The sequence below is a fragment of the Pangasianodon hypophthalmus genome, chromosome 22, assembly GCF_027358585.1.
Source record: "Pangasianodon hypophthalmus isolate fPanHyp1 chromosome 22, fPanHyp1.pri, whole genome shotgun sequence".
Taxonomy (NCBI): Eukaryota; Metazoa; Chordata; class Actinopteri; order Siluriformes; family Pangasiidae; genus Pangasianodon; species Pangasianodon hypophthalmus.
This window is the reverse complement of record NC_069731.1, coordinates 2,379,200-2,450,707: the sequence shown is the minus strand read 5'-3', so window position 1 is coordinate 2,450,707 and position 71,508 is coordinate 2,379,200. Positions and strand designations below refer to the sequence as shown.

General features: G+C 37.8%; 5 protein-coding genes and 1 long non-coding RNA gene across 16 annotated transcripts in view; 1 reads left to right on the top strand and 5 right to left on the bottom strand.

The window, feature by feature from the left end:
* Positions 1-4,277, bottom strand: part of rpz4 (rapunzel 4) — an 11,049-nt gene extending 6,772 nt beyond the window's left edge. The window contains exons 1-2 of one of the 3 annotated variants that reach the window (XR_008300727.1): positions 4,134-4,234; positions 585-2,521 (exon numbers count right to left, since the gene is read on the bottom strand). The gene's annotated coding sequence lies outside the window, so the exon portion shown is untranslated. Of the gene's footprint in view, positions 1-584; positions 2,522-4,133 lie in introns of those variants that run through there. The other 2 variants (XM_034297877.2, XM_026924294.3) reach the window with 2 other exon arrangements.
* An 11,657-nt stretch (positions 4,278-15,934) lies between these two features.
* On the bottom strand, positions 15,935-18,566 carry LOC113533073 (protein rapunzel). Its single transcript, XM_026924906.3, has 2 exons — positions 18,435-18,566; positions 15,935-17,864 (listed from the first exon to the last, which is right to left on the bottom strand). The coding sequence occupies exon 2, from the start codon at positions 17,860-17,862 to the stop codon at positions 16,678-16,680; it is 1,185 nt and encodes a 394-aa protein (XP_026780707.1). The 5' UTR covers positions 17,863-17,864; positions 18,435-18,566; the 3' UTR covers positions 15,935-16,677.
* LOC113533076 (uncharacterized) lies at positions 18,546-40,947 on the top strand. The gene is made up of 5 exons (XR_003403392.3): positions 18,546-18,682; positions 18,782-18,885; positions 35,040-35,170; positions 39,999-40,078; positions 40,363-40,947. It is a non-coding gene; the product is annotated as an uncharacterized LOC113533076 (long non-coding RNA).
* On the bottom strand, positions 23,702-35,612 carry rpz (rapunzel). Of its 4 annotated transcripts, XM_034297879.2 has the most exons (4): positions 35,429-35,612; positions 33,175-33,227; positions 32,361-32,440; positions 27,647-28,786 (listed from the first exon to the last, which is right to left on the bottom strand). In XM_034297879.2, exons 1-4 carry the CDS (start codon positions 35,541-35,543, stop codon positions 28,054-28,056), a joined length of 981 nt encoding a protein of 326 aa, XP_034153770.2. In that variant the 5' UTR covers positions 35,544-35,612; the 3' UTR covers positions 27,647-28,053. The 4 variants fall into 4 exon arrangements, with proteins under 4 accessions (XP_026780716.1, XP_053083913.1, XP_034153771.1 ...); XM_026924915.3 differs by lacking the exons at positions 27,647-28,786; positions 33,175-33,227 and adding an exon at positions 23,702-26,987 and having other exon boundaries at positions 35,429-35,563; XM_053227938.1 differs by lacking the exons at positions 27,647-28,786; positions 35,429-35,612 and adding an exon at positions 23,702-26,987 and having other exon boundaries at positions 33,175-33,195.
* A 56-nt stretch (positions 40,948-41,003) lies between the features above and the next one.
* Positions 41,004-46,202, bottom strand: LOC113533074 (uncharacterized). 5 transcript variants are annotated; one of them, XR_003403389.3, is made up of 4 exons: positions 45,377-46,202; positions 43,938-44,060; positions 42,813-43,375; positions 42,115-42,254 (listed from the first exon to the last, which is right to left on the bottom strand). XR_003403389.3 is itself a non-coding variant. In XM_026924910.3 (3 exons), exons 1-3 carry the CDS (start codon positions 45,928-45,930, stop codon positions 42,110-42,112), a joined length of 834 nt encoding a protein of 277 aa, XP_026780711.2. In that variant the 5' UTR covers positions 45,931-46,202; the 3' UTR covers positions 41,004-42,109. The 5 variants fall into 5 exon arrangements, 3 of the variants coding, with proteins under 3 accessions (XP_026780711.2, XP_026780713.3, XP_026780712.3); XR_003403390.3 differs by having other exon boundaries at positions 42,140-42,266; XM_026924910.3 differs by lacking the exon at positions 42,813-43,375 and having other exon boundaries at positions 41,004-42,266.
* A 1,717-nt stretch (positions 46,203-47,919) lies between these two features.
* LOC128316965 (uncharacterized) lies at positions 47,920-51,602 on the bottom strand. 2 transcript variants are annotated; one of them, XM_026924914.3, is made up of 4 exons: positions 50,671-51,602; positions 49,443-49,539; positions 48,952-48,990; positions 47,920-48,879 (listed from the first exon to the last, which is right to left on the bottom strand). In XM_026924914.3, the coding sequence occupies exons 1-3, from the start codon at positions 51,209-51,211 to the stop codon at positions 48,978-48,980; spliced, it is 651 nt and encodes a 216-aa protein (XP_026780715.1). In that variant the 5' UTR covers positions 51,212-51,602; the 3' UTR covers positions 47,920-48,879; positions 48,952-48,977. The 2 variants fall into 2 exon arrangements, with proteins under 2 accessions (XP_026780715.1, XP_026780714.2); XM_026924913.3 differs by lacking the exon at positions 48,952-48,990 and having other exon boundaries at positions 50,671-51,599.
* Between the last annotated feature and the right edge of the window lie 19,906 nt (positions 51,603-71,508).

The following is a 71,508-nucleotide window of genomic DNA, read 5'->3' as shown; positions in this document are numbered from 1 at the left end:
ACGTACACAGTTATTGTGCAAGTTACTAATGTGCTGTAGCCATAAGGCACAAAAGTCAGTAAACATAACGCATCTAATTGTTAGATGAGTGAGGTATACATGCATATAGCTCAATGAAGTGTACAACTTATATTCCTTATATATGAAGCTCAGTGAAATATTGGATAAAGAATATAAATAAATAGAAATTATAAAGGCTCGCGCTTCTGCTCATAAAGTATGACGGCGCGCGCTGAAGTAAGTTGCCTGAAACTTACTTCCTGGTTGGCTGAAGACCAAACAGGTTTGTTTTCAACGACTTTCTTTGAGATATTAACACGCTTTTAGCTAATTGCATGATCGAGTAAAGTTTTGGTAACTCGACAAATACGTCATGAAGTTGAAAGAAGCTTAATTTATGTTTTTTAAAAAATCGGGAATAACTTCCGGTCGCTTTGTTGAAGACAGAGCAACGCCCTGAGGGCTGCTAAACTTCTGTCCTACAACAAACTCTTTTAAGTTACTCAAGCTCCTTACTTTACAGTCTTTGCTGCAATGTAACGGATGACTGACGTTTATTATTTATTGTATGACCAAAAACTCACCTTCAAGTCGCGGGAGAATAAGAGAAAGAGAGAGAGATGTGCGCTTAACCCGACTTCATGTAGTTTCCCTTTTACAGCTGAACGTGAGGCACACCCATGCTCAAGAACCAAGGATCAAATCCTCGCAGTTTTAACCCTTCCTGAGGTTGACACTGTGTTGACTTTATTTTCAAAAGCTAAGTTGCAAGACTTTTAGGCTAAAAATACTTTAAAAATTTGAATGGCCTGTTTTATTATTTTTGTTTGTTTGCTTTTTGTTTGTTTTTGTGTTTGTTTGTTTTTTGTTTGCAATGTAGTATTTTGGATGAATGATATGAACCCATATAAAAGAGACAGCATGGGTTAATAAATCAACAGTTAGCTAGACAATAGTTGGAATATGTTTTAATATAATTGATAAAATGGTTAGGTTAATCATTAATAATGAGTCTACCAGCATATTCAACAGCATATGGTACAAATGATGTTTATAAACACACTACCATTTTGTCTTAAATATGTGATCGACGGAATACAAAAGTGCTCAGACACGTATAGTATATGCATAATTCTCTTGATTAAACATGTTTGACTAAATTCATACATCTTCTTATCTTATCTTATCATCATATCATTGCATTGTGTAGTGTTAAGACCAAAGAAACTGAAAAAATACAAGACTGATTGCCATCGATATATTTAGTTTGATCAAAATTTCACTATTCTGAGTGGATACAAATGTGTGCCCTTTTGTGAACTGCATAATAATAGCACTCAGGGTCAAAATTGTTGGCTTCCTCCACTCTCTTATAGCGACTGACAGCATGCACAAGGCAGTTGGGAAGACTCTTGCACAGAGACTCAGCCACAGATATCATGTCACCTTTCAGCCTCTCGTTCTCTATTTGATCCTTTATCTGGACCTTGTTGAGTGGTTTAGGGTCCGCAGTGAACGACACCACAATCCTTATTTTGTTTTTGGTCAAAAGGTCAAAATAATTGATACCTCCTCCACTTCCATGGTACCGCTTGCCAGCCAGCCAATTCCAGAAAAAAATGCCACCATGATTAAAGACCCTAACTGACCAGGAGACCCAGTCATACTTCTTGGCAAGGGCATCCAGCAGAAATTTAGTAAACTCAGGGTCGACATGGCTCTGCCTCTCCACGAGCATGTGTTCTACATCTGTCTTGGCTTGTGCAGGAAAGTTGTTCACACATTCGTCCACTGCCACCTTCATGCGCTTCTCCACATCCTCCATGCGTTCTTGCCATTTCTTCACCATATCCTCTCCAACAGTCCCTTCCTTTAGTGCAGTGTAGCCCATCACTGCTATGATCCCAACCACGAACAGCTTCTTCAGGCGAGCACAGAATTCCTCCACTGCCCTCCTGCTCCGCTGCTCAGTGACCAGTATCGTGTCCAGCATCGCATCTCCAGAGGTGTTCTCTCCAGTGATGGCGTTGTACAAACCATCGAGGTTCACGTCACGATCAGTGTTCTCAAAGTGACTCAGAAACTTCTCCTTCTTCTTCTCCTTGAACTTGGGTTTGGCGGTGACAAACTCTTGAAATTTTTCATACTGACTGATCATCTGTGCCTCGCGGTCAAAGTTTTGCTTGTTCAGTGACGTTCTCTGCAGCTCCAGAGCTATTTTTTCAATCTCATCCTGGATCCCTTCCAACTTCTGGTTGACCCTTTCGAACTGCTCGGCAAGATACTTAGCCTCTTTGCCCTCTGGGTTGCTAAGGAGCTCAGCCGAGGCCACAAAGACTGCCTCCAGGATGGGATGGAACTGGCCTACAGTGGCTGCCAGGATCTCACAGCCTTGGCTCATGATCTCCACGCCTTTTTCAATCTTGTCCTTGTTCTCTAGAACCCATTCTTCCACACGACTCATATTGGATGCCGGGAAAGAGGTCCTGTCTTAATCCTTTAAGGGAGGCAAGTGCTCTCTCTGTAACATAGCAAGATAAGTAATTTAAAAACCCTTTCTTAGCCAAGTGATATCAATGATCAAAAATCAATGCCAGAATCAATGCGGCCACCTCTAAAGGTCACATTTATTTCCCCAACATGAGTTCTTTGAGGTAACCTGAGACAAAATCAGACATTTTGATCACAGGGATCAAACAAGTGTGGGTGTATTACTGTACAATCTGTTCTGGAGTCAGTTTTTCAGTTTCCTCATAAGCCAAAGCCAGCAAAATGTGGGAAAGTTAAATTCTGGACATGTGCAGACATGCCCAGAGTCATAATATGCCACACCTTCTGATTGCGAAGCTTGGGAAAGATCAGGAGTCTCCCAGGATTGAATGAGAACAAACATACTGAAAGTTTACCACTGTTCAAAACAAACATTGGAAGGTAAATCATGAGTGTGTCTCAGAATGACAAGAAAAGTTGTGAAATGATGCCAGACAATAATGGGGGTAATTCCAGCACTAGTGAGGAAGTATAAAACATCTGTTTTCAACATGCATTTGCTGAGAAAGATGTTTAAATGGCTGAGCTGTTGAACATTTCAGGGTACTTCTGGGCAGTTTCATTACACGGGGGAGATGAGCTCACACATATATCTCATTTCCCAAGACCCTGCGTATACTACAGCAAAAAAGGCACACCCAGATCTGAGAATATGTGTAACCGTTCCACTTGTTCAGCAATGTACAACACAGGATTTTGACTAACCAACAAAACCACTGTAACCAAAAATAAAATAATGCAACATGCAAATTAAGACAAAATCTAATCACTGGTTAATGCAAATAAAGTGCAACCAGATCACTTAGTACATACAACCAAGAACAATTTCTCTGTAATATTTGACATTAAGGCTTAGTAGAATTAAATTATACTCATAACTATGATGTCTAACAAACAGTAATAATTTTGAAGTTCCATTTAGACAAATCCGTTTGTGACTCAACACCCATGACTCAATTTGCCTCATCAAAGCACAGTTATTTAAAATGCATTTAAAATCAGACTCTGATTGTTTTTCATTTTCCCTTTGAACAATGTGTAGGAAAATATTCTATTTTTCTAATTACAACTCCAATCCATATCTAAATTAGACAAAAAACAAGTGATAAAATCCTAATTTCTATTTTCATAGTTATGATTCCTTTAATAGAATCAAAAGTAAATTGTCAGCACCAAGACCATTATTAATTATTATGGCAAAATTGCCTTTGATCATTTTTGTATATCAAAGTCTTTTTTTTTTTCCTCTCAAAACCACATCCTTGGTTACTAATCCTGCTACACTGACATTGCAGACAAAGTCTTATTCAGGTCAATATTTACTTAAGCGCAAGATCCGGCCATCTCACATTGCCTCAAAAGAACCTTTTCTTATTGTATCTATTATAAGCTAGGAATTAGCAAATACAATCCAGGTACAAAGATCATTTTGGTTTTCATATCTCTTTTTTTATGCCAGTGTTCACTGAACTTTCTTTTGTGTGTTAAAAATAGCTAAGTAAATAAAAGCACAAAAGAAGAAGCAAAGCAAAGAAGCATAAAAAAAAGAAATCAACAAAGGCTGAGAGGAGAAAAAGGCTTACAGTTAGTTGGTGAAATGTGCAGAGGTACCCTCTGTGGTGTTCCAGTGAAGCCCAGCTGTGCTGAAGAGCTGCAGCCTCTGTGGCTCGACGTGTATTTATAGCCTCACTCCTTTGCGACACTCCCCCTTTGGACGGACTCCATCTCCTGCGAGCATTCCTAGGAGCCCACTCTGAGAGGGATGTGTAACATCCTGTAAACATTGCCCCTTTCAACCATTCATAGGGTTTTACTCTGCTCTGTGAAATGGTTTGAGACAGCACCAGCTCACGACAAAAAAAAAAAAAAACACAAATAGTCCCTGTGATAACAGGCATGCTAGCATGCTAATGTAAGTATTACAAACTACTTAGGAAAAACTTAGAAGGTCAAAGTACTTCAAATTAGGTCTGTCTGGTCGTAATATAAGCTTCTATGCATCAGAAGACAAAGCAGTGTGGCATGAACGCTGTCCTTGAGCATTCACACATTTTGAGTCAGACTGCTCGACAATGCAGTGAAAGGCTCCTCTGTTTTCCCAAGCGGCCTATGTCAGGGAGGCTGACCGGGAGCCTTTGTGCTCTTCTTGTGACCCACTTTGCTAGAGGCGCTACTGAATTAAAAGGAAAAGAGAAAAAAGACTTTGGTGGACTATGGAGATCCAAACCATATAGCAGTAGCCAGCTGATATGCTAGCGTTTTGCTTCGTCGTGTCGCTGCGAGATCTCGCACTATGCTAACCTGATAGAGGCCGAAGCACATGAACACTCTTACAGTACCATAATGGCATGCGGGGTGAAGGGTGGAGAAAACTTATGGCTATAGATGGACACCCTGATTGCTTGTGTTTGGCTCCGTACTGCATCTTTAAACCAGATTCTCCAGCAAAGACTTTATCTTCCTTATCAACACTCACCATAACACACCATAAAAGCCCAAAATTATTCAGACACTGCATGCCAAGCAGCCACAGTATATTATGCAAGCACAATGGGTTTTTTCATTTTAAAAAAAAACCTCACTATTTAACTAGACAAGAATGTATGCAAAGAAAAAAGCTTTGATCTTAGAGCAGGTTTTATAGAACAGCTTCATCAGCAGCGTTCATCTTTATTAAATCCATACAATGGAAAAGTCTTTACTTTAATGGTTACCAGATTAGCAAGGTTAGCCAGAGAAGTGAGTGTGCTGTGTGTCTGTGTTGGAGCCCAGTGTTCTTTGGTATTCTGTGGGTTGTGTATAACAACACCATTAAAAACCAATTTAGCTAATTTGTGCATGAGACCTAACAGTCAAAATATTTCCTGAATCTACACCACTGGACTATAGCATTGCAGCACCGAAGGCAAAAAGGTAGCAGAATTGGGATACTAAATAAGAATGCAAAAGCATTTCTGGTATTTTAATAAGGTTTCAGTGAAGGGAATGTAGCATGAAAACTTGCTGATGGTACATCTACTGACCACAAACAGCATCCAGCACTTGACCTCGGGCCCTCTTTCACTTAAGTACATTATCCATTACTACTTCAAATGACATTTTAATTTCTGTTGAGGTTTCAGATAAAATATAGTATATTAAGTACAGTTTTTGGCTACAGATGGACAAGTAGTGACTGTGCACTTGGAGTGTTTTATTTTCACTTATGTGGAGTAAGTCATCCTGTACATCTAGACTATATCTGCCTGCAGACAGGCGCAGACAGGCCTCACATGAGCGAAGTGTCATTTTGTAATTGTGTCATTAGAGAATTAGCCTCAGGCCATTTATATGTCAGACAAGTTTGTCTTGTCTGGGAGATAATTAGTCATATCAGAGGAACTGAGGTGTTTTTTTAAATTATTTATTTAATTATAGCTATTTTCCAGAGAAAAAGGATGTAGCTCCAAATTGATTGTGCCTAATTTTGTGGAATATCTTTTTGTTTCATTTTCATATGTTAAATAAATATTCTGAGGAACCACACTTTATCCAGATGAGCTGCTATCTAGAAGTCTATTCATTATTGTTTTTTTTCATAGCATGACTTAAAAAAAAATCGCAGTAGAACAGGTGAAGGGTAAAATATTGGGGTTTATACCACAGCGCTGTTGAATTTTTGATTCTGATTGGTCAGAAGGTATTAATTAATTTTCTAAAACAGCAGCTCTGACAATAGTGTAGATGCAAAACACAAGATTATAAAAATGTGCTTGTTCTAATATGTTAGCGGTTCACAGTGACTTGCAAATGCCACTCTAAAAAATTATTTAAAAATGTGTGTAATAGTTGATATAGTGACGTTTTCTGGATGTTCTAAGACATTAAATGTAACTATAAACAGATACAAAAGGAGGGATGTGTTATCATTTAATAAATAAAAAAAATTAAGCAAATTGCTGTGGATTAACAGGAATAAACTCACTTCAGGACATGCTATTATAGGAATATAATCAACTTTAAGGTGGTAACAGTGACTCCACTCCATCACACCACCCTGTCATTGATCATTTTACTAATCAATTTATATTGCAAATTGCATTTTAGTTTTAATCAACATAGTCCCAGACTGGATATTGACTACTCCCAGCTTAGGACCATGACTTGTGGCTCTGGGATAATAAATTAGCCTTGACAATGTGATTCTTGTGATTCTTGTGCCAAGCTGTATGGTACACCATTACCAAATTATACTGAACAATAAAAGGTCTTCTAAAGCAAACTATGTTCATGTACTTTTAGCTGAAACTGAGCTTACATCCTGGAAACTTGTTAATTTATAAACAGACACTGTGACATGCAGCTGTTTCCAGCACACTGAATCAGAAGATGGCTCATGGCATGTCAGGGGAAGGGAGGTCAAACACCACATACCCCAGAGAAATACTGATTCAATGACAGATGTGAATTTTACAGCTTCCTCTGTTTCAGATGTATGCCAAAGAGGAACAAGGTACTAAAGTCTTGCACTCTGTGCTCGCCTGAAGTACTAAAGTCAGTTTCACCTATTACATTTTGTGCTTCTTCCAAGATTTACACACTTGTGTTTACCAAATTGTAAGTTTTTCAAAATGACAGGCAAACAGATCCAAAATGATGTGGTCAGAAAAAGGCAAGGGTCAGGCGATAAACAAACAGACTCGGTAGACAAAACCAGATTCCAAAATACCGGAAACAGGCAAGATTTATTTAAAGAAAAGAAAAGAAAAAAAGAACACCAGTCACAAGGTTAATAAGGCTTGTGTGTATGTGTCCGTCCGTGTGCAAATGTATGATTGAGTCCAGGTGCAAACAGTTAATAATCAGGTGAGTTGGAGCGTGACATGGAGTAGGCGTGTTGGGAGATGTAGTCCGTGGTGTCCATGTTTGTAACCCGCAATGCATTCCGTGAACGGGAGTTCAACGTATATAATGACATATATAATGTGACAGTGCATGTTAGCATACTTTTGCTACCACTTTGAGCTTATGATATTGTTTTTTTATTTAAAAAATAAGACAGGGTTTTGATAAAATGTCAAACATCACACACAAGCAGGGTCAACTCCACTATGGACCATTTTAAATAGCGGAGAGATTACCAATATTCACATATTATATAAAACACTGAATTATTTTGTCATTTCCAAAGCAGAAACAATGGACTTTTCCAGTTGTGTTCAAGGCTGAATTTGGCTAATTTCGTATATTCCTCTAGCTTAGCTATGGTGTCTCTCATCTGACTGGCATAAAGCTTATTGACTTTGTCCAGAATATGTGTCTGAACACATAAAATTAATGATGATTGGTTTCATTGACCGTTCAGTAGTTTGTGTAAATCTCACCAGCCATAGGAAATGATTGAGCCAGACTGTAAGAAGATGCAGAATAAAAATTCTCTCGCTCTCTGTCTCTCCCTCTTATGCTACCTCATACACACACACAACCACATGAAGTTATAATCTAGGTTACAAGGGTGATGGTTTTTACACTAAACTGGGCTAGTTTTGGAACAAGGATGTCTGTGACGGTTTTCTGAGCTAGTTTAAAACTAGACCATTGCTGCCAAGATCATGTTTTAAAGCAGATAATTGAATTAAATCTAAATTTATGCAAACACCAGCAATGGTAAACAACAAGTGTGGACAGTATAACTGTGATGTACAGAACCATTTCTGTTCTAAGTAATATTGTAAAGACTGGGAGAGGGAAAGAGGGATTATAGAGTGGTAACGTCTGTACAGGGCAAAGCTATTGCAGATATTACAAATGAAATATTGTGTGAAATGTAGTGAGCATGTTTCCCATGAAAGGACTGAGAAAAGGCTAGATTCAGGTCTTTTTGTACACAGTCTGAGTTGTAGTAATGCTGGGAATTTTCAACCACGGTTATAATTTTGACCCCAGAATGTAAATGTAAAAGAATGTAAAACATCATGTGCAAGAAATGCAGCAAATACATTTGCAAGGCTCATGCCTTTGAGAATACACATTGCTACTCGTGTGTGAGCACACACATGCACACAAATGGGACTGAACTAATTTGATAGGTTTGGAAATGAAATGTTGATTGTTGAAAAAAATTTAAATAGTTTTTTGTTAGGTCACTGTTTGACACGTTTGACGTTTTCTCTAGTCTCTGCTCTACAGTACCCCAAATAAAACATAATTTGTAATCTGGTATCCTAAATTTACTCAGAAATGAATTGTATAATTTCATATTGGTGAGTTTCTTTCATTATAAATTCCATAAAAATTAATGTAAATCTTGTGATCATGAATAGGAATGGGCTTGCTTATAGGGTTTAGTGCAAGAATATTTGATAACAAAAATTTTAAGAATGCTTTATAACAGTTTTTAAGGGGCTTGGCCAAAGAAGTCAAAATAACTCAAACAGAATACGCAAGTTTAAATGACATGATATTACAGTAATGATGCAAATGTATGCAAACATAAGGGTTTTTTAAGAGAAGAGCTAACCCAGAATGTGTGTGTGTGTGTGTGTTTAACACTCAAATGTGGGTGTTAGCCAAAAAAAAACCATGGCCTGACATGTTCCAGTGCCCTCACCAGAGAAATAATGTTTTGATGACAGATGTGATTTTCCTGATTCTTCTGGTTTAAAGAGGAACAGAAAACTTACTTATTGTGTTGTGGGAAACTCTGATTTTAACTATTTAAATATATTCCACTACAAATGCAAAATTAGTGAAAACTCTGGGAGACCAGAAGTTGAAAATCTAGGCTTAAAAGTTCACTTTTACTGTAAAGTGCTGCTGTAATTCCCAAATCTTACTGGGACTTCCAACTTTTAAACAAATCCACCTGACGTGTTAAAACAGTACTTTTACACTTTTACAAACTAATGCTTTTAACATAAAGAGCAAAATGTGGAAATCTCCTGAATATTATCCCCATATTAGACTTTAATGACAGAGGCACGACCATTGATGACAAGAAAATCCCAGAGAAAAAGCAGAATATTATCAGGAAAAACTCCAGCATATACCAGTGGATGAGACACTAATTGTTTTTTTTAAGGTAAATGCCAATCAACAGTAAGAAAACAGTGAGATAAAAGACTGGTGTGAGCGCTACTTAATAAAAAGCAGCTCCTCCATTTTTTACTGACCACCTGAGACCACCTCCCAAGTTTCATGTTTCACCTCTTCGGTTTCTTTTCTGGTTTCTTTTGGCTTCTATTGAAGACAGAGTTTTGCAAATTCACAAGTCAAAGGTCACTTAGATAAGCAAAGGTAACCGCTACCAGAAACAAATCGTACGTCATTAACGTCCCACATCCTTTTAGAATTTTTTTTGCATTCAGGATGACTGCTCCTTCATCTAAAAAATTGTCATGTACTTTCTTTTAATTCTATGGAATTGTAATAGTAGACCTTCATAGGAAATTAGTTCATGTTTTCATGGCCAATGCTTATTGGAAAAGTGGGTCCTGATCAGTATGCTCCTCGTCCCTGTGGTGGGAGAAAACAGACACACCAGCCCTCCACCAGTGATGATATCAGTGCATGCTCTGGAAAAAAAAAAATGGCCAGAGGTATGTTTTGGACTGTGTACTGATTTCACTCAGGTTTTATATGAGCACATTTTTCACCTGTAAAAAGACAATTTCTAGTCACAGATCTCAGACAAACAGCAAACTCAATTACAATGCAGACACTGATTCAAGGAGAAGGTCAGTGCTTTTTGGTTCATAATTAAATGCCACCTTTCTCTGAGCAGTGTAGGTCATTGTGATTTATGACTGTCTGTCACTGAAGCATAGCTTGTTGTGTGTTCAGTGTTCTCTTCTACAGTGGCTCTAAGGATAATAAATGCAGTTTCCCAAAAAAAAAAAAAAAAAAAAAAGGCTGTGTTATGGCTGTAAGCTTCTCTCTGAAGGATGTTTCTTGTGTTTAGTGGTAGGCCAAGGTCATGAGTGGCTACTTCTGGATGTAAGAGAATAAATGTGAGAAATTGGTAAGTATCAGGCAAATTATTTACCACTTGTGGTGGGAAATTTCTAAAATTAATTTGCCAGGTTTTAAGAATTCCATATAATGTGTTAGACACTCCAATAAAAGAAGTCAGGAATAAAGCAACAGTAGATCCCAAAGTTTTTTATTCCTTTTATACCATTTTTATTTTATTGTTGCTAACAATTTTTTTCCATTTATTTAAGAACTAGGTGTTGTACATTTTATCCATTTATATTTATGTATAATGTTGTGGACCACAAAAAACACAAAAAAAGCTAGTTCCTGTTATCACTTATTTTACAGCAGCTATAAACAGTAGTTCCCTCACCAGTCTCTCGCTTTTTTCTCTCTGTTGAAGTTAGGATGACGAAAACCGTGGCTTGTCATGTCAAGCGTACATTCCTCTGTCCTGAAGGCTTTCCAATGGTGGAAAACTTAAAGTTACAGCTTTACTTCTGACTGTTACAAGGAGCTCACACTGGAGACTCCTTCCATAAATGTTACATAAATGTCTACTCGCAAAAGACTTTACCATATTAACAATTATACACGTTTTTAAATCTGTGTATGTAGAGTGTCCATCATAGAAGACTCTGTCTAAGTTGTTACTGCAGAAACTATAATGTATTCGAATGAGCGCATTAATATAAATCTGTTATTTGTTGCTGCACTAGTCAGAGCTGCTGCTACAAAAAATTAATCAACACCTTCTGACCAATCAGATTAGACAATTCAACAGTGCTTTGGTATAAATATGCAGTAAAACATTTTAGGTGATAAAGAAGAACTACTTTAAAGTGTTTCATTCTCTCTGTTAGTAACACCATTAATTCAGTCCGTCTTTTTTTCCTCTTTGGTTTGGTCAAGCTGAACACATTCTCTCCTGCTCTCTCTCTCTTTCTCGCTCTATCATACACACACATCTATACATGCTTTACTGGCTAGAAATAAGTCACAAGTGAAAAGTTAATACTCATGGGGCAAATCCAAGATGGCTCCCAGCTTGGCACAGAGTGCACTACTTAGCGTGTAAAAGCCATTAGTTCATGCCCTGTGCACTTCACTGCACTTTATAGTGAAGCATAAAATTAATCAATCTATATAGCTGTCAGCCATGGCTCCACCATCTGCACTATGTTTATTTCAATTCAATTCAATTCAGTTTTGTATAGCTCTTTTAACAACGTACATTGTCACAAAGCAGCTTTACAGAAATAAATACGTTAATTCATTTTAAATGTATGAATTTATCCCTAATGAATTTATCCCTAAGCCGGAGGCAACAGTGGCAAGGAAAAACTTCCTGAGATGATATGAGGAAGAAACCTTGAGAGGAACCAGACTCAAAAGGGAACCCATCCTCATCTGGATGACAATGGATAGTGCAATTATAAATAAATCCCATTATGGTCAAATAGTGCAACTGTGTAACCAGGGAATTCATTACAGTTTTCATACGAAGTCTGTTTGTTGAACTTATCCACTGTTCACTGATGGAGACTTGAGTGCAAAACTGTTTGTGGCAATTGCAGTCCTAACACTATCATAGCAACTGTAGTCCAAAGCCATCGTAGCAAAACTGTTCATATGAATTGTGTCATCTTAATGGTTTTTAAGTGGTGCCATCCTCAGTAATCTCAATGATCTTCAGCTCGACAGTGAGAAAGAAACAGAGAGAGAGAGTGAGAGATTATTAGGTATGTTTATTGCCCTGTAATGGTTAAGGACAATGTACTTTACGTGCAGAGTGCAAGCAGGGACTCCGACAGGACTAGCTATGACAGCACAACTAAAAGGGAGAGCCAGAAGGTAACACAGACATGAGGGCGCCCTGGGACATAATTCTGGTGCATAACTTGCTAGTGGCTTTATTGTTGTGAGTTCACCAACTCAAATCTTAGAAACATTATTTAAACTCAAGCAAAATGCTTCCTGGGATGTTTCCTGACTTTCACTTCCTTTCTTTCTTCCCCTTTCTCTCTCTCTCTCTCTCTCTCTCTCTCTCACTCACTCACTCACTCACTCTTTCTGAGACGCTCTGAGTTATGAATGAAATCCCAGCCAGTCCCACACACTTTCACCGCACAGTGCCTCTGGGGGCTCAGAGAGCAGAGCTGGGTTAATTAAATGTCCTTGGAACAGGATCCCTAATTTGCTGCCTCATTTGGCTACAGATCACCTTTGGGGTTAACTGCGGCTATGCTAAACTGAAATCATCTTCATTTCCATGATAAGCCTTAAGTGGAGCTTTTTCTGATTGTAACAGGTGTCATGGTTTGTCAAAATCTCTGCTTCGAGGAATTTGTTGTGTAATTATTATTAGCTTCCATTTGAAACTCTTTCTGATCGGGAGACCAAAAAATCTTTAAGGATTTTAGATATGCCCTTGTTTTCTAAAATTTTGTGTCTACATGAAATATCTATCACCAAAATCAATGCACATGATACACTGGATATATGACTTTAAATAAAATAAAATAAAGGCAAAGCTATAAGGCAAGCAAAGCAAATTTCAGGAGCTCCACTTCTTGCAGTGATGGATTGAAAGAGATTGTGGTGTGTGAGATTGTGGTGTGTGAGATTAGTGAAGAGATATATGGCAGACTGATATATGGCAACACTGAGAAGACTCTCACTGTGTCTGGAATCAATGCAAGGGAAAGAGGGGGGCTTATCTTATCGTGAGAATGTGTGGGTGTGTGTGAGAGAGAGAGAGAGAGAGAGAGAGAGAGAGAGAGAGAGAGAGAGAGGGAGAGATTCCTCAGTGCTGACGTGGTCGTAGGAGACAGACAGTGAATGATAATGAGACTGCTGTGAGAGAAGACGTTTGCTTACATTTTCTTTGTAACATGATTAACTTTGTAACATGATAATGTTATAGCAAAAGTGATAATGGGAACTAAGTTATTTCATGGATGTTTCATAGAAAAAATTGGAACTATTATCAGATAAAAATTTTGAGGTGTTTCCATCCATCCATTTTCTGTACCGCTTATCCTACACAGGGTCGGGGGGAGCCTTGAGCCTATCCTCAGGGGACAAGCTGTGGGACACCCTGTCATAATTTATTACTTACTTTTATGACTGTAAACCAATGATTTTTTAAACCACAATTAGCCACAATACTACAAATGTAAGATGCTCGCATGATTTAGAGCAGAGGTATTGAATTCATTCTTTGGGCCCTTGTCCTGCAAAATGTCACGGATACTTTAGAATTTTCCAGGTCTGTAAAATGAAAAAGATTTTTCCAGCAATCCTGCTTATTACAGTCAATCCAAAAGACCTCTATAAAATAAATATGATTTTTAAATATGAGTGTTCATTGAAAAAACTGAGCCAAGGATTTTAAGCATAGGTCCACTTTTAGAAAACTTTAATGGTTAAACATATATTACCTCTGGACAAAAACGCTGCCAGACATCTTAAAGCCAATCTATATGGCTGTTCACGGTGAGCGGCTGTGTGTCACTGAACAAATGTTTTAATGCTTTTTATCAGATCAGGCCACTTAGGGAGTAGTGAGTGGGTCGATGGTCCACTCTGACTGACGGGTAATGTCATTAGCTCTGGCTGCGATTGGCAGATGCAGCCGGACTGAGGCATCCTGGGATTGATCGACCTCCTCCAGCAGTGCTCTAATGCTAGCCAACGTAAAATCACTCATTTGTTTATGAAATATTGATATTGGCTGATATCTCTTCCTGGAGGAGGCCGGGCTCGGAGAAGAGACTGTATACAGATCTGGAAATTCTTTCCCCTTCTGTGCTCTGTGTTATATCCTTCAAATTTTGTTCAACAATTTAAATATAAACACCCATACACTCTTAGAGGAAGTCAGTGAAGGACACACACAAACACATACACACCCAGAGAAAGCTCTTTCTGCAATAAATGTGTGACTAGCGCCATCTACCACTGGAACAGACACAGTTATAGATGTGCATCCTGCGTAAAGTAGGAAGGAGAGCGTATAATGGTTGATCAGGTGGATCAGAAAAGTGCAGGTTCTCCCGCAGTGGCACTGAGGCTTAAAGAAAGCCACAGCAAAACCTTTATCAGAGATAATAGCTTTCCAGATCGATAGCGCCAACCAGGACAGAAGCCACTCAACCACTAATGAATACATGAGTTTCCATTGGCTGAGCTTTGGGTTTCAGAAGGAACAGTTTGAATTGTTTCACATCCTAATACAATAAAGCTGTGATTGTATAGCCTATGCAGTGTGGTAGGTCATACTGTGTGTGTGTGTGTAAAAATAAACTACACTGAAGTATTTTTAAGCAATAATAATAACCTATTAATATTACACTTTCATTAATTCCCAAGTAACATAATTCATATCTATGTCTTTATTTATTCTAGACATTTTAACAAAATTTAAGAAAACATTGTTCAGACTTTAAGGCCGTAGTTTTGGCTATATTGATTTACAATAATGCTAGCTTAAGCCCTTATTCTAGCTCTTTTTTACTGGTGGAAATGATGGATGGTTCCCTAGCTCTCCATCCCAGCAAGCTTAATGTCCAGCTTTATTGAGCTGAGTTCAGCATTCTAGGCCTCCTCTGCTCTGCACCAACAGACCTGCACAGTGGGAAATGCTGACTTGTGTGCAAATCCTGTAATTAAATTAAACGTGGCTTTGAGTGGTGTACGTGTCTACTGCACAGACTTAACAGCAATCGACGTCAGCCCGTGGTTTGTTAATCGCGATATTGTGTAACAACAGGAAACAGAAAATGCAATTATGTGTACTGTATATCATTCTGATGTGTACTGACAGCAGATCAGTTTCTGAAGTTATGCTGATTATATTAGGCCCATTGTGAGAGTTTTTTTTTTTTTTTTTTTTTTTTTTTTAAGCGTACGTAGACTGTAGAATTCCTCAGGGTTCAGTTTTATTCTTGTAATCAGGCCAGGGTTTGCAGTAGAACAAGGAGAGGTGGACTGAAATTGTGATGTGCTGGATCTTTTCATAGCTGACGTCTTTTATGCCATCCTGAGACAGCAATCTTGCACAGAATAAATAGGGCAGCACTTTGGCAGGCATATATAACATCTAAAGCTATGTTTCATGCCATATTGTTCAACAAAATCAATATTCATGGTGCTTAGTCCACAAGATGTTCAAGATGTCCTAAACTGCACTATTTGGGGAGTATAGTGTGGAAAATAGCCAGTGTATTCATTAATTCCCAATGCGGTGCAATATATAACTGTCAAAATATTTACCCTAGTACCCAAGTACAGGATACTCATAATGCACTATGCCCTTTGAATATGATGGGAGACCTTTTGTCTCGTAAGTTTGCGCTAGAACGTCTGGTACTTTTTGTCAATAAACCTTTCCAAAAACCACCTCCTTTCTCAGGAAGAAACTGCTCGATTGACATTGCAAATTGCCAAACACATTTACTCACCACTTTTTTCAAACCAGTCACTAGAATAAGATGGGTCACCATAAACTTTTTTAACACAGTGTCTAAAAGGCTTAGTGTGTTACAGTGTTCAAAAGTTTGTTTTCTTGTCAGAAACCAGAGCTTTACTATACTTGTGAGTACAGAGAGCTGATTTCAAGATGCTGAACATTTGACGGCCAGAAAAGCACGTAAAAGAGACTGATGCTGCTACTAGGTGGCCTGTATAGTGGATAATGGGCAACTGGCAAGACATGCGACTAATTGTGATTATATCATGATTTACTAGGATCATGAATTCTGTTCCGTAAGTTATTGTGCTACATAGTGATCGCAATTCTCAGATGTAGCACTAGGATGCCATTTTAACATAGCAAGCATGATTTTCAGTACAGATTTAGACTAAGAGATCTTCAAGAAATCTTGCATTTATAAGGGTCGACTATAGTAATGCCAAAGTGCATGCTGTGGTTAATTACAAACGTGTAGTTTATGCCTTTGGTATTAAGACCTGTCATGGACATTAAGACAAGACAGTGATTAGCATAATGAATATAGGTTAAGTAAAGAAGGTAGGCTAAGTATCTGTTGGAATGGCATATACAATCACGTCTGGCTAAATGGTTTGTTTTTCACACACATGATTAAAAGTGTCCAATTTATAATGAACACAAATCAATAAGGCATCTCATTTGATCTTTTGGCCTTGTTGCTAATCTGAATGCACACAGAGGGCCACATTCTTATGCCTCTCCCAATAATGGCAGTCTTCTGGAAAGTTCCAAGCCGCGAAGCTCTGTTTATGACGGCTGACAGCATGGACCATAAAACCAGACAGCTGCTTCTCCAGATTCTCCACCACAGCTTTGGCATCTCCCTTCTTAGCAGGACCATCCATCAGCTGCTGGATGTTGTCCTTGGGAAGAGGCTGTGGGTTGCTGCAGTAGGACACGACTACGTTGGTGTTGTTTACCTGCAGCACATCAAAACAGTTCTGTCCTATAACACACTGGAAGTTGTCTCCGGCACGCCAGTTGCGGTAGCTGCTTCCTGAGTGGTTAATAACACGGACAGACCACCTAACCCAATCGTACTTCTTCACCAGGAAACTAAGCAGCTCCTGGGCTGTGTCTTGGAGACTCCCTTCCTCTTTCTCCTGGACCAGCCTCTGGACGTCCAGACGTGCCTGCTCTGCAAATGACTTCACACATTCTTCAATGACTGCCTTCATCTTGGTCTCGACCTCTTGGATTCTCTCGCTCCATTCAGAGATCTTCTCCTGCTCCACATCCTCCCCTTGAGTGAGGGCACAATGACCTAGCAAGACGATCAACCCCAGGCAGAAGAGTTCCTTCATCCGGACACAGAAGTCTTCTAGGACCCTTCTGTTCCTAGCCTCATATCGCTCAACCACCTCCAGGATGGATTCCCCGAAAGTGTTTGTGCCCATTAGGGCATCGTACAGCACATAGAGGTTCCTCTCACCTCCCGTCTTGCTGAAATGGTCTAAGAACAAACGCGTTTTGACCTCTCGAAACTGGGGCTTGGCTTCCAAGATGTCGAGATATTTGCGGAACTGGTTGCGTAGGTTCTCCTCCACAGAAAAGTATTGTGAATCAACACGTCCCTTCTGTATCTCACAATTGATGTCTTCAAGCTGGGACGAGATCACGTCAAGCCTATTCCTCACGACTAGGAACTGCTCCTTGACATAGAACACCTCCTTACTCTCAACGTTGTCTAAAGCTAGCTTCAGGACTGGAGCAGCGGCTTCACACAAGGGAAAAAGCTCCCCGACCGTGCTAGCCAAGACCTCGGCTCCTCTCTCAAACAGCTCCATTACAGCCTCAATGGCCTCCTTCTTCTGTGCCACCACTTTCTCCAGTGGACTAGGCATGGCTAAAATCAACAACCAAGCAAAGACAGTTAGGAACATGCAGTCCTGAAAACCATACTTTTTTTTGTTACTTTTTGGAAACATACTCAGCATTCTATGTGATGGCATACAGGGCACTCAAAGAAGGGACAAGGAAAAAATATCTACAAGTCAACTTGTTTGTTTAGGATGTTATTTTTGAGGTATGGATGTATGAACAAAAATGAATATCAATATTATAAACATTCAAAAGCTACCAATTAAAAAGGACTCATCAACTGAACTTTTGAATTATCAATCGGTTTTCCAAATAAATATAAATAGACAAATAAATAAATAATGACGCAAGGAAAAGCCACCTTTCATGCTGGCTGGGAAACGTGCTATTTTTAGCTCGCGCTATAAAAAAATTAACAGACAACCCAATGAGAACCAATATCGGAAAACTGAATCGAATGGATTGCAGCTGGTGCACGTTTTCAATTATCCTTAAAAACAGGTCAAATTTAAGGGCCCCTGCAAAGAGACACACCTTAAAATATCCTTAAACTCAAGTGCAAGGACGGTGTGAATGTAAGGATAGATGTCAGTACCTGAAAATGATGAAGATTCACAAATCCTTCAGGAGGAGCCTCTGGAGAAACGTTCCAAATTCACCAAATGTCCCTCAAGTTTGTCAGATTTAGTCGTGTGATGATGTTAAAGCATCGGCTGAGGAATGATGCATCTGGAAAGAGAGAGAGAGAGAGAGAGAGAGAGGGAGAGAAAGAGAGAGAGAGAGAGGGAGAGTCGTGCGCGCTGAGCCATGAGCCATTTTTGGGAAGCTCTTCGTGACAGTCGGGTAAAATCTCTTTCTGCTTGATTCCACCTGGCTAAAACGCAGTGCTTATGTTATGTTTCTGTCTACTTCATAGTTTTAATGTGAAACAATCTCTTTTAGCTGAGTCGTGATCTTTGGAGAGGAGAAAATTTACGCATGGTGCGCAACATTGATCCGATCCACCGGCCACATTTCCATTGACAGTATTTCCTCCATCACAAAAGGTAAGTGCTTTATAAATTATTTGTGTAGAAATATGAGATAGCTGACGTCATAATTCCTAGCATGCTTTTTATAGGTTTAGGAATCGGCGTAATATTCATTCTGGTTGGATATTTGGAAAGGCTATAGATACGAGACTTGCCTGTTCTCTCTCATTACTTCTGATGAGGTGAGAATCGATCAGAAGAAATTAAAATCGACTGAAATTCATTTCTAAACATTGTGTTCACACAAAGGTCACGCCTCAATTATTTATTTAACCTGCAATAGGAACTAATCTCATCCCCGTGGCCTCGATTTCTGTATAACACACGCTATCTACACAGGACCAGCAGGCTTATAACTGATTTACAGACACTGAATACGGTGTTAAATTGGTGATAGACATGAAATTGTGCTACTTGTGCTGTAGTTATTGGTCTGCATGTCAGTATGTCAGCCTTGCAGTGAAGAAAGATTGTTTTCTGAAAAATGTGGAGAGCCTTTTAAGGCTTGTCTTACAGAGTATGAAATTTCAATAATTAATCATTCTTATTAAAGACATGATGCTGCGTTCACAAACACCTACTATACCATACGAACTAGTTTTTTTTTTCTTTCTAATATTACACCACCAGATGTTGTGACATTCTCTTGAGTAAATTAGGATGGGAATTTGGGTGTCTCTTTTATTGTCTATGATTTTGGATCAGCATCAATAAATCAGCATTTGGAGAAAAACAGACTGAGTAAAATCACATTTATCTTTTTCAATACCTGAACTACAATAGCTTTCTGTGTGTAATCCTCCTCAAAGGGAGGCCCAAACCTGTTTTACTCGCTGTGAGAGGAATGTTAGAGGGGTTAAAAAGTGTGTTTCTGAGTTGTGTGGATGGTTCACAGGGTTTTGCTTTGTTGTTTTTTGAATTACTACAGGTTGAAATCGTTTGGTACCTTGTGCAATTAGCCTGGCAAGTTGTCAATTTCAACGAAGCATGTTCTGTTCCTCAAATATAGCCTAACCCTATAACTGGCCAGTGCTGGGAACTGTTCTCAGAGAAAAGTAGCTAATGCTGATTTGCATTTTTATTAAACGTATTCTTATAGAAAGAGGTCGTCTTTGGCACCACAGACTAGCTATTTATGCATTTACAAAATTCTATTGTTTCTATTGTAGAATTAGATGGAATAACTTGCTTTTATTACTGTAAATATCACTAGGAAGAGAATTTCAAAATAAAAAATTACAAAGGTGCATAAAATGATAGTGATCAGTGATTGGTCATTGGGAAAAAGGGTGATCTGTGATTAGTCATGGGGGAGAATGGTGATCAGTGATTGGTCATTGGGAAAAAGGGTGATCTGTGATTAGTCATGGGGGAAAATGGTGATCTGTGATTGGTTGGTGCTAACAGTGGTGAGCAGTGATAGATTGATGAACAATGCTGATCTGTGATTGGTCATTGGTAACAATAGTGATCAGTGATTGGTCATTGGGAACATTGGATTTCACAAGCGCAACTCAGCCAGGAGTTATGCACTAATGTCTTTAGCCTCTTTTCTGAAATAAAGTTGCCAAATAGGTTTAAAAAGTCACCAAATCTAGAGACAAAGTCTCTAAGTTGGCAAGACTTTAACTGTTAAGTGTGACGCTGTGGGCACTTTTTACGATAATTTATCCTAGCAATAATTTATCCTATTATGCACTAGCAAAGGGGCGGGGCTTGTTGCTGAACCAACATGGCTGTCAATGACAATGGCAGAGTTAATGATCTAACTAATGACAGTAACACTGACAAGTAACACATGGCACAATCCAGTACTACATTGCGTATTTTTACATTATTTTCACTTTATTTAAAAAAGTCTTTTTAAATGTTTAATATCTTTTGGGTGGCTGATTCTGATTATATAGACTGATATTTGGGTCACGTTTATTAAAACAATGTTAAATTCACATTGTAAAACAGACTCTCTTAGTAATTTAATTTTTAAAAATGATTTGGGGAGTGTTTACTTGGAAAGCTCCATGGCCTTGAAATTTTTTGAGACAGGTATGCAAATTATTAGATGATGACGTGGTATCCACAGAGTCTTGTGGTTGTTAATGTATATTTTGCCAGATTCACCATTTACATTGATTATTTTTTAAAGGTTTACTTACACAGGGATACTTTAAGTACAAAAAATTATCATCATTTATATAACAAACCTCTTATTTATTTATTTATTTATTAAAAGCCAAACCAAAAATTGTACTGTTTTAAACTGTAACAGATGCTGCATAGTGAATTTCTCGTAGCAGGAATAGGGTATACTTTATAGCTTATAGTTTATAACAACATAGTCCTATGACAACAGCTCTGACAGTAGTGCAGATGCAAATCAGAAGTTTATATGAATGCACTCATTCTAATATTTTCAGGACAGAGGAGTTTTTAATTTTGTAGTTTTTTGGTAGCATGAAATGCTGCGGGTTTTTTGTTTTGTTTTGTTTTGTTTTATTAACTTCAAAAGAAAGAAAAAAGAGAGGCTGGCAAGGATGATAACAGCAAATAACTTGTTTAATCAATGTACTATAATATTAAATGCAATTATAAATGGATAAAAGGTATGATGTGTTGCTCTTCAATAAATAATTCAATAATATTGCTATAAATAAATAAATAATTTAAGAAATTGCTATGGTATAAGAGGCATAAAACACATTGGAATGTGCTGTAATAAGAAATTTAAAAACAACCCGGTCATGTTTATTCCTCATATAGTCTTAAAAATTTGAGTTGGCAAACTGCGTGCTGTGTTTTGCACACTACCAGTTGTACTTTCTTTCCATTCTGTCCTGGAATTCAGTATAGTCAATATGTCTAAAGAGATGATGAGAAGTATTATATTATTAATAATTCAAGCATTTGCACTGAGCTGTTCTTTGAGCTATAGAATGCCACTAGAGGTCAGTAAAGATGGCTAGAATTCTTCTGTAGAAATTCTCATTTAATTGCTTTCAAAACTATAATAAATTGGCAGTGATAATAATTGTTAAAGGCCCTTTTTCCATTTAGATGACTCTCTATCCTCCCATTTTAGCCTCTGCATTGTTTGAATGCCTGTCTTTATTTAATCTTATCTAACCATAACTTCAGTTTCTGTCCGTAAATGCAGCTACACTGAGTAACATTTTGGCTGTCAGCTTTCATATCATTAGTAAAGAGTGCATGTTATCTATGCAGTGCAGTGAAAAATTAGTTACAGTGTTGTATATGAGAAAACACTGTAAAACACTGAGAAACACATTTGCATAAATTAGAACATAATGTGAAATATGTCACTCTTACTCAGATCAGTAACAGTATTTAAACACTGTAGATGCTTTTCACTTAACACTGAGAATTTTCTGAGAAGTTACAACATCTAACATAAACAGATTTATATGATTTTTCTACAAATGATGAATCTTGTGTCACATCTTACACCTCACATGATAAAGGTCAAAGAGCAGTTACTGAAATCAGTAGTGTTTGAGTTAAATGAACCCGAGCTCAGGATGAAACTTGGTACTTTGTATCAGATATTATTATTTGTATTATTTAATTGAAAACAAGGATTTTGACAACATAATTGATGAGACTTACAACTGGCTTAAAACAAAAGAATGGTAAGATAATGCTCACCATAATAACCATCCATTCACTCATTTATCTTTAGTAAGTGCTTTATCCTGGTCAGGGTCACAGTGGGTCTGGAGCCAATCTGGTTAACTCTGGGTGAAAAGGTGGATAGGACACCAGTCCATAGCATGTCATCATGCACTCACCCATTCACACTTATGGGCAATTTAACATAGTCAATCCACCTACCAGAATTCTTTTTTTTTGGTTTGTTTTGTTTTGTTTTGACAATTGGAGAAAACTGCAGAATCTGGAGTAAACTCATACAAACATGGGAGGAACATGCTGAAGTTCACAGAGACAGTAACCAGAGTTCAGGACTGAACCAGAAACCCTAGAACTGTGAGGCAGCAATGCTACCTTTTATTTTAGCCATAAATCTGATGGAAATGTAGTCATCTTTACTGACCTCTAGTGGCAGAAAGATTCATTACAGGTTCAGCAGCAGTGGAGGGAGCAAAGCAACTGACTGCACATTTTACTTATTTTAAAGTATTTTAAAGTATACGACCTCACATATTCAAAGGGGATAGTGTTAAATGGCAAATAAACCTTCAACCATGCAGGTATTAATGCAAATATTAAGTTATTTTGTTTTATAAACTGATTTTTTTTAGGTTTCTTACAGTTTTCAGTAGTTTATTTAAAAAAAGAAAAAGCCTGGAAAAGGATGTGAAAAGGATTTTAATAAGACTACATGTCTCTAATAGTAGTGCTTAAATAACATGATGCATTATTAAGTAACATAATGCATTATGTTGACATTGTATAGTGGCAATAAAAATCCTGTCTATCTAGTACTGATCTCTCTGCATGACAAGTGATATTCCTTATTTCTTAACCCAGCAACACTAATTTCTTTTATTAGTTAACACTTAAATGTCATAAGAAAAGCAAACGCTGCCTTGTTTAATATGTAAATTATACAGTATGCCATGTCATGTAGTCTTGTAGAGGAAAAGACAATGGCGACATCTAGCGGCAGTGGGTGGAATTGTGCGGTCTGGCTGACGTCACACATAGAAATTTAATGCTGCCTCACATTTATTACACGTTATTATTATTGTCCTATAGAAAATCAAGCTTTACATTCAATCTAGGTTCCCTGTTACAGTGCAAACAAATGATGATGATAGATTCAATGTGTATGTGTTGAAAATAATCCAAGCCATTTTATGCATTCATATATTCATATTTTTATTGGTAGTGCATAATCTTTTATACAACATTGATCAGCAACTAAAAAAATAATCAAAGAACAGGAAAGCATCTTCATTTTCACAATCTTCTCATTGTCTCTTGTGCACAAAGCATTTTCCACCAATTGTTTTGCCAGTTTTTACCAATTTGCACTGACCAGAGCCAATGAGCTGTTTCATACAGAGATCTATAACTGATCTCATTTTAAAAGTGCATAACTGATTTTAAGCATGTATATAGATTTTAGATGTTATGATGTGTATATTTGCATGACAAAGGGTATCTACATACTATTCGATCCTGCACAGAGAAGAGCAAAGAGAGAGTAATGGATTCATCGAACAAAGTGAAGGTTGATCTCAGGAACAGTTATATGTGTAATATATGCAGGAGGAACTAATGGCATGGTTCAGTATACGACCCGTGAAAGATGAGCATGCACTTTAAGCAGTTTGTTCTGAATCATTGCTGAAGGTATATAATGCAAGTCTAAATAGAGTTATGAGTCAGATTCTGTTATCCAACACAAACAGCTGTGAAGCAAATCTGACACAGAATACCATATCTATAACTGTAGGATTAACTGCTCTGTCCTAGAGTCTCATTAGGATTTCAGAGTGACAAAGATTTAGACTTTCTTATCTAATTGCATCTTTTTGTTGGTCCTTGTCATCAATCATTGACTAAACTGTAATAAAGAGGTTCAAAAACTTTTGAAACCAGTGTAAATAAGTGTAAAAAAGGGAAATGATGAGGATAGTGTTTCGGTCATGTTACCTTATAAAAAAAGGTAACATAAAAAAATGAAATTAAACAATGCATCAGCTCATGCTTTCAAACCTCTCAACGTTATTCCACCGTTTCAGCATTAAGAACAAGTGACAGCCTGTTACCTCACGTAGTGTAGCAAACTTTTCCACAAACAGCTGCACATCTTTACATTCTTTCTATTAAAGATCAAGGATTTCAAGCAGTTAGACAACACTTGGGTTCTCCATGTAACAGAGCCATATCGCATATAATGCAATACTGATGTAACCAGGCTGTTGTTTAATACAGTAAGGCAGGACTACAGTAAGTTTAAAGAAACATATGAACTTGGGATGAGTGTAGTGTTTAGTCTCATAAGGCGTAAGTTTACCTTTAGTGTTTTTACATGTTAAGGTGACATGACCAATCGCATGCTGTAAGTCATAGGCATGTAGTGTTAGTTGTGGGTGTTCCTCATTAATCCACATTTGAAACCAAAGTTTCAAACCCAAGTAGTGTTCCAGTTATTAAAAAAAAAAAGAAACTTTAGTGTTCACAACACCAAGTACAAAGCAACCTTTGTTTTAGATGATTTAGATGCTGTAGTAGAACTGCATAAAGTGCAGGAAGTGCTGCTGAAAGACTGGATTTGGAAAAACCAATCGCGCACAACTGGGTGTGAATGTGACACAGAGAAACCAATACCACTAACTACACCTACACACACACACACACACACACACACACACACACACACACCCTATACGTACAGAGATTGATAAACCCTCAGAGTTGTTTTGATGCAAAGAAATAGGATTTGAAATAGTGTGTGTGCGCATAAATGGGCCAAATACAGTTCTATAATCAGCTGTAAGTTCTGGCATCCTCAGACTCCTTTTATAATAACCATCAAACTGAAAGTGCAAAAATATAATGGAAGGGTGGGAATCTGCTCGTAATATTTAACATTAACTAACGTGAAATATTAGTTCCTAGAGTCTGTGTCTTAATAGCTATACACCAAAATGGCAATTAGGCCCAATTGTGCACATGTATACAGCTATTTCTGAAAAAAAAAGGGGGTATTCTTTATCCCTCCAAAAAAACTCCTCTCCACCAAAGTGTTTTTGAAAATACTTCCATCCACATGAAAAGACAAAAACAATTTGAAAACGCTCAGATGAGCATGCCAGTCCAGTAGGTGGCTATATTACAAAGCGTGTAATAATAAAACAAGTTGAAATGATCAAATTTGGCATAATCGCATAAGAAATTCTACAATTTTCATGTGAAATCCAGGGGAAAAAAATGATGGTTTCAAATGTGGATGAGGCTTTAGCCAGTATGGTGCATAAACCTCTAAGGACACAAGCATTTGCTTTTAAAAACCTGACCACTTTGATGAGAAATTTGACAGATTTTTGCCTTTAAAGGCTTCAGTTCTTTAAACAGTAAAGGGAGAATCCTCAGGTGGATGGAGTGAAACTGTATCATGTACCACCTGAGCGTTCATTCTCTTACCAGGGGCAATGTATATGATGGAATATATATAACACAGCATATAAGAAAACAGAGGGGATGGTGAGGAGAGTGAGTAATAAAAAAAAAGTGAGTAATAATTAAAAAAAATACACACCATCAGGAACAACAGTGAGACCCTAGAGAATATGTGATACATTATAGAGAGATGTGAGGACAATAGAGACATGAAAAAAGACACAGCATAGACCTCTATGGAATACATAAGGAGTCCTCTGTGTGCGTGTGTGTGTGCACACGTGTGTGAATCAGGGGAAAGGAATCACTTGCACCTCCGGAGCACCTCCTGCATCCTCTCTTGCACATTCTCCATCTTCTCGGTCCACTCCTCGCTCAGGCCCTCCTCATCATCACCAATGATGGCAGCGTAACCCATCAGAGCGATGAGGCCGATGCAGAACAGGTAGGTGAGGCGTGTGCACAGGCGCTCCATCACTCTACGATCTCCTTGTGAGTGAGTCATGTAGACTTCGAGGATGGGCCGGCTGAAGAGCTTGGGCTTGCCCATTACGCCGTCATAGAGGGTGTGCAGGTTCTGGTCGCCCATGTCGTTGGCATAGCTTTCCTCGAAATCATCGCGCTTGCGCTCCTTGTGCTCGGGCCGTGCCTCCACCACCTCCATGAATTTACGAAACTGGTTGCGTAGGTTCTCCTCTACGCGGCTGTATTGCCCGTCCAATGTCTCCTTCTTGATCTGGAGCAACGCACCACGGTTCTGCACTGAAAGCTCATCCAACGCCCGGTTCACACTGCCAAACTCACGTCGAAGAGTTTGAATCTCCTCATCATCCACATGGTGGAGGACGACACGGATCAGCGAGCCTGCCACACCGAAGATGGGATTCACCACAGCGGCTGCTGATGAGATGGTGGCTACGCACTCCAGCACCTTCACCAGGCCTCGCTTCAGCTTGTCTCGGTCCTCTAAGATCTCGACGTCAGCCATGGCCTAAAACAGAAACGTTGGCCTGATGGGGAGAAGAAGATATACTTTATCCATATTATAAAGACAACTACCTTCACTCAGAGCACTTTGTTTTAAAACAGGTAACACATACTACAAATACAAATCATACAAAGTAGATAAGCACACTGTATTAGACCAAATATGTTTCTATGCGAAGTTATTCAAAGTACAGAATTCATAGTTCCTGGGTTATTGTGTGTAGGTTCATGAACTATAATCCTAGTTTAAACCATTTCAGCTCCAGAAAATGTGCATCACAAAATGTGGAAAAGTTCGAGGGGGTGAATATTTATGTAAGGCACTGTATATTAAGTCTCATATGCCGACAGCCTAGAAATACTTTATGGTAGTTTCTCATAGAAATCTTCTCAGATATAGTGAGGTGGCATGGTAATGTAATCCTTTGTCAAGCCTGCAGCTTTCAGTATCCTACTGAATGCAAAACAGTAATTTGCATATTGCTCTGTGGTGAGTACCTGAACAGCTCAGAGTGAGCTACATGTCCTTAAAAAGATATCAGTGTATTCTGAGGCTCTTACAACAACTATATTCATCATCAAAATTGATTCAATCTGAAATGAGAGAACTTTTGAAATTTCAAGGACTGCAAAATGTTATCAAGTGAGAATAAGCTAATGATCAATAAAACCAAAGCCTGAATTTTAAATTGGAAAAGACAAATATTTATTTTAGCGCAAACAATAAAACAGTATGGTCCACAGTTACAAAGTATTGGAAACATTCAGGCAGAATGAGTAACAGTAAAAAATAAAATACACAAAAATGGTGCAAAATGTCCAGCTTGCTTGACTATACATTCAGCGACACTTTTAGATTTATATCATAATATTTTGCATAATCTGTTTAACGTGAATAAAAAAAAGATTGGAATTTTAAGTGCTAAGCCAAAAAAGGCATAGAAAACAATACAAGAATAGAAAGAAACAGTTTTCTTATTGCCCATAATATAAATAGCATTGATTTTGTTTATAATTGTCTCCATTATAAAGCAGTAGAAACGAAGACAGCCATGGTTTAACAACCTTTCAGTGCATTTGGCATCACTCCTACTCGCTACACTCATCCAGGACTTCTTGCATCTTGGTCTGAATTTCGATGACCCTTTGAGCCCACTTTTCCCTGACCTCGTCCTCGTCATCCTCTGTGACTGCATAGTAGGCCATCAGTGCCATGAGGCCGATTTGGAAGAGGTGGGCCAGATGAGCGCATCTAGCCTCCATCATCTTTCTGTCCCTGTTGTAGTGCTCTAGATAAGCTGTCAGCAGTGGCCTCCCAAAAAGACTGTTCCTCCCAATGATGCCTCGATAGAACACGTCCAAGCTCAAGTCGTTCTTGTCCTTTTCATAGATATTCTTGAAATCCTCCATGTAACGCTCGGCATCGTCGGGGTTCGTCCTGACCCGGTCCACCATGGTGTTGAAGGCGCCATATTGGTGCTTGATGTACTCCTCATACTTTCCAAATGTTTCATTGATTTCATTGATGCGGATTTGGCGCAGCGTCTGCTTGTTCTGCTCAGAGATGCTCTCCAGCTTGTCATGAATCTGCTTGAAGTCCTTGTCCAGCTCATTGCCTTCCTCTTCAACCAGGCCTTTCCTCACTACACCAACCAGCGAGGTGACGATGCCAAACAGAGGGTCAATGGAAGAGGCGAAGGAGGACACTTTCTCCACGTAACCCAGCACCTTGGCCGCAGTTTGTTTGATTTGCTCCTTGTCTGCCATTGATGCAGAGGGGTCACTGGCTTTGTGTCTACCGAGCCCTTGGTCCCCTGTGATTCTGAAAACAGAAGGACAAATGTGTCAGAGAACCAAACTAGAACTGCACAACCACTATTTTCTGCCTATCATTATCCAACTACTGAGCCACTATTCACTACACAAGCTAGGTATTTAAATGATCCCACTGTTCCCTTTCGTGATCTAAACATTTACTTTCACTACCGTCCACGCAGATGTAGCAGGTTGCTGTCCAGTTCTGAAACAACCGAGGAGAGAAACGTGGCATGTACCAATAAAATACGCTGATTGTTATGGATCAGCTTTAGAGACCAAGATTTGATCCTAGATTAGAACATTATTATAGTACTTATTGCGGTTGTGCATTGAAAATCTAACTCTATATTGGTTTCTTCAAAAAGCTGGATTTAAGTAATGCATCATATAGGCTACTGGAAGCAAGCTTTCACTGTTTCCTGAATTGTAAACAAAGGCTAGTTTAATGTCATTCATATATGAGCGATTTACATACAACAGTGAATCATAGGCTGTAACCCAGTCTTTCTTAATCCCAAACCACAACCACTTAGCAATTAGCTGGCCTTCTTGTTCTTTCTGTTTTAACATGAGACAGACATTCAGAAAAAGAACTTTCATAGCCAGAATAAACCCTTACAATACATTTATACATAAATTCATGTGGTTGCATAATATAGAGACTGCATCTAGCACTGAAGCACTGCCCATTGTCAGGCTAAACTGGTTAGCTTAAAATGAAAACAACCCAAACAACGACTCACTCAACCGCAACACAAAGCAACATGAGTATAAAATGACTTTACACAAGGCATACTGACAGAAACAGTGAACGGGAAAACAGAAAATGGGCCCGAGCTAAGGATCTTACCTGCTTTAATGTCTGTAGCTGTTCCCTTCCTAATGGTGCTGCTGTGTTTTTCGTGCAGGCAGCCACTATCTCAGCCTCAGGCTGGAGAGACCGCCCCTGCCTCTGTGCTATATATGGCCAGGGTGAGGGAGTGACTCATATCTGAGCAATGCTCATTGGGTTAGGGAGGGGAGGAAGAGGAGGAAGGAAAAAAATGCAGCTGTTCCGCAGTCCCTTCTTACAGTTCAGAAAATGGCTGCCACGCTCCTCGCTGCAATTGGTTAGCAGCAATTCAGAAGTATGTATTCGCTTTTTTAGACCTGGGCGTAATGAGAAATGAGCAGTCTATAGAAAAATTCAGGAAGTGGATGCCATTGCTGGTTGTAGGCATTGAAGGGGAACTAGAATTTCCAGATATTGATATGAAAACAAAAAGTGGGGGAAAATTCACTACTCAAAGTAAACAAAGAGCTGACAGCTGGGAATGTCTTTTTAAAGCTTTAACACTGTTCACATTGTCAATGCAGCTGCTGTACAACTGTTCACACTGCAATCGAATTCTGTGCAGCTGCCCATATAAACAACTGTGAGTAGCTTTAAAGACAGAGTCTGTCCCTGGGTGCTTTTTAGACAAATATGACAGTTTTGAGTATTAATAATGTGGTGGTAATGCTTGAACTATTGATACAGTATGACACCAGTGACTCTAGTGGTTCTATGTGCAGCTCGACAGATGAAAAGGAGAGATATGACAGCCTTACCCTTGTTCATAAGGCTTTCAATTTATTTTTTAAATATTTCTGAAAAATTCACAGTATAACACCACAACCACAGTATAACTTTTCACATTTTCAAAGAGGATGTTGTTAAATGACATTACACTGCGGCTGACATTACACTAACATTTTTTCCCCAAATAATTTTATTTGGGGAAAAAATGTTAGAATGTTTTAAAAAACCAGATCACCCAACCCTAAAGAGGAACAAAGTCCTGGTGAGTGGGGATGGTGGTGGTGTAAAACTGAGTACATTTTTGACACGCCCCTTTCATACATCATTTGCGTAAGGTAGAAACTGTAGCATTTTAATCACTTTTCCAACTATCATTACTATTTACAATATTTATTGCATGTTAGATTTTACATTGCAGGTCTATTTAATCTTAAAAAAAAATTCTTAAACTTAAAAAGAAAGTTTTTTTTCTCTTTCTGCGAAAAGGCATTGTTTCAAACGTTGTCATTTGACTTATCTGCAGTTTTTACTGGGGATAAGTCAGTTGACTGTTTGCATAATTTTGAGTGATAACTCATAGCTGTGCAAAATGCGTAAAGATTGGCAGGTCTGTAAAACTTACTCCTTAATACGATTGCCTCGACCACAAACCTTTAACATAATAAAACAGAAAAGTTTTTGGTTGTCCCTCTGTGGGAACCCTTAAAAGGTTCAGAAGGGGTATGGTTCCAATTAAAAAATTTAAATTAAAAAAGACCAAACCCCAGCCCTTCATAAAGGGAAACAGGAAAGAAACTGAAATGGCATTTCTAAGTTTCTACACTTTTAGATTTGGGCATAATTAAAAGCCAGACAAATATGACTGCACTTTATAGTCTAGTTTTGAGTATTAATAATGTGGAACTAAGGCATTTTATGTGATACATTACACTAAAAATGACTCTAATGTGCTGCTCTAATTTGTGGTTCTATGTCCTACACAATGACAGACGAAAGAGAGATTAGACCTGTCCTTTGCTAACAGTGCAGTGGTTTTGAACTTTAGAGTTTTGAAGTTGGTTTTACATTTTTCTTTTCTTTTTAAATTTTGAGAAATTCATAGTATAACAATATAACCCACTAGCATATTGGTGCATCACAGTATGTGCTTATACCTTCAGGTTTTTTAAAGACGATAACGCTAAATGACGTTACACTGCAGCTGCGATTAAAATATTTTTGATTTTCAGTTCAGAAAGGGTAGGGTTCCATGTAGAACCCTTTTTGGACCTATAATCATCCAATGACTAATTAAAATATTTTCTAAGAGTGTAGCAGGTTTTTAGACTAGAGCCTGTCATGGACATTTACTATTACAGTGAACTATTTGCTCTTTCATTCTGTGGCATACTTTTTGTCAAATTCTGAAAAACTGTATCCTCTCACCCTTAAGGGGTTTTTGGTTGTCCCTCTGAGGAAATCTTTAAAGGTCCGGTGTAGAACCCTACAGCTAAGTGTTTCCCTAGAACCTCTTTAAGAAGCTTAAACAGAGAACGCTTACAGGGTTATTTTTAAGAATGTACAGAAAGAGACAGAATGTAATAGGGTTTATTTACTACATAATGTATCTTAAAGTGAAAGGATTTTGTCCCACCAAGCATTTAAAGTAATCTTCTGGTTCACTGTTTGGATACCTTACAAGCTGACAGCCTAAGGACTGCAATGATCCGATACTGAGCATCAGTATGAGGGCTGATACAGGCATGAGATACAGGCATATTTTACACTGTGAATGCCAGTTATTTTTGCCTGACATGAATCAGATCATCTTGCAGGATAATAAACGACACAACTTTACAACAGAAATTCAAGAAAAAAATTCTCTTGGCTTGCTGTGGGGATGTCAGTGTCTTAATATCAGTTCATATGCAGTGATCTGACATCAGTATTGCATTAAAACTTCGAAAGCAAATGGGATTGAAACATCCCGTCTATCAGCCTTAAGAACAGTTTCTGTTAGCAAAAAGCTGGGCCTTACGTTGCAGTCCTCTCTGGGGTGTGTGTACACAGGAAATCTGCGTCTATAAGTAATTGTGTCTTCTCAGATAAGAAGAATTCCTGCAAGAAAACAAAAGGAGATTACTAAAGGTCACTTTATAGCTAATAATCAGGGGCTTTGAATCAAAAATAAGAAGTGTTCTTACTTATTTATATTTACAACTGGTCAAAAATCATTGCAGAATTGAGATGTGAACTTTAATTACTTTACTTTACTAGAAAATTACTTGTGTACACTTCATATGCCAGGATTCAGGGCATTTTTTCTATAATGCAATAATTTAACAAATGGCACTTTAAGTCTAAAATTATTTTATTTCAAAGTTCAGTGAGGAAAAGCAGTAATAATTCTACTATAGGACATCATTGTCTGTGTAAGGGTAACAGAATATAACATACTTTTTTTACTTTATGAAAACTCTTCAGTATACAGGACCTATCAGAAATTACATGACATACCAAAACTGTCGATAAGGCTCACAGTAGATTTGATATGAATGATACTGATATCCTTTGATATTGCTTTTTACTGTTTTATTTCTTGGAGACTTTGTAAAAATGAAGACGACTCCATCAGATCTGACACTGAACTATTTGTATATAATGCCCATTATTACTGACTCACAGTAGTGAAAACAGAAACCTGAAGTTAAACGTTACCAACCCTTTAAGGATCAAGACCTATCAGCGTCCTTCAAGTGAAGGATATAAACGATAAGACTGATGATAATATTCTTTAATTAGCTCTATGTCTGCTATTATTGGCATTCATCTGAAATGGTTTAATTACGTACTGGATGAGCGTGTGCGATTACGATGCAGTTCCTGGCCTTCATGAAGGGTTTGTCTGTGGTGTGAACGTTATGACAGGTGTTAATGATGGGCCTGTTCAAAAAATACTTTCCAAAGAAACAGGAAAGGCACAAATTCTTAAAAAAAAAAAAAAAAAGCTTAAAATTGTATATTGCATACCAAGGGTGAATATAATGCTGTGAAAGACAATCTGCTTCTTAAATGTTTGGGATTATCAACTCACCACACCAAACTAGGCAAAGTGAAGGAAGCACAGCTGTTGACAGATGCAAGTGGACATTACCATGTGTGCTTATGGCTAAAATCCAACACCTCACACTTGTCATTCACACCCACTTACTTCTTCACTAAGGGCATGTCTGTGACACACTACATGTCTGCTTGCCCTGTATTTCTAAAGAACTATTAAATGAATCGACTACAGGTTTTCTATGGGCTTGTTTTTTTTTTGTTTTGTTTTGTTTTTTTAATAGCCATGATCTGTAATGACAAAGCAGGTTCCCTAAGCAAACCATAGGGGGCAGTGATTTACGTTTTCTCGATTTATGACCAAAATGTCACATTCACAAAAGACTTCTTGCTACAAAGCCTGAGCTCAAATTTAACCCTTTACATCCCTGATACTTTTAGACACTAAAAGAAAGTGTGACCCAGTGATTCATAAATGCAGCTCTCTAAAAAGCCAATGGATTAAAGTGATTTATACAACAAGAAACATTCATATTTAATTATTTTACTTATTATTATAATTATTTTAAGTGATTCTTTCACGTTTCATTCTTATATTAACCCTTTCATTGCACTGAATCTGGTTTAGGATGAATGTGTGATATCATTTTAGCCTTTGTCTTACCTAACTGAACTAATCACCAAGTTAATTTCTTTGTTTTTTTATTTTTAGTTTATATTTTTGTGTGTGTTTTGATGAATTGTCAACTTTCTTTACTTTCCAGTTGCAGGAATCAGGTTGAGAGACAATTCCTATTTTATAACAATCATGACTGGTGGGCAATGAAAGGGTTAATAGTTAAAAATATGTTTATGTATAATATATAAATAGATAAAAGTGGACATAATATTTCCAGAAAATGGAAATTGCATCACCAAAACAAAAGTATACAATATTTACACATAATTATTTGCAATATTATTTTATTTATTTATTTATTTATTTATTTATTTTGGGGGGGGGGGGGGTCACCCCACTTTATTTTATGTAAAGCAATAATATTATCAATAAATATAATACAGTATAAAATAAAATAATAAAAATAATAAACTAACCTGTAATAAATTAGTTTCAGAACTCAATGACCACTAAAGGTTTACATTTTTGGAGACTAGATAATGGAAATTAGTGTTTGTATACATACATTTGGACTCTGGTTCGATGTGTACACATACACACACACACACACACACACACACACACACACACACACACACCCAGTCTGTCAAAACCAAATCAACCACGAGGACTGAAGCTTTTCCTCTCCAAAGTGAGTTCATTTAGGCCAAAGTACACAACCTCACTGCATCAGAGATGCGCATTATTCACTCTATAAGCAATGAATTCAGTGTTTCTGAGCCTCTTTAAAGCGTGTGTTAAACCAGCATGAATGAGACTCCAGTCAGGAAGTAAGCAACCTCATCTACTTTCACTCCTGAGAGAGCGGCCATCTTTAAAGCTCTCTGTCAACACACAATGGGAGTAAATGTCATCTATTTGACTAGCAAAGTTACACAAAGCGCACAGGAGATATTATTTGCATAGATATATTCTGTTTGAGAGCCTCATCTTGTTTATGTAGTACTTTTTTAATGGTTTTATCTCCTTCTTTTTCAGGGCATAGCCTGGTTGCTAATATTAGCACTTCCACTGGCCAGAAGCTCTATGACCAAGAAAAAACAACTGAAAAACTACTTCAAGAAGCCATAACAACACAATGAAAGGACTTTCTGTCTGTATTTAACAATGTGAGTAGTGAAAAATGGTCCACATATCCACCACAGCAGAACAATCTCCAAGCTTCCTTCCTAGCTCAGCTATAGCTCCCCCTAGCAGCCTCTCCATATTTCCTTGTTTGTGCTTAGCAGTATCCTCTCCTTTCTTTTTTTCAACCCATAATAATCCAATATAACACATCCTCTGGCATGAATATGAGCCATAACACATCACAATAAACCCATCCATCCATTGGTAGCCTAGGCATTGGCCAAGATAGCTCTTCTTACCTCTTCTGAGAGCTACCTCCCTCTCCAAAGTCCAAATCTCGACTGTACGTCTTCTTCCCAGCAATCCTTGCAAAAGGGCCACTTCCATGTCAGAACTCTGTGTAGGGGTGTTCATATTGGACTATACCATTTTCCTGTCCCATGGAAGACCCTGGTGGGTCGAAATGGGTCCATTAGCTACCACAGATGCACAAGGCACCACTTGCTCCAAAAAAATGGCATATGTACAGCCCTCCATTGTGCAGCCCCTTCCTCACACTACCCATGTCCTCCCCCATTGACATTCAAATATTCCAGCCTCCCAACATTCAAATAGCCCATACAGAGAGGCAACTGACTCTATGGAGACAGCTGGAGGCGTACAGAGCCTCAGAAGGGTGATTGAGAGCTTGCCAGACGCTACCACTTGCTCCAAAGAGTCAGAATTTATTATGGAGGGCAAATTAAAGTTCAGAGTGGGATATTTATGTAGAAATTAATTAAATAAATCAAGAGAAAATGCCACTGAAATATAAGGTATCCACCAAGAGTGCCGGCGCTATAGGGAACTGACGCACCTCTCCAAAGGTGCAGGTGTGTATCCACAAACAAATACCTGATTATTACTCAAAACAAGCGCAGCACAGAGACTTATTTGCATGCTAAAAATGTCAAAATGTTTTTTAGACTCAGTCTGTAGGAGATTTTAGACGTCTGATCTGATCTGTGCCAAAAAACGATTTTTTTATTTTTATTTTAAGTACTACTCCATTGTGAAATGTCTTGGTTTTGTTAAGATGCAAAGCAGTTCACTGACAAAAATTTCAGGCTAAAATATATATTACTGATGTAAAAATACAAAAAATATTAATAAAAAAAAAAAACAGTAGGCTTGGTTTGTTACTTATTTAGCAAGATTATTCATGGCTTTTTAAAAGCATTAGGGCGGAGAGCTGTGATGACGACGCACCCGAAAATAACGCGCTTAAATCTTCTGCGTTTTTCGTGCACAGGTTGTACATGTTTATATTTTTATTTATTTTTTTATGAGGTATTAGGTGTTTATGTTTTCCAGGTGCACATATTATTTATATATGAATGAAGAATTAAGAATATAGCAGGTCAGCGCACTAACGCATCGTGGCGCGCGTCATGATCCAAACCAAATCCTTTTTCAGGAATATCTTCCATGTATAGGATCAGGTATATAAAAGAAGAAAAAAAAAAAACAGCAGCCAGGTCTGACAGACATTTTCTGCATGTGGCATTCCAAGGATAGTCTACATCAGAGGAAAGTGCGAGTCTGGACGCGTCCTTCAGGCTATACGTCCCCAAAGACTCCCCTCTCTGCCCTCCCCACTTAAACATAGTAAACAGAAAGGGCTAGACTTCAAGCTGCAAGCTCCAGCCTGATTGTTTGTGCTGTGCGCATGGATATCCGAGCTGTAAAAAAATTAAGGCGCCCGTTATTTAGGAGATCAATTAGCCTAATAGTAAAATGCGCAATTATATTAGGTACAGCATCTAACATTGCGTATGAAACAGACAAGATCAAGACAGCACAAAGGAAAGAGATAAGGGACCAGGTGCGTGAATAGCTGCTGAGCAACCGCCTGCGCAACGCAAACCGACGCGCAACGTGGTGTAACCGGATGTCATGTCCGTGTGGGTCATGAAGCGCTGTAACAGACAGCAAAAATCCTGAAACGAGTCGCTTAGATGCACAACAAACACGTCTACATTGCTACAAAATAGCAATACTCCATCTGGCATCAAAAAGCCAAAGCGCAAACCCGCTATTAATATTAATAACGTTCATGCTATTAATGTTCACGTCACCGTGAAGATGCGCGTGCACGATTGCTGCATTATAGCTGCTTATTATTTAAAGCAACGATCAGATTCAGTCCTACAGAGAGTCGTTTATATGTAGCCTCCACATGCAGTATTGAGGAAACCCTCAGAGTTTGCTGCATCATCTAGATATTTAACATCGGGACAAAAACTGCGCAAAAATAGGATTAAATGTTGCATTTTATTTTATTTATTTATGTATTTATTTATTTGGAGATGTTTCATCTTAACAGCAACCTGGTTAGCTGTATGCAATAATAGGTCTAGTTGAATGTTTCCGTGATAAAAAACAAAAATCGTTTTGTATTGTGTAAACATGTAGTGGAATAGTGAGTATTTATTTATTTATTTATTTATTTATTTAATCAAAATATAACCTAATATTATTAATAGATGTATTGTCGGATTTAATGGTATAGACCCTTTTATTATTAAAGAAGTTGTTGTTATTATTATTATTATTATTATTATTATTATTATTATTATTATTATTATTATTATTCCCTCTGGTCTGTGCTGATCATGTTCCTGGAAGTTGTATATGTTTCATACTTACCCAGCTGGTTTAACGGATTCATGAACCGTTAGCAAGATGCAAATTTTCAACTTCCTCATCTGAGACAATGTGATGGTTACTCCATATGCTCCATGCTTACAAAAGTGAGTTTCATAAAGGTTTATTTGATTAGATTTGATATTGATTTGATCATTTAATTTGTAATCATCAGTTAGACCTTTTTATAATAATAATAATATAGTTATATATAAATAATTATATAATAATAATAATTTTTTTATAATAATAATTGCAGCAGATGTGTTTAACAGATAATAACTGCAGCAAATTCCTGAAACTTTGATGCACATCTAATATACAGTGTCTGCCCTGGAGAATGCACTTTATTATTTAATACTTTTACTGCTGCTGCAACGCAGTGATTCATTCATTCATTCAAGAATTCTTTCTTGATATCTCGGCACAATCTTGCAGTAAATACTCTATGGTCTGTTTATCTGCTCTAATGAATTGTAGTGGCATTTTACACATACCCACCTGCAGACTATATGAACTCTCTGAACGATGGAACAACATTAAACCTGAACGTCATTTCAAACATATGATATGACTTTTCAAAATGCAATTTTATGGCTGTGTGTGTGACAATTCAGAATATTTCCAAGTGTAGCAAAAATACACAGCAGCTCCTCTAAACCAGCTAATCAACCTGTCCATGCTTAGCACCCATAAACACACCTGGCCACCTATCCAAAACATCTGGCATTGTTAGGTTTCATGCTAATCTTATACAGCCTGAAGGGAACAGCCTGTAACCAATACATTTATTATTCTATTACTCTGTTATTTATTATTCTATTAAGTAATAGAGTAATAGAATAATAAATTCTGACTGTCATGTCATTGTCAAAAAAAGGTCAAATGAATGTAAGGATGACAATTTAGCACAAGCAATAAGTCCATAGCGCTTTCCTACTTACCAGCAGTCTGGTTTTGATGCCCTGTGCGCATAAGACACAAATTTTCTTGCTCTCCATTAAGAGTCAAAAGGAAATATACTTTTTTTTGGATGATAACTGGTGCTGAGATGACATTTGCACATTAATTTGGAGTCAGATTTTCCTGATTGTGGCCTGTTTGCTTGTACCACTCTCAACATTCTCTGGAACATATATCCAGATGACACACTGTATATCCAGGTGACTGTCCATGACTGTACTGCTTTTTTTACAATCACATGACGGTATGAAGTATTTCAAGTTTCAAGAATCAAGCACTTTATTGTCATATGCACAAGGTTTCTTGTACAATGAGATTCTTAGTTTGTATGCTCTCAAGGAGTGCTGCAGTAGAGAGAAACAAAGAAAATAATACTAATAAATAATAGGTTAAATAAGATACATGTAAAATTATCTTTTAGAAAAGAAAAAAGATTGTACTAGATGGAGTGATTGTACTAGATGGATTTTAAAAATGAAAGTGTTTAATCTCAAACTCAGTAACTAAAATTTAATCATTTAACCTTACTACAAGTTTAATTAAACCAGGAATTTCTGTTAATATGACACAGCGTTTTGAATCTACATCAGGATAAGTGGAAAGTTCAGCAATAAATTGCTTGAGTAAATTAATATGACCCATGGTACATATGGTACATAATGTATTTACCCATTTGTTCTTTAAATGAAATGATCGTAATGGGGTCTTTGGAAATTCTTTTACTCTGGAAGGGATGCAAACAGTCTGAGAACCCCTGCTCTAATGACTTTTATAATCCACAACCTGGTTTCATCCACAGGTCCCTGGTAGTGTTTTGTCATTAGCACCATTCTCAGACACTGACACACAGTTTTCATCTGCTGACTCTAATGTGCCATTTATATGAATTTGGATGTGTATCTAATAAACCAACAGCTTAAGGATTGTCTCATGTAGGTCCATGATTCAGTCTCAGTAATGTGATATTTAGTTTCTAAAAGGTTGGAACTCGATTCCACTCTCCACAGCTCCAACGTGAATTTGTGGTGAATCCAGACATCAGTGTGGAAACTAAAATGGCTGACATGCACAATATAATACACTGAGTCTTGATTTCAGCCTGGGACATTTAAAAAGATTTTTGAATCGAGTCTTATTTCATTAGAATCGAGTCTGAATAGCAAGGGGAGAAATGGCAGCCATAGTATGCTATGCTCACAGGTTCATGTTATCCACTTACAGGGAGAACAAGAGAAGAACAAGCAACCATACTGACCTGGAGAAATGCCTTTCCTGGAAGGAGCACCGCTTCAGGTTTTGATGTCAGTATAATATGTATATAGCATATTGATGTCAATATAATATGTATACAGTATATATGGAGGGGTTGTTAACAGGAAACTGCTTTTAAAATAGATGCAAAACTATGAAATTTGATATGTTAATGTTATTGCGTTAAATAGTGGATAGTGATGAGACAGCAATACCACGTTTGTGAATTTAAAAAATGTTCATCTTAACCTATGGACATAACATGGATAGGTTATGTCTGCTGGGGAAGATTTTGTGTTCCTGGAATCATGTTTGTCTTTGTATTTCCATTCAGGTGTCAAAAGAAAGAGACATGGAGTGATGCTGATGCCAGCTTTGAGGTAGATTCACATAAAATGATCTCCTAGGATTTCAGGCTATATAGCTCACATAGCTATTAATATAACTAAGAAAAAAAGACTAAGCTGATATATACAGATAGATTTATTGGATGTTAATTAATATTACGTAGATCAGAGGTGTCCAATCTTAACCACAAAGGGCCAGTGTGGGTGCATTTTTTCATCCATGCAGGAGCTACACCTGATTCCACCTGTTTAACCAGTTGACCTTGACTTTCAGTAGACTCAGGTGTGGCTTCTGCTTGATTGGCATGAAAACCTGCTCCCACACCGGCCCTTTCTGGATAGGATAAGATGAGTTAGATTAAAAAGTGTCCCTTACATGAATATTCAGCTACTTTTAACTTAAATTTACCATAATGCATGAATCTGTGTTACTTTTCTTGGCTGTTTCCTTTTTATCATTTCTTAATATATTGGAGGTAAAATGTGTAATTCATGTTCAAAATCCAATCTGTAAACATTAAACAAAATGTCCTGTTAGTGTCTGTTCAATAAAAGCACTAAACTGTAAACAATTTGGCTGCCATTATTTATTGTACTTTCTTTTTTAGAGAAAAAATACAATACAAAGAATGGTAATATAGCTTTATTTCTGTATTTTATGCAATCTTGGCATGTTAAACCACCACCACATGTTTAAATGCATAGAATTGACAAATGAACATAATACCATCAGTTATCAGTTGTATGGTATTTTATTCTATCTTACCTTTTAGAGTTGTTGTGTAAGTGTCTTTTATTGTATTGGTCTTGTTATAATGTGTTGTGAAGCCAAAGACAAATTTCCATTTGTGGCCAATAAATTAAAGTAAGTAAGTAAATACCATCAGTTTTTTAATAACTGTTTGTCTGCATTTTCCAGTGATACATCTGTGAAGTTGATCAAATTTGCAGGTGACATTACTGTGATTGGTCTCATCACCAATGGTGATGAGTCAGAGTACCACCAGGAGGTTCAACAACTAGCCTCCTGGTGTAGTCAGAACAACATCGAGCTCAATGCTCTTAAAACCACAGAGATGCACATCTTCCCCCTCCCCACTGACAAACAGAGAAAAGAGGGAGCTGCAACGGACTATCGAGACCGCTGAGAAAATCATCGGCTGCAGTCCGTCATCACTTGAAGACCTGTACATCACCAGAACAAAGAGGCTAGCAGGAAAAATCATCAGTGACACCTCCCACCCTGCTAATTACCTCTTCCAAAAACTACCATCAGGAAAGCTGTTATTAACCAGGCTGGCTAGGCAGCATTCAGTAATCACTACACTGCTGACCTGCCAGTAACAAGCAATCATTGCTATTATTTATTATATATCACAATTGTTCCACTCCGTTTAATGAACTGCATCCAGCTGTTATTTCTACCTCCACTGTAACGGAAATTACAACTGAGCCTACCATTTCAGCTTAAGGTGCAATATTGTATATTAGGATGGCAATTGTGTTGTGTTGTCCAAGATGTGTGTCTTGAACGTACCGTGTTGTGTCCAAACACCAAGAAAATATTCTTATTCGGATTCGCCTTTTAACTCATACATGATAAAAATAATCAGATACTTAATGACTTAACTGAAAGTATGCACTTCATGATTATAGTGGAAATATATACATATACAATTTAGGGCATTTTTTGCCCGAGATTACTGACTGGAGCAAAAATAAATAGTGTAGTCGTCACGGGTTGAGTGTTTGGGTCATATCTGTAGCAGCAAGAGTTGCTTGTGCCATCTTTCTTGCGCGGTGCCGCCTCGTAGCTTCTCTCCAGGCTTTCCTCTGCAGCGTCTGCATGGGTTCGGGGAGATCCTGTATTCTTTTTCTCCTGCGGAGAGACCTGGAGGGTAGCAGGTTCTCAAAACACACATCAAATGAAAAAAGTTCATGCCAATATTATTTAAAAAATGGCTGTAGGACTGGGCAATATGGGCAATATTATATTGTTTCATTAGTAGGAATTTGTATATGCTTTCATCCTTCGATAAAGGATTGCACACTCCAATTTTAAGACCTTAGGTTGGTGATTACTGAGTGAGGAAACCAATGATGCAATGATTTTGCCAGCCACAAGTTCTTCATTTTTTTAAATTCAAATATTTTCATGTGTGTGTGTGTGTGTGGGGGGGGGGTTCCTCTGGGCTCTCTGGTTTCCTCCCACCTCGGTAGGTGAATTGGCCAAAATAAATTACGCCTAGGTGTGAATGTGTGTGTGTGTGTGTGTGTGTGTGCGTGGTGCTCTGAGATGGACTGGTATCCCATCCAGGGTGTATTCCTGCATTACGGCCAGTGTTCCCAGGATAGCCTCCGGATTTGTTGTGACCGTGATCGGATAAAGCGATTACTGAAAGTGAGTGAGTGAATAGTGAAGTAATGCGTAGAATACCTTGAGTGATCCTTCTCGTTGCAGGTGAGGAGATCTCCAGATCAGCACAGATCTTTTCTTAGTACTGCCTGTTAATCTCCCTGTCATGACATCGCCACAAAACGGTACGTGCACTACTTCTCTCTAATCTGGTTAAGGCTGGAGTGATTGTGGATGTTTCATGTGTCTGGATTTACACTTGGCAACTTTCCATATTTTCTGTAACAGGGTCTCCAACGTTCATTGCAAAATTCTTGTCTGTCATTTCACACCATGCTCTTGTAAAAAGACTCTTCCTTTAACACCGGGACAGCATCCATCTCCGTGACACTTTCCTGTCATTGCACAACTTAAACTTAATTACAGTGGAAATGTTTACTAATGTATAACAATGCAGAAAGTTTCTGCCCAGAGAGTACAGAAAGTGTACTCTTCACGAATTGGTTGTCTGGATCATGTGTGTGGCAGCGGCTTGAACCTGCTTTCTAGCACGATCCCGTCTCTTAGCCTCTCTCCAAGCCTTCCTCTTCAGCTTCTTCATGGGCTCAGACAGATCGTTAATGGTCTTTCTCTTCTGCTGATACCTGGACGGTAGCAAGATTTCAAACACTCGTATCAAAGAACTTCTGCTCTCTACTTCAACAATCTTCTCAATACTGCATTCTTTGGTAGTGACAATGATGCTAATATCATTCAAATATAAATTATGTAAATGATGCTAATAACATTATTTCATGTTGGACTGGGTAGTATGGGCAAGATCATATCATTTCGGGTAAGCCCTTAGCAGGAATTTGGATTATATAAACTGTGACAATGCACTGTAATATCATGACATTGGTGATTAGTTTCCTCACTCAATAACAGAACAAAAGAAAAAAAAACAAATGCTCACATAAATGGCACCAACTCTCTTACTGGGACATCACTGGGAAAGTCTGACTCCCGACAGTGTCACAGCCATCCATGGCCAGGAATCCCACAGAGCAAAGCTGGCCTTCCTGTCTCCCTTAATTATTCATCTATTTGTAATGATCTGCTGATGCGCTGTTATTACCCATTGCCCATGTCTAATTTTTTAGTTCTCTTTTATTAATCAATCTGCAATCGCTAAAGTGTATTGTAAAGACCTAAAGACCTAAATACCTCAAGCGTTCCTTCTCCTTCCAGGCGTGGTACTTTTCTGGGTCAGCACGGATCCTTTCTCTGTATCTTCTCACGCACTCCCTGCTTTTCAGTTTTCCCAGAAGAACATCACCAGACATCCACCTGGAGACCAACAAAAGCACAGAGTTTAATTTCATCTTGAGATCAGCTGCAAGGTGTGGCTCTGAGGACCAGTGCTTGAAGACAGAGAGCGATCTGTAGCAGCTGTATTTTCTTAGTCAAAACACTCTCAATCAAGCTTTTCTAAGTAATAATGCATATGAAAATCTGAACTAATAATAACAACACAATCCAGTACATCACTCCAATCAAAACATTCTAGGTACAAACATTAACATGACAGTCTAAAGTTCTATTCGGACAGGGTTAGTTTTCCAGGTGTCGTGTAATGTAATGAGCCATGTTGCTGGAGGACGTCTGTAGTAATCTGATCACGCTGTATATGTTTGCTCGACACACTAAACATTTCATGCAGACTACATACACCTCATTAATGCTGCAATTCATTGTACTCTGAACTTGGAAAGTTCCAAGCCCAGTTTTCCTCGAGTTTTGATCGAAAAGTGTTCCAGTGCTTTGGCTCAGAAAAACATGGATGCCCAGAGTAAGGTCTTACTTGTATGCCTAGTCTCTGAATCTGATAAACACGAATCTGAATCTGATTAATACGACCTACATGAATTATTTTTGAGCAATAGTAAATTTGAGTGTTAATAAATTTGGGCTGAAATCAGCGGAATAATCTTATTTATCTAACCTTATAAAAAAAAGACCTTTTCACAACAGAAAAGTAACATATCATGTAAAATCAAATTTTATCAAGTCAAAATTAATGCAAAGGGAATTTTTGACTTTGCACTGTTCCATTGCATTTTTTTCCGTGTCAGAAGTCAGGTTTTTCCAAGCTCCAAGTACAACAGATTGCAGACTGAATACACACTGATTGTTTTGACCTTTATTGATCTACATAATTTGAGCATTAGTAGGTCTGATGATTTACCTAACTTAGCTAAAAGACCGCCACAAGTGTCACTTCTCTCACAAATCCTTCTGAATATTGTCTATATTTTATTGTTCTGTGTTTTAAACTTGATTTCAGTGGGAGATGATAGAAAAGAGAGAAATTATACCAAAGACAAAGTGAAAACCTCTTTTCCAACAGGATATAATGGAATCTTTACCAACATGTCAATTCAGGCAGGATATACTGTTTATTACCTGGAGATATTTCAACTGGTCTTTCTACAGAAAGAAAAATACAGCATAATCTTTCCAGACACATGACATACTGACATGACAGAATGGGACAGGAATACAATCGCAGAGATAATCTAGTGATAATCTCTTTACTCCACCTCTCCGTGTAAAACTAATCCCGTCCGAACAGGGCTCAGTACAACACAGTTACTCAGGCATACTTCTCTCTGGTCTGGTTAAGGCTGGATCTTGCTGAACTGAATGTTTGCAGATGTTGCATGTTCCACATCTCTGCAGCTGGAGACTGTTGTTGGCACATCTGGACATTGTCCTTCACAGGATAATCACACTCTGCTGCAAATGTCTCCTCTGCCGTTTCAGTCTTTAAACACAACGTGCTCTCGTAAGAAGGCTCTTCCTTGATCACCAGGCTGGCATCGCTCTGGAAACATGCCGCTTCCTCTCCTCTTTCTTCACTAACATCTGTGCTGAAGTCATGGGTACTCAAGCTCACCTCAGCTGAGATTTTGTAATCAGAAGGAGAGATGTGACGTAAGGTCTGCAGCTCGCGCTCGGCTGCTTTTAAGCGAAACCTGAGCGCTGCGTTTTCTCTCTGCGCCTCGGCTAACTTCGCCTCATAGCAGTGCGACCTCTTCTCACTGACGTCGCAGAAAACCTTCAGGATGGACATGACCGCCGTCCTGACTGCCGTCTCGATAGCAGACGCTTCGTCTGCGTTTAGGAAAGACGTGTCTCTGGTCGGTGAAGAATTCATTGCAGTATCACAGCAGGGAAGGTAGCTAGCGTGCTGTTTGTTTATAATCTCTATAGTCGAGATTCACGTTAAATACAAACAGTTTCTGATTGGACAACCTTTTAAAGTCACCCGCAAAAATATATCCTCCTTTATAAAAAATGGTTACGTTAGGTAAATAAGGTAAATACTGCACATAAAAATAAACATATTCTACAGATCCCACTTCACGCGTTTAAATGGTTCTGTTTACTTCCGCCGGTCAGAGGTCACACTGGTGTGCTGCGTTTCCACGGTGACGCTCTCTAGTGAACGGGCTCGTGCGCAGACGAGCTGATGTTATGTACTGAATTTCTTCAAAAATGTCATTAATTAAATTAAATTACCAGATAAACTAGGAGATTTCGCTGCCATGTTACTTTTAAGGAGCTCTAGTTCAGTGGAAATCAACACTGATGATATTTGTGAACATATTTGTATTGATGATGTAGCAATAAGGTCAAATATTCTGTTTCATTTCCATCAGCAAGATTTTTCTTGTCTTCTTTATTTGATAATATTTATTTATTGGGCAAAATTTTGTATCATTAACAAAACTGAATAAGTGTCTTACAGAATAGTGCATGGGATTTTTCCAGAAAAGCAAAAGTTTTGGAAAGATTTGAGCTGAACATTTCGTATACCTGTGACTTTTGTGGATTGGAAAAAGAACCAATTCTGCATTTGTTTTATTACTGTATTTACTCAAGATTATTATTTAGGATTTAGAAACTTATATTAATAGAAAACTGGGATGTGTGATGGAAATGTATGTATTTGATGTGCTTTTTTATTTTCCAAATGATACAATAATACGTTGTGCAGTTATTTATTTTTTAGGTGAATACCATATACACAAGAAGAAATGGACCCTTTGTAAACCAAATTTTCCAAATGACTGAATTTTATATAAATTTTTTTTTTTATAACCACTATATTTTTTTAATTTTATATAAATTTTCTCTGGAAGCATTAATGTAGTAAATAATGTGACTATGTTCAATACCTCTTGTTCTTGTGGCATTGAATAAAAAAAAGAACTGATGTTAAAGAAACTTTTAATTTATAAAATTAAAATAAATATATATTAGGCCATATTATGAAAGAATAAAGTAAAATACTAACACCGCCACTGTCAGTGTTACTGCTATAAAGAGCAATGTGCCGTTTGCGGATGAGTCGGCTCTTTGAGTCGGCTCTTTGTGTCGGCTCTTTGAGTCGGCTCTTTTAGGTGTAAGCAGATTCACATTTTCAAAATGCATTTATTTCTACATGTAGGCAATGCTGTCACTCTTATGCTGTAATTTATACTTTAACAAAATGTTTCAAGTGACACCTTTTTCCCCAGCAGTTGAGGTGTTTGTTATCATGAATGACTCTGCTGTGTGCAGAAACACTGCTGCTGATTATCAGTATAAATGAAAACTAATTCTCTTAATGTAGCTCAGACATTATAATATTAACACAGGGGTGCTTACAGTTCGCACATTTGTACCACTCTCCTGATTTAAGCATTTTTTTTTACAAAAATGCAATGTAATGTTATTTTGTATTGTTATTACTATATTAGAAGGTAGAGTGAGATTTCATGAAACAATATCAATCATAGTTAGGTAAAGGAGAACAATCACTGGTGAAAATATCACCAAAATGTTAATGAGCCGTTGGGAGCCAAAAGAGTCGGCTCTTCTTGGTGATCTGAGTCAAATGATCTGACTCACTGAAGAGCCAGAATTCCCATCACTAACCAACTTCTGCCTTTACTGTTACACATTTCTGTCTAACTATAGCCTCTGTGCATTAACACTCCTAGATATCAGTATTACTGAGATCCAGAACTTCACTACCTCTGACTTTATACAATGTGTGTATGTTTATTGTAGTTATTCATATACTAATGATACTATTGATTTCATGGTGTACAGGCATGACTGTGTAATTGATTTAAAACCTGAGATAAAGACATCAGAATGACAGACATGCTACTTTATTTGTGTAATTTAATGTCTAAACCATAACTTTGTATTCATGTCCACTGCACCAACAAAACCTCATGTTGCGTCTCAATTCACCTACTAATCCATCCTAAAAAGTATCCGAGATTAGAATTAGTGCATCCCAAATCGTAGTATTTTGAAATGAGGATCCCAAAGATACCCGGATGGTCTACTATTTCTGGTATATTTTTGAAATCTGGATCTGTGGACACTTTTTCAGCTAATATTACCCATAACTCCTTGTGTGATGGAGGAGGAGTTTTGTGATGGTTTGCTTCGCCAAATTCAAGGATGCATTTTAGAGAAATGTAAATGAAATGTGGAAAAATAAATCAAGGGGATGGTAAATTAAATTATATTGTATAAATTATATAAGGAATAATGAATGAAAAAAAGCTGTTTGTTTACGGTGACAGTGTGCGTAACTGGGCAACAACATTTTCTTCCATTACATGATGTGTTAATATGTCCCAGTACTTTCATACTCTTCAGCTACACAATCAAAAGTATGTACTTTTTCTTCACAAAAGGAGTACATACTTTTAGGGCATAGTATAAGGAGGTGAATTGAGACTCAGGGTTAGACATAATTTAAAAATGCAAATGGGCATGTCTCAAAATTATTCATCACAAAATTAATCTGGATTATGAGCACATTATCAAATTTCATTCAACTCAATTACACAATTATTCATATATACACATATACAAAGGGTGAACTTTTTTGCCCAGAGAGCATTTTTTGCCCAGAGAGTCTAAAGGAAAAAAATGTCCTGGTCACAGGCTGGGTGTTTGTGACATGGATGTAGCAGGAAAAGCAGCTTGAGCCAGTTTTTTTGCACGGTGTCGTCTTGTAGCTTCTCTCCAAGCCTTCCTCTGCAGCTTCTTCATGGGCTCGGGCATTTCATTAATGGTCTTTCTGTTCTGCAGATACCTGGATGGTTTGCAAATAGACATGTCAAAGAAGAATGTACTTCTCATTTCATTAATTTCACTTCCTCATTACCTTTCCTTTCTTCCCTTCCTCACTTCTTAGCTCCTCCCTCTGAGGATGCAGAGAAAGGAAATAAGGATAGGGCAATTCGAGGATGAACATGTTTGCCAAATCAGACGTCCTCGTTCACTTAAGTGACACTCTAAAGCAACTTATTGATGAAATGAAACTATGACACATTGTTCTTTAATAAATAAAAACTTTTTTGGCAAGTTGCTATAGTATAAGAGGAATAAAACACCTTGAGACATGATGTTATTGGAAAATAATCGAGTTTGTGATGGTAACAGTAATTCCACTTCATTGATTACTTTCCTATAACAGCAAGGCATGGAGTGCTTTATTTCTGAACACACACTCAGTTTACTACTGTTGGAATGGTAAAAATGGATGATTAAAAAAAAGTCGCAGTGGTTGTGGACACATTAGAGAATAAAAAAAATTCTCTTAACTCACATTTTCTCTGGATTATTGTTACTATGACAACTGTCAGTACTTCATACCTCAAGTGGTTCTTCTCCTTCCAGGCGAGGTATTTCTCAGGATCAGCCCGAATCCTTTCTCTGTACCTTCTCACGTTCTCGTACCGTGTCATTCTCCCTGTAGCAAGCACAAGAAGACGTGTGATATATACTGTACACCTTTCTGGCCAAAAGTATCAGAATCTCGTTGCCCGACATCCTAATCGACTATCCACTCTGTGTATAGCTTTCAGATGAGTAAACAAACTTACAGTAATCAAGCTACAATGTGGGAAAAAAAACATGGATGCCTCCAATAAAGCAGGTGTTTTGTTTAGAACAGAACTGGTGATCATGAGTTTATGATGTACTTACTTTTTCAAAACAGTGGACTGTATGGTCAGTGTTGTAGATTTAACCAGCTAAAGTGTTGGTTGATCTAAAGTAAATACTACTATAACCTCTTTTAAAGCAGTGAAGATATTTAATTTACAGTTGACTGTGTGAGCAGCCATGCTGACGTGCTGAACTGCGGAGAGTTAAGGAAACCTTTGTGACTTTCTGAGTAGGAATTCCAAGTCAAGGTGGCTTTTCTTTGCCTTTTTCCAAGTTGCAGAGTAAAAATTTAAAGTTACAAGCTTTTGTTAAATGGATAATTAGCCCTTGCTCCATCTCTACATAAGCAGAGTGATGCGGCAGCGCTTTAGTCCTTTAGTCTGTTCATCACTACACTCTGCTCAAACAGATCATCCTCCAAATCTTCACCTTTCATGCGAATACCCTCACCAACACCATCACATTCATCACCTGTAGCTCGTTAACTGTTAACTAACGAACCAACATCACTACTTCTTCGCTGGATTTCTCATTAATGTGACGCTCTGCATCGCTGGAAAATGGTGAGTTAGAAGAGAAGCTCTTGTTCTCTCTCTTTTTTAGGCACTAACAGGGAAACCAGACTGTTATCACTTATGTTTGGGATTGTTGAAGTATTTTTAACAGTGCTAGCAATAATAATGTCCCCCTGTGACATCAGAGAGGGACACAATGGCTAACTTCTCACATGAATAACATACAACACCAACCAACAAATTAACACCAGAATTACTAAACACATGACTTTAATAAATATTTAATGTGCCTGAGGGTGGAGTTTTCCTTTAATACTCATAGCAAAACCCAATACAGCATGTCTCTCGTTTAGAGTGAGAGGAAAAATAGCTTCAGTTCATCTAATACAGTGGAGGACAATGACATGGCGCGTGCGTACTTCTCTCTGATCCGGTTGAAACTGGATCTTGATTAACTGAGTGATTGTGGATGTGGTTGATGTTGATGTTGTTGTTGTGTGTTTGCATTTGCGCGTTTTCAATAACAGGGTATTCAAAGTTCACTGCAGAACACTCCTCTGTCATTTCACCCTTTATGAACAACTTGGTGTGGTAAAAAGGCTCTTCTTCCTTTAGCCCCAGGACGGCGTTGTTCTCTGAGACACTCTGGGAAGACGCCGGTTCTTGTCCTCTTTCATGGCCGTCTGTACTGAAGCTCACCTCAGCTGAGATTTTGTAATCAGAAGGAGAGATGTGACGTAAGGTCTGCAGCTCGCACTCGGCTGCTTTTAAGCGAAACCTGAGCGCTGCGTTTTCTCTCTGCGCCTCGGCTAACTTCGCCTCATAGCCGTGCGACCTCTTCTCACTGACGTCGCAGAAAACCTTCAGGATGGACATGACCGCCGTCCTGACTGCCGTCTCGATAGCAGACGCTTCGTCTGCGTTTAGGAAAGACGTGTCTCTGGTCGGTGAAGAACTCATTGCAGTATCACAGGAGGGAATAAAAATAATAATAATCTGGCTAATTATCTGCTTTAGCCCAGCTCAGCTTCAGTACTAGCACCGCCTAGAACAGGCTACTGAAATAAATCTTTCCAAATTTCCAAATTCCTACGAAATGGGGTGCAGAATGTAAATAAAAAACAAGTTTTCGTATTCTAATAAATATCCACCTTACAGTTGAATGGTTTTGTTTACTTCCGCCGGTCAGAGGTCACTGACTGATCTGCATTTCCGCCGCGGTGTCCTGCAGTGAACTATGAGCAATAATTATCATTTTTATTATTCCAGTTCAGCACTCAACAAACTGAACTGAACTGAAATTCCGTTAGTTTATATCCAAAAGGTTCTAAAAATGGCGTCCAGGGATCCCCAGGAGTCTATGAAGCATGTGATAAAAACAAACAAACAAACAAAAAAACCTCACAACTCACTCAGTTGTTGTTGTTGTTCTGCCGTGCTGCTCCGTCATATTTATTATTGCGTTCTTATAGTTACTAGCTTCTTTGACTGGTCACTTGAATGAAATAGGTTTAATCCAAACCTCAGTAACTCAAAAGTATGTAGGTCTGTGAGTAATGTCAGCTGTAATGCATCCTGTAAGTGGACAGTAAAGGAATTTAAAAAAAAAAAAAAAAAACTCTGTCCCCAATAAGTATTACTGTAGTCATTTTAAAAGTAATGAGCCTAACACCGTGGATTTATTCTACATTTAAGGAGGTCCCCGGATGCAAAACATTTGAGTTTTGATTACTGAATAAAGAATAGTAACCAAGATCTCCTGCAAATAGCCCGAATATAAGAGTTAAACACACACGAAACAAACTAAAACGGGACGAAGTTTGTGATTTGAGTCTAGTTTAGGGCAGGACAATATCATGATATAATATCATGATAAATTATGCCACAATACACTTTTCCATTTCACTGAACAGTTAAAATCTCCAATTGGACATAGCTAATTTGATGTTAAAACTTCGTACTAATCTTTAAAATTGTAAACTGTAAATGTTTTTAGTGGAATTATTTGTTAAAATTGCTAGAATGTGTATTTTTGTAGACCTTTAAAAAACAAAATATCATCAAACTCGTATTTAATTTTTTTTAAATGTGACACTACTTTGTTGCTAGCAGTTTGTTTGCAAATCTATTTGCTATATATTGTGATGCATAGCATAGTGTCTTCAAGTATCATATGATCTTTTTGTCGTATTGCCCATGCCTAATCCAGTCTATGGCAAACTTTTGAGTTTCACAAGGGTATTTGACAAGGTTAGACATTTATGTTACATGTTATAGTCTTTATGAATGAACTTCCCACATTCTGGAGGGGGTTTTGCACCAGCAGTATTTGTCCTTCAGAGGGAGCTATCTGACAGAAAAGCAAAAGCAGAGTTTAATAACATGGGCTGTTCGTTTGGTCATGTGAATGGCATGAAAGTACTAATGACAGACATTTGATTTTAATTTTTGGTTTTTCCATTTCTTTTCTATGACCTGAATGATAGAAAGTAAAGGAATGAAGGAAATAAAAATTACAGTAAGTCTGACAGGAGAATCAAATGTTGAGCTGCTGGAAAAAAATATATGTTGTGCATGTGAGCAAAAAGTTTTAATTCTGTACTATATGATAATTATAATATGTAATAATATGATTATAACAAATAATATGCATTTGGTTGTGGGACTAATGTATACACACACACATTTCCAAGTGACACTCGTGGATGTGATCCCTTTATCAGCTGCATTCTGAAGGCTTCGTCCCTCTTGAGGCTACTTTGCCAAGTTGTTCAGTGAAGTGACCTGAATTGTAAAGCAAAGTGGGGAAGGTGTTGTGGAGTGGGAACAAGGGTGTGTGTCAATGTGTGCGTTGGGGGGTGGCTTGTCCGTTGAGCGTAGATAAAGAGGGAAGGAGGAGGGTGGGCATGGCATGTTGCAGCTGTGTGTGTGTTCGTGAGTATGTGTATGTGGGTGATTGGAGTGCTGGTGGAGGTACGCACAGTTCAAAAGTGTTGGAGCAGAAAATCTCCCCTCTCCTCTGCCGTTTTGTCTTTCCCTCCCTGGTTCGCCAGGCCAGACGTAAAGCAGTAGCAATTTGTGCGATTTCACAGCTCACCGGCTCCTAAAAAACCTCTGACAGCCTTCTACTGAGAGATAGTGAGAGTGGAAAGGAGGGAGAGAGGATTGGATAATGAAGGGATGTTACAAAGTGGCTATGGCACAAATGGTGGAGAATTTGAAGAACACTCAGAGATGAGTGAAAGAATAAAAGAAAAACATCAATAACTAATGTATCCATTGGACTCTGCCAGATTGTGTTACATCATGTGAGAGAGAAGGATCATTTTCAGAAAAATTTGAAAGTAATCTTGTATAAACTGGACCTTCCTGAAAGGTTCAGTGAAAGCTTATGGTCTATTCTCAGACACTTTTATTTGGTCATGTACATTGATATTTTTTCTTTGTTTTCTATATGGAACTTAATACGTGCCTGGGAACTACAAAAAACAGCCAAGTTCTAAATCTAACCCTGAATAGCACCTAATCCCTCCAGCTCCTCATGTGGTTCCAGCGCTCAGTAGGGTTCCATTTGGGTGGCCTGGCCTCTGTTGTGCAATATGTTGATTTAAAGACGCCTTAGGAATATTCTGGAGTGAGTCGGACTCTCAATCGTTTTACTAACAGAATTTTACCTTTGCACCTCAGATTTGTAAAATGATTATATCAAGTGTACTTGCAACACAGCGCTGTTGAATAATTAATTCTGATTGGTCAGAAGGTGTTGATTAATTTTCTACAACAGCAGCTCTGACAGAAGGTCCAGTTGCAATGGTTAAATTAATGAACTTGTTCTAATACGTCTCCAACATCAGTGCTTTGTAACAGTCGTAAAACTGTAGCTTGAAGTTTTCCAACATCTTCAGGACAGAGGAGTTTAGGCCTCGTAGTTTCTCGGGAACATGACAAGCTGTCACTGATTATTTTCCTATAACAGCACACCCTGTTGTTTTTTTTATTCTTTATATATCAAAATGTGTCATTAGGAACTACTCCAAAAGTTCTTTCTTTTGATGAGGTAATCAGAGGCCCTGAAGTTAAGAAGTGTCACCTGAAGCTTTTGTCTCGAGCAGCGCAGGACATCTGGCCTGGCTTTGAAGGTCAGCCACGGGACAAGAATCTCCTTTAATCCGTCCAGCTGTAAGCGAAGGCGGATTTCCTCCCCAGCTTAGACCATTTCCGAAAAACTCAAACAGCATCTGATCATAGTGCAGCGTCAGTTTCTAAGTTTTACAGCTTGGTCTTTATGTATTGCCTTGTTAAGTGCCTTTTTTCATACATATGAACCCATGTGGAATATTGCTCCAAATGAAGCAGTATATGAAGGTATAAAGGTCAGCAAGGAACACAGTCATGATTAAGCATTGGCCTTGAAAGCATTTGGTGTGGCCTCTGTTCTGTCACATGACTGTTGAATTACCATACAAGGTTGCGGGGTCAAGTGAAGGTGGCTTCCCCAACCAGCCAACTGCAAAGCTTAGGGTTCAGAGGTCATGGAAAAGCTGCCCCATTGGTTGACTTTTTATACAAATCAAATTAACCATGCACTGTCCTGCCTTTCAAGTGAACTTGCCTAATAACAGAGGAAGGAAAAACAGGACATCTAACATTCTTTATGTACTCTGTATGTAAAATGTTAATGTTGTAAAAAATTGGAACGTTATTCTAGTAAGCTGCCTCATGGAGTTTGTAAACATATACAAATGCAAATGTCATTGTGTGACACTTATATACTGGCAAAACTACCTTAAAATGAACCAATTCTAAATTCTATATAATATAGTGTTGGTCATATCTTCACTCTGAAGGCTTATAGAGAAATGTAATATAGGATGCATATAGTATAGCACCTCTAGTACCAACTCATTATGCTCATATAATTTTATTTCTTATTCCCTGACACTGACCTTCCCTTAGCAGCAGTCATTTGCAACACCGTGATTTATTGTAGAATAAATCTGTCGGCTCCACTGAAATGTATTTAAGGCCGGGGTCACTCTTCGGGTCAGACACGGCAGCCAATAAACTAAGAGAAAAAACGTTGGGGTCAGGCGCTAAAAAGTGGTTATTATTCATTACAGACACAGGTCATGGTTAGTTTGGGATGAAACCAGCACTCACCCATGTCGGTTCTTTACTTAAGAAAAAAAAAAAACATTTGTCCAAGACAAAGCCTCTGTGAAACCTGCCTTAAGAGTCTTTAGGGTCTATTCAGAGGAGTTCATATTATAAAATTATATGGAGGGAGAAAAATATTACAGCATGTAGTTTATTCCTTTGTTTGAAGTGTAGAGAACCTTTAACTTTTTTTAAGTTGGAATGAACAAGCAATAATCAGTCACATTATAATAAATGGTTGTACATGTACGTAATATTGGTGTTTGAGTACACGGAGCATGTGATTTATTTAGAAAATGCAAATTAGCCGATATTTTTATGTACACACTTATGGCTCATTCACAGGGACAACACAGTGGTCATGTCACATAATCTAAGCCTAATAATAAACAAATTTAAAAATGTTGTTACTTAACAAAGAAAAACGTGTAATTGTTGATATGCTGAAGATTCTCGGTAACATGACAAGCTGCATTTTTGTAATTATTATTAATAAGAGAAAAAAAAAAAAGTGAGGCTGTTGAGGGAACGGCTATTTATAGCTGCTATAACATAAGCGAGAACAGGAACTAACTTATTTTGTGGACTTTCCACAACATTAAATGTAATTATAAATGAATAAAATTACTATATGTCTCTAGGATATGGGTCCACCTTATGTCACTTTTGAGATCACCATCTTTAAGAAGGAAACTGAAATACCCCTAACCCAGTATATCCATTCAGTTTAGCACTGAAAGGCACCAAGTTGCCTCACTATTTACAAAATCTGGAGCTATGGTTATGGAATGGAGGAATAGCTGAAGCAAATGGTCATGTGGTATGCAGTGGTCCCAGCAGATTGTGTCATCATGGGAGAATAGTAGGGGAAAAAAGCTGGAAGATGAACCAGATGTCACCATTAATGAGGTTTAATCACTAATCGGACATCCTGATGAAGCCCTGTTGATAATTTACCAGAATATGCATCTGCAAGAGCTTCACAAACAAGGATAAAAATGGACAATTGCTTTAAGATTTTTTCCTCCAAAGTTCTGGCATGACTCTGCTGTGAAATAATAAGAACAAGAACACAAGTCAAATGGGCCTTTTTAACAGTGGCCAGCTGATGAATGTGCCTCAGCTTGGAGGTCAAAAGAGAGAAAAGGTTTTTGTTTGCATGCTGCTTAGGCAATTAAAGTGAATGGTCACATTCAGTAGTTCATGTAGTATTTATAATTTGGTGTAGTGGCTGATTGTACTTTCCCAGTTGGAGGGTTGTTCCTGTTAAGTGCTTGATTTTAGCTCATTTAAACTGATTTATTATCAAATGAGAGGCCCTCAGTTCTGTAGTACACCTGAACCATGTGTTTGTCCACAGAAAAAATAACCCACCCTGAAAAATATTAAATGTTTTATATTGAAATATTTGTTGATTTATTGATTCTGTTACTCTGCCATTTAATAGGAGAAAAAAAAACGTAAGTGATAATGTTTCGCTGTTCGCTCCAAACAACAAAAGAGCAATTTTCCAGTGATGTCCAGCGTCATATTAATGAGAAATCCAGTGAACAAGTAGTAGAGATGTTGGTGCCAATGCTGGACTCAAAGTTCCAGAATGCAATGCAGTTGTACGAGAGCAGAAACTCAGCTCAGCTAGTTTAGCCATCTACGAGATGACAAGTGCGATGATATTGACAGCGATATTAGCATGAAATTTGAAGCTTTGAATGCTGAGTGTACAGATGAGGAGGTGAGAGAGCTGGACAGACTAAAGAACTAAAGCGCCGCTGCATCGTTGTCTTTAGGTAGAGGTGAAACAAGGGATAAATCCCACTGCCCCACTATCAGCAGGTAATTGATTGGCAGTGTGGGTAATCAATAACCAAAGTGAAAATAGAGGAACATGAAAGAAGTTTAACATAAAAAAAACTAAGAATTTCATCATAAAATATCACATGCTAATTATAAACAATAATATGCAACTTGTTCAGGGTGGATTTTTATGGTAAGTAAAAGGAAGCAGAACAGAGGGAGATATGGAGAGAAGGATAGAGGTACAAGATAGATGCTTATGATATGATTATGATCATTCACTGACTATCTTCTGGGCCATTTCCTTGCCCTTGGCCATGGAGTCGTCCGCAGGTCACTCTGGGTGAACTCGAGCCGGCCTTACCCATTCATCTCGCCTAATGTGGCGGAGTCACTGTAGTGAAAAGCTGTCAGGGCCACGTTCCACTTACCATCCCTTTTCCCTACACACATTTCAATTAGACGTCTCAAGTGAAACTCTCAGCTGACTAGAGGAAGCCCTGTCTTAATTCTCCCAAACTGTAAGATGAATATTAGCCACCTTGCTGCCTTTATCGATTAGAGTCAGGGTTAAAAGTGTCGCAGACGTTGGCTGGGGTGCGAGTTGCCCAGCAACAGCCCCTTGACCCCTGACTATGCCCTTGATTTCTTTCCCTGAAGCCTGGGCCTTGATTTCTTCCCGCATCTGTGATTAAATGCTGCCCCTTCCCGTGTCACCCCGACCGTAACCCTGCACCTCTCTGCTCCCGGATCACTTAACCTTGAACCCAATTACAAGATAAGGTTGCTTAAAGGTGACCCTCACTTTGCTTCATTCAGCTAATAGGACGGCGGAGAAAAGGGTCGGCGCAGCTGATATGCTTCTAGCTAATTCACGGGGGGTTGACAAAGGTCGGATCCCAAGCATAAAGAACAGCTTCGATCCATCATGCAAAACGAAACTCAGCAATATACACGCCGGCATCCGGGGCAAAGCGCCAAGTCTGCAACCTCTTATTCAAATAAGATGGGTCAGGTGCACTGCAATCAGCCGCGGGTTAATCTTTCAGTGTTAACATTTGCAGTATTATGTATTACTTGCAAGCTGGCGTGGGCGCTTTTCATGAATGAAAATGCAGCAGTGACATCGCCGCTGTTATCGAACCAATTCGGCTCCATTTTGATCATCCAATTTTGCCTTAAGAGCAATTCAGTCTGTGCTTGAGGCCTTAAGTGCTCTAAGAATATGAATCATAAATGGATCAAATGAATAATAAAAATATGAATCATACTGAGTCGAAAAATGTGAAAATAAAGGCACTCGATTCAAAGACTCTCTTAAATTTGTTTTAAACAATGCAACTTCTGTTTGTCTTGTACTGCATTTCACAAGATGCTGGATTAAACAGCTTGTTAAACCACAGTGTGACACATTAAACCCTTCATTGCATTAGTTCCTTAATTTACCTTTGTTTAAAATATGATTAAATGGATTATTATGAGCACACAGATGTAGTTGCATTAAAGAAGAGTAAACTGCTATGGGCCATTTTGTGAACATTTAACAATATTTTTCAGTCTAGCTTCACTGCATATCATGGAACATGACATTTGTCTGATTCATTCAACATTTTGCATCAACAGTTTGAGTAAATAGGTCTCTTACAAACCAAGCACTCCATATTGAGGATTGAAATGAGGTCGATTGAGATGGTGATTCATTGCCATCAGCACTTATTCAGTTTCTATTTGTAATTATGTAGCTGTCAATTCAATTGTACCTACTGATACAACACAATCAAACACAAACTTTGCAGATAACTAAGCAATAATACAAGAGGGTGTGCTACTATAGGAAATTAATCAACAACGTTGATTGTGTGTGACTGTAATGAAGCGGAGTAACTGTTACAACCCGTTGATTATTTTTTCAATAACAGCACATCCCGAAGTGTTTTATTCCTCTTATACCACAGCAATTTGTGAACGCTAACAATTTCATTTTTTTAAAGAATGACGTCATTTTTTTTTTATCCATTTACAGTTAGTTCCTGTTATCACTTGTTATAGCAGCAGTAAGCAGTCGTTTCCTCACTCTTTTTTCTCTCTTTGTTGATGTTTAAAGACAAAAAAAATGTTCTGAAGACTGAAAGCATAAAGATACGGCTTTACCTCTGACTGTTACAAAGTGCTGACACTGGAGACTCCTTCCAAAAGTAGCTAAATCAAAGTCTCCTTACGACTATGCATGTTTTATTTGGTACTAAAGAAAGAATAACATATTAGATGAGAGCATTAATATAAACCGGATTCGCAGCTGCACTATTGTCAGAGCTGCTGTTATAGAAAATTAAACACCACCTGACCAATCAGATTTGAGAATCCAACTGTGTTGCTGTATTTTATTGCATAATTTGAGGTTTTGTCTCATGACAGTCTGATGTGCTTATAACCTGATCAGCATTTTGTTTTAAGTCTTAAAATATCACAGCTTTCTGTGTATGTGAGAGAGAGAGAGAGAGAAAGTGAGGAAAAAGGTCAATATGATAAAAAATTGTTGATATGAAGAAGAATGTGTTTATTTGGATTACACTGAATTGAATCACTCTCTCTATTGTGTCCTCACACAGTTTACTATAAGTGGAAAAACAGGAATTGAATTAAACATTGGCGTTTTGTGCTGTGTGTGTGTATATACACAGCTGTCCCCATGACTGATGAATGATGTAACCCCCTAATATGCTGGTGCAGCACAAAACATGTAGTACAAATGGAAAATGTGTTTTTAGACATGCAGTCAAAAATAAGTACTGTGTTTTTGCTTAACACATGAGAAAAAAAGGAAGCGAGAGAGAGAGAGCGAGCTAGTAGCAGTGTGGAGTGTTGACCGGAGCGTGAACCTCCCTCTGAACTGGATATGAACTCTCAACTTGAGCATCGTCGGTCACAGATCTCCCTGGGAGCTTGAAACAAGGGCAGCCAATCCTGAGAGCAACACAAAGGCACGTAATACACACTTACAAACACTGCACACACACATACACACACTTACTCGCTCATTCTCACACGTCTGCAAAAACAAAGACTCATCTGCAGCTTTGAAGGTCGAGCATGGCTGTTCCTTCGTTGGCATACACTCAATAGTAGCCCGAGGTGTGTGTGTGTGTGTGTGTGTGTGTCAAACATACACACACACACATGCCCGAAAGCACCCGGAACGTAAATACCAAAGCACAGTGCAAATACACATACACCAAACCATATATTCTCTCTCATTCCCACATACACAAATGTTCACGTGCACACACACACAAAACCAACATGCAACAGCGCTTAACACCCCCTACTCTGACACGCCCTTTGGGACGAGTGTAAAGTGCTGTGAGGGGTTCACGCATGGGTCATTATCGAAAATACCTACCCCATCTCTGTTTGGCATCCGGCTGCAAAATGCCATCACGAAGGAGACTGGTACACACTTAACATACACACACACTCCACATACTGATGTGTTGAGAAAGCAAAGAAGAGATTTCCACCCTAAAGCCTGGAGTAAATCCCCTTAAAATGGCTCAGACAAAACACTGAGGCATATTTTGCATAGGACACAATAAATTAAGTACCAGAAAATAAGGAGTCTTTGTTTGGGTGTTAAACTTATTGCCTTAGTTTAATTGTAACATACACACTTATTAGTGTCATTAAGGTAGGACTGCTACTCCAGTAATCACAGAAAGGTTATAAGAAGGTACACTACTTTTAGCTAGGTGCTAACACTGAAAAACGCATTGCTTCACTAGTGGAAATTGTCAATATTAGTATTGTGACTGGAACAGAAAAGCTACATACTCTATAGCTATACCTTTATACTCCACTTTCCAAGCAGAAGGTAGCTGGCTAGACATTTGTTAGCATCTGCAACATCGTGAGGTAAAGGCTGGATCAATCAGAAGGGAAAAAGCTTGGAATTTCCAACTAAGAGAAAACAAAGAAAACACCCCATCGGCTTCCCAAGTTCAGCACATGACACCAAATCAACATGGCCGCTCACAGTGAAGTGTCAATTCGTTAATTTAAATAATAGTATTGACTTTAGATCAATCAACATGGACACATTAGTTGGTTTAATCTGTAACACTGTCCATACATTTCACCGTTTTGAGAAAATAAATACATCATAAACTCATGATCACTTATGTTAGCTGGCTAGCTTGTTGCTAACAAAACATGCTTTAATGGAGGTGTCCATGTTTCTCGAACGCACCAAGCTCAAAAATGATGTAATTACGAGTTCAGACTCCCCGAGTCCATGTTAAGTTGTATGCAGCGTATCTTATTTGGGCATCACATTGTATCCTAGTAATTCTGTTCACTAAAACAGAGTTCAGTTAAAGTTATATGGCAGACCAAACTTTACAAATGTAAGTAAATTGTTAAATTTGGGTCTGTAAATTCTCAGAAGTTTGGTAGCTGATTAAAATGAACTCGGGCAACGTAATGCGGCCTCACAGCTTATATAGCTAGCTTATGGTTAACATGCTAGTCCTTAAGGTTAACATAGGAGTTACCCAAAGTTAGCTAGACAACATGATATTTAGTGAATCTAGTTTGCTTCCAGCGTAGCAAGCGTAGTGAGTAAATTGTATTATATATGTCACACAGTTGTAATTTTATTGACAAAAATGGAAAAAAGTTAATTAACAAGCTTTTTTATTTTTTTATTCTTATTTTTATCAACTAAAATATTTCACTGTATTACTCAAATTATATTCTGAAATGAAACAATAATTTTTCTCACCAAATAAAAACTAGACGAAAGTTACAAGTGACAGAACTATTACACAAAAGAATGAAGACACTTTGCTCGCTATGATGTGAGCTCAGCTATTTTGGATTTCATTCAATTTTGTAGTGAAGGTTTTTTTTATTGGAGTTTTTGATAGTTCTTTGGACTTCCGCACCCAGTTGGTCGAGTTCAACAAGTCGCAGCCATTTTATTTGCTTGTTTAGTCTGATATTTATTAAAATGCCACCGGGGAAAATGAGATGAGTGTCAGTCCGAACATTTTAATGTACTGAACTAGAGCAAATCTGCCTCTGTTTGGGAAAGGTCATTATTTATATATACCAGGTCAGTAAATCAGTACTACACTGATGAACACCTTAAAGGGAAGTAGACATGAACATAAACCGTGCATAATGAACCAGCACAAATCTGTCCAATTTAGAGAGGGGAATTTCACCTCTTTTCAGTGAGTCAGGTCATTTGACTCAGATCATCCATAAGAGTCAGCTACCAAACAGCTCACTGCAATTTTTTTCTAGATAAAGTTACTCCAATTTTAATTTAAATAGCTAAAATTTAAATACTTAAAATTAATTGGTATAGAATAGATTTAAAATCATCAAAACCAATCACCTCATGATACACTTGACTACATACAGTACTTTGGCTTCACCTTTCTCATCATTCATGCTAACAAAGAGCTCAGATTTTGAAAAGAGGTTTACATGGAAGCTTTTTTTGGATTAAATTACTCTGCAAGATTAATGGCATTGCCTACATCGCCAAAGAAAGGAGGAAAAAGGAAAAACATTGGCTCATATATCTGAATCAGCTCTCGAAGTTCACCTAAAAGAGTCGACTCAAAGAGCCGACTCATTCGTGAACGACACGTTACCATCCTGTTCAGCCTTCAGTATCCAAAATGATCATGGTCACTACTTATGGTAATTCATTTGCAAGTATTCCAGTATTAACCATGAATTAAAGGTTGCAGTTGAACACAGAGCATTGATTCTTTTTAGTAAGAAAAAAAAAATCTTATGGAGTCAAAACGAATCTTTCTTCCTGGTGCCTCTTTCATAGTTTGGTCCCCACCACAATGATGTATAAAAAACTTTTTATCCAAACCTTTCCCACATCTAAGACCCCATCAGCCAAAACAAGCAGTGTGTAAGTTATTTGGGACAGAGGGAGCAGTATTAGCCAGGTCCTCCTACCCCAGATCCTCTGCATGGAGCTGTGTGTTCTCTGTGTACGAGTCAAAGGTTCACTCTGTAGGCCTTGTGAGAGCGCAGACATGTTCCTACACTTCCCATAGAGGAATGTCTGCTTTTTTCAGGCCACTTAAGCTCAAAACTGTGCTGCCATTGTCGTGATCAAAGACTTGGCCTGTGTTTTTGGTGTAAAAGGGGACTTCCCTTATTGTAGCCGTGACCTCTGGATTGTGGATAACCCCGCTTGATGATGTGCTTGAACAAAATCTGACATACAGTATGCTCCTAAAATTATTTTAGGTCCATCACAAAGTGTGATGTTGAGGGTTATTATCCTTGTGCTTGGATCCATGTACAAAAATATCATGTGCTCTATGAATGCACCCTTTGATTTCCATCAAATCAAATTTGTCTTGATAAATCCAAAAAAATATTTTTTTAAGTCATTAAGTTTTTCATGTTCAAATTTCAAATCCTTGATTTGGTTTCACATTAAAGTACACTAAACTAATATTAGCTTGATTTTATGCTTTTTTTTGCATAAATGTTAATCTTTTACACACTGAATGTGAATATTTCACTCTGCGTTGTCTTTGCACTGTGTGTATGTGTAAATATGTGTAGTGTTTATCCTGTGTATTTTAACATCCAGTCTTCTTCCGCTACTATCTCTCCATCATTTACTGCATTACTTACCAGACTATGAAATTAAGCATTAATCCACAACAAGTAATGCCAACAAAGTAATTGATTTATTTTTTAAAATAATGAACAATGAAAATAAAGAATTATGTGAAGCCACATATACTGTAAGCCAATATAATAAACAATTTTTAATTAGGCTCTATGTGGTGGTTATGTGGCAAAATTCATAAGTGTGGTTATATTTGGGTTTCAGTATTTACAACCACTAACCTGAATATCAACATTCAGGACCATCTTGTTTTGCATGAACATTAGTCAATACTGGTGTATTTATTTACCACTTCAACATACATCAATTAATACAGCTGTTAACATGTTTTAACATTAAAAAGTTTGTGGTTTGTTAATATAATGCGGTAAATATTGTCACTTTAGGGCATATTAATGTAATAACTTACCTGTGATATCAGTATATCATAGAAATAATAAACTACAAGTACAGTACAATACAGTAGCATGCAGTCTTTTGAATTTCTTTATTCTTAAAGCTGAGAAGCTATGCAATATTACATTTTAAAATTAAATTAAATTAAAAATAAAACATCCACCTTTTCCTGTAAGATATTTCCACTGCATTGGTCAGTACATTAAAGAATGTATTTCTTGTTAACGTAATTAAACAATAGCTTGATCTTTTCCCCCCAAAGAAACTTCTACGCTGGAGATTTGCATGCTAAAATAAGTTTCAAATTAAATTTTTAAATGATGACTTAAGCAATTAATTCTTTAGATTTTTTTAAACTAAGTGCCATGATTTTCTTTGTATATTGCTATATTTGTTTTGTGAACCAGAGTGGGATTAAAGATGGAATATATCTCAAAAACAAACTGTAGATTTCTTAAAAAGAAGATGATAGAAATATAATTTATGAGAAAAACATTGTGACCTTGGAAACGATTACAAAAAAAAAGGAATTTTAGCATGTGTAAAGAGATGGCAATACTTCGCAGTATATGTTATCATGTGGCCTTTAAATGGAAAATAGATTGTGTAACAGAGTGTAATCTTTTAGATGTAGTTACTGTATGTAATCTACTGCTTGTTATACTTCACTTAAATATATAAAGGTCATATATTCACTTTAATATACTATATATACACAATACTATATACTATAGAATTAGTACATTGTGCCACTGTACATGTTTGATCAGCCTTTTCAGTTACTTTAAAAGTGACCTTATCACCAGACAAAGCCCTTTAAATCATTATGTCCTCACTGCATGCCGAGGCTTCTGAGAGCTGAGATGCGCCGCTCACTGGAGAAATGAGCGGAGCAACAGCTGGGGGGACGGAGTGGCCATGAGATTGGAACAGGTGGGTTAGGGACGAGTGACGCACACATACACACACAGCTCTACAGGGAATGGCCATGGGACAGGTGGAGGAGCCGCCAGAGGCTGTGGCGTGCCTCAGAATCGGGTTTCAGATGCACCCGTCAGGGGCGTGGGGGGGGGGGGGGGGGTGGTTTGGGGGGTGGATTGGGGGGCGTGGGGGGACTGAGACATTCACAGCCTTGAGATGTAAAGATGATTTACGGATAGACACAATGGATGATAAACGTGCACTTGTGTCAAGAACAAAAAGAGAGCAAGTGTTTAGGTTGTTACCTACCAAACTACACCACCAACACCACCAACACTGTAGTAGTAGTAGTAATAATAATAATAATAATAATAATAATAATAGCAACAATCACGATAAGTAAAGCGAAAAAGGAAATTATTTTAGTACCAGAGACACATTGAGCTTTAGGATGGAAAGATGAAATTCTACTCCTACTAAACATGAAAATAAGAAAAAAATTATTATAAATTAATATAATATAAAAATATAATAATTAAGAAGCTATTTATAGATATAGTTTTATATTTTTGTTATTTATACCTTCATAATTTTACTTAAAATTTCTTTCCTGATGAAGACAGATGTTTTGTTGATTACTTATAGCACTACTATTAATAATAATAATAATAATAATAATAAAAGAAATAGGAATTGTTGTGAAAAGCAGAAGTTTTAAGCTGATTTTGAAGCTGGAGATAAAGAGGCCACCTCGGAGAGAATTACATCATCGAGAAGAGAGATATGTGTTATGTATAATGTGAGCAATTAGCTTTATTGTTCTGTGTAACTGAAATGAAGATGCAGTAAATATAAATATAGCAGCTGGAGGTTTTAATTTACATTTCCTGTTCTGTCAATAAGGACAGTTTTGTTCTGCTGCACAGATGCCACTTACTATTATGCAGTATACACCACTATATGCTCACTCGCACATAACACATCTACCCACACACACACACAAAGAGAGAGCACATGGGAAAAAAAAAAAACACTGAGAATCATGCAGCTGCAGCACCCCGCACCATTTAACACTCCTGTGACCTGACACGTCCGGGTCAGTGAATTCAGCCGCGAAACAAAGACAAAGCTGGTCCCAGAATGTGAGTCCCCAATTACCCTTCATACAGATCTGCGGGCCACAATGCTGCAGGTGAGAAGGTGTACCGAGCTTTCGGTTAGGCCCTGACACACACACACATATACACACACACACACACACAATGAAAGGGCATAGGAAGGCCTCACGTCTGCAATGAAAAACAAGAACCAAGCCCATCATGTAAGTAAGGAATAAAACACTTGCTATTGTGTCTTGCTGTTACAGGAAAATAATCAGCGATGGGGTGCTGTGATGAAGCAACATTACTGTTACCATCCCAACGTGGTTTATTCTTCTTATACCACAGCACGTTGCCAACAATTATCATTTTTATTTATTAAAGAATGACATATTGTACATTTGATCAATTTATAGTTGGTTAATTGTGGAATGTTTGCAAAACAGTTAGTTCCTGTTACTGCTAATGTTTTAGCAGCTATAGTATATATATTCATTCCCTCACCAGCCTTTCTTTTTTTTTCCTCTCTTTTAAAGTTAATAAGACAAGAAAATGCAGCTTGTCATGTTACCAACAAACTATGTCCGTCATCTTGAATACTTTCCCATGTCAGAACACCTACAGCTTTACCTCTGATTATTACAAAGCACTAACACTAGAGACTCCATCCATAAATATCAAATAAATCTCTCTTTACAGAAAACTTCACTACAATTACACGTTTACGTGAGCTTCCACCATACAAGTCCCCGTGGAACTGGTTACTATAGAAATGATATAGTATTAGCACGAGTGCGTTAATATAAACCTGTGATTTGCTTTGCAACCCGAGCTACTCTCCGAACTGTGCTGTTATTGAAAATGAATAAATGAATTGCTCCTTCTGACCAATCAGAATGGACAATTCAACAGCAGTGTGGTATAAAGGGTGTTATTGTTAGCGCACTGACAAGCCAGGAGTCTGACTCACATTTGAGTCATATCTCCAGTGAGGACATTAATGTAATTTCCTTGAACTTGAACTTTGAAATAAAGATCTCAAAGAAAAGTGTACTTTTTCACCACTAGAGGCTCTGTGTATTCTCTGTGCTAAACCACTCGGTGCACTTTGGTCACAGGTGCACTTGTGTTTGACTAAGTGCATCAGAGAGTCATAAACACAAAATACTGATGAATTTTTCAGCAAAATGATAAGGCCCTTTAAATATGTGACCCTACTCAAAGAGTCGACTCATTAGAGAACATCAGAACAGCGAAACACCACAGAATAAACAAGCTTAGCACAGCCCTCAGAACATACTCAGAGCGAAATTTCTCTGTGACTTATTTATGGGAGTGTGTGTAATTAGGCACAGGTAAGGCTGAATACAAGTCCTGTGATTATGAATGGGATCATGTGACAGGTCATGTGAAGTGGTTTGTAGTTCATTTTCACGCTGAGTGTCATGGGAAGTGGATTTCTTTTCAATAGGTGTGACAAAAGTTAGACTCTAATGTTTCATAATTCATATTAGTATGAACTGCAAATTACTTTTAAAACTAATGACATTCAACACATTTGTTTGTGGTTTTCATGCAATAATAAAAAGAGGTGCAAAGTAATAAAGTCAAATTAATCTGTTACTCTGATTATCTACTCACTAAATTTAAAAATCTCTACTTTCTCATTATAATTTTAAAGATTTCTACATTTCTCTACAATCACACATTTGTTAAGTTATAAGGTGAGTTTTCAGCATTAGATAAGATTAGAGTAGGTTCAAGGAGTCGATCTGAATTCCTAACAAATCAAACAGATGTGACAGCAAGAATGAGGCCTACTACCAGTGTTTGTTTGTTTTTTAATCACAGCAGAAAATAGTGGATTGTAGCTTATTTATTATAGAAAGAAGTCTTTTGTAATGGCGCCACAAACTACCTATTTACACATTTACAAAAGACTATACTTCGCGTGCAATCGCTCGTGTCTGCTCAAAACGTCGCTAGATTTGTTGCTAGGCTCTTCTTTGAAAGAAAGTTGCTATAAAGGGGTGTAAAAAGTCACCAAATCAGCTAATACCCAAATCTAGCTAGTCAGTGTAATGTATCTGCTGCTACATATACTTTGTATCGTGAGTTTGTATTGTGACAGCTAGCTATTAGCATTCCGATAGTTTGTATGGCCAGAGTTATTATCATGCTAACTAATATCTGAGAGATTAGGAAAGCTGTTGCTAGTTAGCCTTAGCTACTGTTTAGCTACCTTCCTGGGTTCCTTGGTGAAAGAGACAATAATTTACCATCAGTATCTTTGTCCTTATCTGTTGTGAATCTTTCTTGTATTTTTACTTTCACATTTTAAGTCAATTTTATATACGGTTATACGTTTGAAGCTGTACTTCAGTATTTATTTAGCTCAGTAGTTGTTACACTTTTACTTGAGTAAAGAATTTCAGTATTTTTGGCACTCAGTTAATAAGGCTTTAGCACATGAGCCTGATTTCACTGGAGTGTTCTGAAAACACCATCTGTCAGTCAAGCTGCTGCTGTTTTGTTTTTATTTTTATTTTTTTGATATCTATTGATATCAAATGTGCTTGAATATACACAACAAAGAACAAATATCCCATTTTTCTGTTACTCTGTGAGGTCGCTGATTTTCACCGATGTTTCGGCTCTCCATCTGTACACCACTGACACCACTGCAGGCCATGACTTAGTAGGTCAAATGGTGCCTTAGGACATAACAGACAGGGAGAGGGAGGGGAGAGAGAAAGAGAGAGAGAGAGAGAGAGAGATGCAGGCCACACAGGAGGAGAACATACACTAAGTGGAAACAGACGTGTCTAAAAATACACCATCTGAAATATCTAACGTTCTGACCCAGAAACATGCACACGGTGATCGTATTGGTGCTCCAGCAGAGCAGACAGCACTGCAAGACCATGATATGATTAGTCACACAGTCACACACAGCAGCTGCTTAACACTGTTTATATATATATATATATATATATGTGTATATATATATATATATATATATATATATATATATATATATATAAAACAGAAATATAAATAAAACACTCTTTTCAAGGATTTTAATGAAAATAAATTAATAAATGGAAATCCTACAACAGAAACGCATTCATTAGCCTCGTATTTATTGATTTGAACTGGTTTGGGGATACTGCTTTGTCTGTGACCAAGAGATAAGAGCCCAATCAATCCATTTCAGTTGTCTGATTTCTATTTATTACTTAATTTTAAATACGTAATGTGTATATACTGTATGTGTATACTTCAAATATAAGCTCATAGCACAATTTATGAATTAAACATATGGGTGTGTGTTTAATTATTCACTTTACATAAAATCATTAATTTGTATTAATATGATTGATTTCCTTCCACTCTTGTCTGTTTTGATTTAAATTAGAAATAACGTTTGAAGTTTTTAAATCGGCGTTGTGGTATATTCTTGTGAAATGTATATATAAACTTCTAAAATATCTCATATAGTCCAAATTTCATTTAAAACCTCAACTGAAATTCTATAATAACAGTCAGATTAAAGTCAGATTAAAGGGTAAGGGTTTTTCTTTTCCTTTTTTTTTTTTTTTTTTTTTTGGAACCGATGCCCTGTGAGGATTCCAGTAGGTGGCAGGAACGCAGCACAGCACATCAATATTGATGCAGTGGGGTTTAACTGGCTTTGGAGGAACGTTCTCCCACGTTAATATTGATGGGGTTGCTGCATATTGGAGTCAGACCCTCTCTTTAAAGATTTTATAGCTGGAAAAGCGGGCCTGTGTTATTTTTTTATTAAAATGCAGTGGAATTTTGGGCTTTACATTTTATGGCAGGGGAGTTTCCTTGACTCTGGCCTCAGTTTTCCTCTCCCCCTGTTTGCCATAGGATTGAGAAAGCTTAGGAATTCCCATGAGGAAAGTCAAGCACAAGGAGAAGCGCGCAAGGCACGTCCTCATCTTGAAAAGTCGGCTTAGTCTGTCATCATTCAGTCTTGTGTGCCCTGGAACGTGAAATGGCTTTTGGTTAGAGGAAAAAAAGCTGGAAGGCTTTTCCACAAACAGCCTACTTTGGCTGCTGAGAAGACGGATGCTAACTTGGGCCAAACTAGTGTTTGCAGTAAACAAGGATTTATGTTGAAAACATGGACACCAAAAAGCCTCAAACAGCCTGCATTCATCATTCTGCATATATTATTTGATGTATGCATTTATACCACAGCTCTTTTGAATGCTTGATTGTGATTGTTCAGAAGGTGTTGATTAATTTTCAATAACAGCAGCTCTGACAGTAGTGCAGCTGCAAATCACAGGTTTATATTAATATTAATGCGCTCGTTCTGATACAATATCGTTTTCTTAGTAACAGCTCATTCACAGGGACTTGTATAACAGATATTCAGAGATAAAGCTGTCATTTTAAGTTTTCCCAACATCTTCAGGACAGAGGAGTTTATGCTTTGCAGCTTTTCTTTAGAGAGACTGGTGAGGGAACAACTGATTCTAGCTGCTATAACATAAGCAGCCACACTAACTAACTTGTTTTGTGACTGTTTCACAACATTAAATGTGGTTAAAAATGTGATGTCTTTAATTAATAAAATTCTAAACATTGGCAGCTTGCTATGGTATAAAAGGGAATAAAACACTTCATGATGTACTGTTATAGGAAAAGAATCAACTTCTGGGTAAGAACAGTAACTCCATCACACCCAGTCACTGATTATTTTTCTATAACAGCACAACATTGCGTGTTTTATTCCTTCCGTATTACAGACATATTTCTCTATCTGTCTGTCTGTCTGTCTGTCTATGGACTAAACAAGGAAGCACTCAGCAGAAAAAAATCCCCCTGTCCCGTCCCAGCTGGCTTTTTGACAGTCAGCCAGAAAAGTGGGACCCCTTATGGACAAACTGTGACCTCAATTCAATTTGTCTATTGATTTGGACACTGCAGCATGGGGAGTTCAGTCGGGGTGCCTTGCCCTTGCAGCTAGCGTTCACATCTAAAAAGCAACAGCCACGGGGCATCTTTATTCATCCACTTAGTATACAGAATGCCCTCCACCCTCTGAATCACTTCACTCCATCCACATCTCTTGGCAAATTGAAACCGTGTCATAACAGATTGAGGTGTCGGGGTTAAACAGGAGTGACTGTTTAGTCAGGGGGAAAATGCAGCAATCTGTTTGTCTGTGATAGTGGAGT

Excerpts from the sequence above, each read along its gene's own strand:
- LOC113533073 (XM_026924906.3), bottom strand. The coding sequence starts at position 17,862 with ATGCCTAGTCCACTGGAGAAAGTGGTGGCACAGAAGAAGGAGGCCATT.
- rpz (XM_034297879.2), bottom strand. The coding sequence starts at position 35,543 with ATGAACACCCCTACACAGAGTTCTGACATGGAAGTGGCCCTTTTGCAA. Across the intron at positions 33,228-35,428 it reads GGAGGTAGCTCTCAGAAGAG|ACAAACCCTTCATGAAGGCC; the intron begins GTAAGAAGAGCT and ends TTCACACCACAG. Across the intron at positions 28,787-32,360 it reads ACCCCAGAGAGGACTGCAAC|AATCACAGGGGACCAAGGGC; the intron begins GTAAGGCCCAGC and ends TTCTGTTTTCAG.
- LOC113533074 (XM_026924910.3), bottom strand. The coding sequence starts at position 45,930 with ATGAATTCTTCACCGACCAGAGACACGTCTTTCCTAAACGCAGACGAA. Across the intron at positions 44,061-45,376 it reads CTTAACCAGACCAGAGAGAA|GTGGATGTCTGGTGATGTTC; the intron begins GTATGCCTGAGT and ends GTTGGTCTCCAG. Across the intron at positions 42,267-43,937 it reads AAGGAGAAGGAACGCTTGAG|GTCTCTCCGCAGGAGAAAAA; the intron begins GTATTTAGGTCT and ends GCTACCCTCCAG.
- LOC128316965 (XM_026924913.3), bottom strand. The coding sequence starts at position 51,211 with ATGAGTTCTTCACCGACCAGAGACACGTCTTTCCTAAACGCAGACGAA. Across the intron at positions 49,540-50,670 it reads TTCAACCGGATCAGAGAGAA|GGAGAATGACACGGTACGAG; the intron begins GTACGCACGCGC and ends TGCTTGCTACAG. Across the intron at positions 48,880-49,442 it reads AAGGAGAAGAACCACTTGAG|GTATCTGCAGAACAGAAAGA; the intron begins GTATGAAGTACT and ends CAAACCATCCAG.